At 34.3% G+C, this 72,089-nt stretch overlaps 2 protein-coding genes and 1 non-coding gene across 5 annotated transcripts; 1 reads left to right on the top strand and 2 right to left on the bottom strand.

Moving 5' to 3' along the window:
- Positions 1 to 23,907: 23,907 nt before the first annotated feature.
- Positions 23,908 to 32,879, bottom strand: LOC115724997 (phosphatidylinositol 4-phosphate 5-kinase 8). 3 transcript variants are annotated; one of them, XM_030654389.2, is made up of 10 exons: positions 32,600 to 32,879; positions 31,615 to 31,785; positions 30,424 to 31,485; positions 29,961 to 30,128; positions 29,031 to 29,196; positions 27,762 to 27,872; positions 27,444 to 27,631; positions 26,602 to 26,753; positions 25,938 to 26,109; positions 23,908 to 24,357 (listed from the first exon to the last, which is right to left on the bottom strand). In XM_030654389.2, the coding sequence occupies exons 2-10, from the start codon at positions 31,629 to 31,631 to the stop codon at positions 24,075 to 24,077; spliced, it is 2,319 nt and encodes a 772-aa protein (XP_030510249.1). In that variant the 5' UTR covers positions 31,632 to 31,785; positions 32,600 to 32,879; the 3' UTR covers positions 23,908 to 24,074. The 3 variants fall into 3 exon arrangements, with proteins under 3 accessions (XP_030510249.1, XP_060973311.1, XP_030510250.1); XM_061117328.1 differs by having other exon boundaries at positions 25,938 to 26,106; positions 32,600 to 32,858; XM_030654390.2 differs by lacking the exon at positions 32,600 to 32,879 and adding an exon at positions 32,312 to 32,589.
- A 33,911-nt stretch (positions 32,880 to 66,790) lies between these two features.
- LOC133039319 (uncharacterized) lies at positions 66,791 to 67,802 on the bottom strand. The gene is made up of 2 exons (XM_061118185.1): positions 67,148 to 67,802; positions 66,791 to 66,807 (listed from the first exon to the last, which is right to left on the bottom strand). Exons 1-2 carry the CDS (start codon positions 67,710 to 67,712, stop codon positions 66,791 to 66,793), a joined length of 582 nt encoding a protein of 193 aa, XP_060974168.1. The 5' UTR covers positions 67,713 to 67,802.
- Positions 67,803 to 68,627: 825 nt separating this feature from the next.
- Positions 68,628 to 68,734, top strand: LOC115696117 (small nucleolar RNA R71). The gene has a single exon (XR_004007712.2). It is a non-coding gene; the product is annotated as a small nucleolar RNA R71 (small nucleolar RNA).
- Positions 68,735 to 72,089: the final 3,355 nt, after the last annotated feature.

The raw sequence follows: 72,089 nt of genomic DNA, 5'->3' as shown, positions 1-72,089 counted from the left end.
TGACTACTGGTGTTCTGCCTGGCATCCATCTAGTCTGAACAGCCTGCGAAACCAAAAGTGGGCACATCAGGTCATGATCAACGTGAGCTTACTAATGCCGCTTAATTTCGAAATTAAAAACATGTGCCTATTCTACTATCAGGATACTAACATGCTTCCTATCAAGCTTTTCTTATTTCATAATAATTAAATAAACCACTAAAGCAATAAAAGCTTACTGAAGTGTAGAACGAGCTAACTGCTGATGATGATTGTACATGTCGTGACCATCTTCGGAAGACAACCTGGCGGCTCTGATACCAAATTGTAACACCCTAACTAGCATAGGCGTATTACGTGATTTTTAAACATGTTGTGCAGCTCGTTGCTAATCAATGAGGTTTATGGAAATCGTGATTAATTAAAAATTTTGCTTTTTAATTAAACTTATATAATATTTTATACAAAAATACTCGGGATCCCGTTTACAAAATACTTTACAAAAGTTTACTGTCTAATACAAAATACATGTCGCCTAGCGACTAAATACAAAAGCACTGTTGTCCCGAGGATCGTACGCTCCAGGCCTATCCGCCCCGACATGTACAATCTTCATTCGCTCGTCCTCACGGTTCCTCAGCTTTGGCCTTGCCCTTACCTACACATAAACATAGCACTGTGAGTCGACAGACTCAGTAAGAAAAGCATAAATCATAAAACATACATAAATCGCGGCTTATGATCAGACGCCCATACCCCTGACCATAACCCTAACTGTCGTGTCCCACACGATACTGAGTCCCGAACGTTCGTACGACGGTACTATTGACAAGTAACAGCCTATACTCGGTACACTGGTCATACTCCAGCTGCTAGTCATACTCTAGCCTGTACCGATGTGTTACAGTATCAGCCTATACTCGGTTCACTGGTCATACTCCAGCTGCTAGTCATACTCTAGCCTAACCGATGTGATACGGTCAAATAGCACAGTACCACCAACCCTAGAATCAGCCTATACTCGGTTCACTGGTCATACTCCAGCTGCTAGTCATACTCTAGCCTAACTGATGAGATATGGTCGGATGGTACGAAGCCAACATACATATCTAATGTAATGTAACAGGCTTCCTAACATGCACGCTAAACATGTAATACATATGCATACTGTTATACTAATCTTACCTCAATTCCGAATTCAGGTATGCCGGTCAACCTGAGTGGAACGAACTGCACGGCGATTTACAGGCTCCTAAACCATAACAATCACAACACTAATAAGTGATACGCTAAATCACTTCCCGGGGACTCAAGCTAGAAGCTAAAAGTTTCCCTATCGATAAAAAGTATGGCAATACCCCAAATAACATAAAAACGAGAAAAACTAGGGTTCCTGAAAATCCCCCAACCGGTAGACCGGTACTGCAACCGGAATTCGAGTTCTGGGAATTCCTGAACCCTCATCCGGAATTCCGGTTGCACATCCGGAATTCCGGTTCCTCGCAGGAAACTTTCAAAAATTCACAACTCCCTCAAATCAAAACCAATCCAAACCAAACCTTCCAGACCTGTTCTAAATACCCCAAAGAACAATTCTAAAGCATCAACACAACCCATAAAACACAGAATCAAAAATCACCATTAAAGTTCCAAGCTTTGAGTTCAAAACTCAAACTTGGTTAAACACCACTAACATGCATCAAAGCTTGATTAAAACTACATAGTCATGCATATAGAAACTGCAGAAATCATTCTCAAACTCGCACAACAAACACAGCAACCAATTTCACATTTTTCACTTTGAAAATCAAAGCTTTTGAACCGAAAATTCTCAAACTTAAACAAGGAAGACAAGCATGCATTATAACCTATCTAATCTCACTTAATTCAGCATTTTAATCACAAAAACAACAATAACAACTAACAGCAGCAACAACACCAAAAACTAGCATGCAAAATATCATTTTCTTCCAAAATTCCAAGAAACTTAAAAGAAAGCTATAGAAATCATACCAAGCACTTGAACAACACTTAGATTGGATGAATAATGCTTGAAAAATTAAGAAGAATTCCCAGCCCTAGCAATCCACACTAGCCGAGAGGGAGTGAGAGGAAAAGAGCTTGAGTTTTTTCTAATTTTTTCTAAGTTTTCCAATTTTGAAATAAAGGATAAAATGTAATATTCCAACTCTTTATTCAGCCAAAACAAACATAATATAACATCCATTTTCCACTTACTAAGTCCACTAAAGGACAAAATATAAATGGGGTAAAATGACCATTTTGCCCCTCCACACTTAAAATAACATAAAGGGCACTAAAGTGTATTTTGGGAAATTCTAAATTCCCGACCACTCCCGACATTCCCAATGTCTAATAAACTGTCCCACAATACTAACATACTAAGTTGTGATTTTACTGAGCCAAACATCGCGTTCCATGTTACCGAGCACCGGAAATGTAAAATTATGAAATTCACTATATGACATAAAATGCATTTCAGAATTCAATAATAACAGCATAAATAATTATTTAAATGTCTATAAATAATTCTCCATAATTAAACATAATTAACTGCTAATTTCTAAATTAAACTAAGCGGTCTTTACAAGGAGATTGTGTAAGAACTACTTCCTAGGGAGGATTTATGGTTCTAGGCTGTCCAAGAATAATGTTTTCTGCTTTTTATTCCTTTTTCAAGATAGATGACGGGTCTCTGCACCCAATTGGATAATTAAGTGATTATTTGAGACTAAGCCTTCAACTTGTTCTTTACATAGTCACATTTAAATCATCAGAATTAACAAATAATTAAAGATTTACTTATGATTATATGTCTCTTAGTAGAAATTAGGGCTTATTTCCAAAAATACGCCTTAAGAAAATATTTTTTTAATTACGAAAATATATTTAAATTCTAGATGCATTATATATGTTGTATATGAAATTTTATGATTTTCATGTTTTGTGCCCGGTATTAGTGCAATACGATGATTTGGCCAATAGAGTTACCTATGTATGATTGAATATCTTGGGGTTAATAGGGCAATATATCTAGACATTGATAATGTCGGGATTATCGAGGGTTATAATTTTGGACCATCTTACCCCTAAAGCCTAGAAATGACTTAAGCTTGAAGAAGGGCAATTTTTGAAATTTGCCCAATAGGTGAATTTTGTCCTTTATGGACTTAGATGGAAATTAATTAGTTAATGTTTTTACTGAATAATTTTTTAGTTAAGGTATATATTAATTAGGTATAAGGTAGAATAGTCAATAGCAAACAAAACTTATCCAATCTCTTCACTCTCTCTTCTTTTTCGGTTAAACCAAGGAACCAAGGAAAACCAAGATTTTCCTCACCAATTTCAAACCAAGCAGTAGGGATTTCAGCAAAGGAATTCAAGAATTTCGTTAGCCAAGGTTGAGGTAAATTTCTTCTCACTTTTTTTCTCTTCAATTTTTAAGTGAAAAAGTTAGGTTTGATTATGTAATTTTAGGCTGAAGGTTCTGTTGAGTTAGGTTATTAATAGAATTGAGTTCTAGGGATTAATTTATGTTTGTTTGAGCTTGTTTTGGGAAGATTGTTTGTTGTTGGCAAGGTTTCAGCTAAATTTGAGTTTTAAGCTCAAACTTAGCTCAACAATGGCAGATTTTGATTCAGAGCTTTGTGGATGCTTTTATTTGTTGAAATATGATTATTGATGTTCTCAAAATTTTGGGAAGGTTTGGATTCGATTTGAGGTAGTTTTGGGATTTTGGGGAAAACCTGCTGTAAAAATAGCAGGTTGTTCTTGTAAAATAGCCTACCGTTTTTCCAGGCAGAAAACCCAAAAAATGGCCTGTCATTTGCTCAGAAATAGCCTACCGGTTTTTGGGGTACTTTTCCTTTTAGTGTTTATTTTATGTGTAGGGTTTAGTCACACTAGTTATCGATAAGGAAATCGTTAGTTTCAAGTTTAAGTCCCCAAAAGTGATTTAGCGGATCACTTACCAGTTTTACGTAAATTGTGACTTAGGGCCTTAAATCGTTGAGCAGTAGTTTCCACTCAGAGTTACCGAGACGCTTGCATTCAGACTCAAGGTAAGATTAGTATAATAATATGCATATGTGATTACATGTTTAGCGTGCATATTTATGAATGTCTGTTAGATTACATTGAAATAGCGGTATCAATATACATAGAGTTATATTAAATATCAATTAATGTATGTTTGGCATAAATACTGATTGACGCTATCATATCGGTACGAATAGAGTACCAAGTATAGGCTGATATTATGGTCTATAGTACTGTCGTACAAACGTTCTAGACTCAGTACGTATGGGACATGGGATAGGATTATGATTGGGTGTATGGGCACCTAGTTATAATCCGGTTTGTGTTATGATATGATTATGCTTTTCTTACTCAGTTTGTCGACTAACAGTTATTACATGTATGTACAGGTAAGAGTTAGAATCGAACTGGGATGAGTCTAAAGCTAGGGTGAAGATTGTACATATCAAGACGGTTAGACCTGGAGCGTTTAGGGTCTTCAAGATAGTTTAGGCTCACCGTTTTAGTAATCATATAAAAGACAACTTTTGTAACACAAGTGCTTTGTAAACTTATGAAAATTTTAACGGGATCCAACACTTAGATAAATTATATTTATTTTTAAAGTTTGAGTTATTTAAGAAAATTTTAATTATCCATGTGTTTCAATAAACTCTCTGATTAGCAAAGGTGTGCACAACAATTATGAACACCTCTAATTTAGTAGGGTGTTACAATTTGGTTTCAGAGCCGCTAGGTTGTTCTCCGAAGATTGTCAAGATATGTACAATCATCATCAAGGATAAGCTTGACTCTCGGTTCAGTAAGGTTCTACATGTTTTAGTAATTTTAGCTGATATGCGTGATTAGAAAAGGCATGATAGGGAGCATGTTAGCAAATTAATAGTTGAATAGGTATAAGTACTAAGTTCCCATGTTTACGATAAGTAGACTACAATTTCAATTGCTTCCTAATCTAGCGAACTCATGAATTTGTAGGCTTGTCCTTTAAATGGATGCCTAGCGAAATAGGAGGAGTTGGGATGATTTAGTTGGCACTTATGGTGAATGGAGAGATTAGGATCCCCCTAGTTCCCAAGGTCGAAGTTCAGGCCGAGAAAGGACTTATGGAAGTGGTTATGAAAATCCACTGCAGGCTCCGCTAAAATTGGAGCAAATATTCGCAGAGATGGAAGTTAAGATTCAACAGTTAGAGGAGGAGATTAAGAGATTGAAACAACATGGATCTCTGCTATGTCATCACCTCAAGTATCGTCACTTTAATTCTAGAGTTGTCGATAGAACAGTTTAGGGTTGGTACCCAAAAAGGACCCTTGTATGGAAATTATCGAATGCAAAAACCTTTGGTTACTTTGGGACATAAAGATATGATGAATACCCCTCAAACCGCGAGCAGTACAGAGCTTGCTTAGGAATCTCGAGGAACTTTTATTGTTGATAGGGATACTACTTCTCTTGCTTCCAATCTTGTCAGAGGTGGTACTAGTTCCTTGAATAGTCAAAAGAGGAAAACTCCATCAGTGGGCTTGAGTCAGCATAAGAGGTTTCATAGAAAACCTGGTTAGGGTGACCTTGGAGGTCATATACTTATCTAGAATGCCCTCGATGCAAGAAGAATCATCCATAAGAGTGTAATCGTAAGACATATTTCTAATGTAGTTTGGTAGGGCACTATAAGAGAAACTGCCCACAACTGCAGAAGACGGAACCAGAATAAGAGGCAAAACCCACTCCAAGTTTGGGTGTTTGTCATTACCCGAATCAATACTGAAGATAGTCCTTCAGGGGTGTTAGGTCAGTTTCTAGTCAACTACTCTAATTACTCTATGTTAATTAATTTTGGAGCTACACATTAATATGTGGTAGTTTGGATAATTGATAAATTGGGTGGCCTTGAGATAGATATGAAATAGGGTTTAGAACCCTGTTACCTGGCAGAGAATTAGTTATCTCCAAAGGTCTATACCAATTAGAGTTAAGAATAGAAGTTGAACACTGATCTCGTAGCTTTCGGTATAGTAGAGTTTAAGATATTACTTAAAATGGATTTTTTGTATGAGTACATCGCTAGTATTGTTTGTAAGTGGAAGATGGTAACTATTAACTGAAGAAGAAGGATCATTTGTGTTACGATATTGGACTGAAGTACTCAAACTCCTAGTATCATGATGATAAAATTTAGAGACCTTTTGTGGCATGGATGTATAGAATTTCTAACGATGGTATTAGATACCACCTAGCTGAGGTATTTTGACCTATGGATATTAGAGTGGTACAAGTGTTCTTGATCGTAATTCTAGAAGAGCTTTTAGGATTACCACTATAATAAAGATAGACTTTATTATTACTTTAGCTATTGGAGTATAGGTGGGTTCTAGGGCACCCTTCAAAGTAACTCCAACAAAATTTAAGGAATTAAAGTTATGATTTTAGGAGATGCTTGATTTAGAGTTTACTCGACCCTGTGTATCGCCCTAGAAAGTTCCAGTGTTGTTCGTTAAGAAAAAGTATGGCTCATTTCATATGTGCATTTGTTATCAAGAATTAAATAGGTTAATAAAAAAGAATAAGTACCCTCTACTTAGGATCGACGGTTGGTTTGATTGACTTTAAAGAAAGATAGACTGATCCACACTCGGGCTATCATTAGATTAGAACTATCATATTATATATGGTCATTATGAATCTCTGGTTATGTCTTTGGAGACTAACCAATGCTTTGGTAGCTCTTAAGGATTTGGTGTTCAGAGTACTCATAGATTTTCTCGATGGATGTGCTATAGTAAATATCGATGATAACATTGTGTATTTTCAAGCAGAAGCAAAGTATGAGTAACATCTATAGATGGTTTTCTAGCGACCATTGAAGTATAGACTGTGTATATCAAAATAAGAACTATGAATTTTAGTTATCGAGTGCCTTTCTAAGGCACATTATTGGTAAACATGGGATCACATATTATCTAAAAAAGAATTATCCGATAAAGATTGGCTAAGGCCAAGAATAGTCACCAAGGGTTAATCAAGAAGAAATGATTGTTTGTATAGCCAAACAAATATGAAATTAGATTTGAAAGCTGAAGCAATAATTGATTACGATCTCAGTGTTAGCTTAGGCATCATATCAAGGAAACTCAGGGTGCATTGTGAGACACCCAGTTAGGATCTAGAGTGCATTATAATGGAAAATGTTGGGGTTATCGCTTATTCTTCTTGTCAATTGAAGGAGCATAAGTAACGTTAACCAATTTACCACCTAAAACTTGTGGTGGTGATTTCACTTTTAGGTTTTGACAAAACTATCTCTATGAAGGGGAAAAAAATAATTACCCAGGGAAGACCAATCTAGCAGATGGAACCCGAGGTAGAAAATGTCTCAGGCGGGTTTTCAGTATAATCATGATTTCTCCTCAGTTAACGATTATCATGGTCAGGTTAAGTTTAGAGTTTGCTTGGGTAAACTCAGTAAGTTAGCACTTTAACTAGATTTATTAGACAAAAATAGAAGTGCTCAATTTGTGGATACAACTTAGTGAAAACTCAAAAAGAAGTTTTAAGCTTGCCAAATCAGATAATTCTTAGTGTCAGATCACAGGATGTTTCGTTAATAAACTCAAGTTTGTGTCTCGGATAGTGTGAGCTCATAAGAGAGACTTTAGGAGAACTTACATCACTCCTTAAATCGTTACAAAGCTAGTACTATTAGGATGTACTAAGACTTGAAATTCTACTTACTGATGAGAGGTGGAATACAAAATGATGTGGTAGATTATGTATTTGGAAGCTTAGTTTGTCAGTGAATTAGGTTTAACCATCATTTACTAGATTTTCTCAAGTGAAATTCTATAATTTGAGTACTTAGAACTGCAAGCATGTTTTCTTTTGTATGATTACATATGAATTAAGGTACTATTTCAGTATAAGGGTTAGTAAGGGAAATAGTTGTTGGGCTTTGTGCCCTAAATAAAACTCTATTTCAATGTAATCTTTTCTATTCAATTATCAATAAAGAAACAGATTTATTTTCATTACTTATTTAGTATGTTATTTAGTTCATGTGATCATTTATTTGTTTATTTGATTTATAAATTCATCCCAATCCTTATCACATTGATATTCTTGTTTATTGTATCGTCAGCACAATGGAAAGTAATCAAGATTGTGTGATTAAATGTATTCCTATGATTTATCAGTACATAGGGTTTAACTGATAGGATAATCTACAATGCAGTTTACTTGTACCTTGGATAAGTGTTATGTCCTTTCCAGGGTATTGGTTAAAGTAAGCTTGGGTTGGATGCATGGAGTATGCATTGGAAGGGATCGATATTGAACTTGAACTAGATATGATAAACTTACCGTAATATCTATTCAATTCAATATCACCTAGTTGATCCCAAATCAAGTGATCTCAATCTTGAGATGGTTAGGTTCTAGTTCAGTTGCATTATTTATGTTCTTAAATCTATTTGTTAAAGTCTACCAAATGGTTCTTCTCGTGACATATAGGTTAAGGACATGATAGTTCAATTGAGTGGGAGCGCTAATCATAGATACGGAATCTATAGCTTCTATCTGGATATAGAAGTCAAATAATGATTTCCTTCGAGCTTGGCTTAACAGAGATAAATGGTTGAGTACTCATTTCAGTGATTATATTAGTTCACTGGAATATCATTTATAGGTAGCTAAGTGTTTTAAGGATAAAATACATTGAAGGGTGTAATGGTAAATTAATCCCTACTCAATGTAAATCATCTAAAGCGGATCATTGATTATTGGGATAATAACAAATGGATAATCTCATAGCGTATCTATATCATGGAACATATAGAGCATTCTTAATAATTGAGAGTGCAATTCCAAATCTATAGTGGTGCAAGGAGGAATTAATAAGTTAGAGAATTTACTTGGTAAATTCTAGATCTGCTTATTGAAAACTCAGTTATATAGGCCCATGGTCCCCATGCTAGTTGAGACAAACTGCTTGTAAGACTCGGTTAATTGATTTTAATTAATCAATTATAATTCTTAAGTTAGACTATGTCTAGTTTATGAATTTTTACTAAGATATGGCTTGATTGTGAGGAAATAGAATTTTAGGGTTTATTTAATAATTAAGAGACTTTATGGAGTCTAATTAATAGATAATATAAATAAAAAATTTATTTGATAATTAATTTTAATTATTAAATAAATAGTTTTGGCATTTATAAGATTGAAAGTGTAAAAAGTGGTATTTGTGAAAAATAGATAAATGATTGAGAAAAGTGGTAAAAATCTAACTAGTGATGGACCTGTTGGAAATTATTTTACCAGGATCTTAGATCTACTCACAAGTATGTTTATTAACATCCTAAATAAGAACTTTCTAAAACGATAAATTAAACACATATAAAGTTAAGAAACCTTACATTGGTTGCAGCGGAATAATATGACTCCTTCCGTTCAGATATCTAGCCCTTGATTCCTTTCTGTAGCAGAGCATTATCAATATCTGAACCTGGATCTCTTTCTCTGAATCTTTTTTGCTGAAACTCCTTTGCTGATGATCTTTCTTCATGATCTTCCTCACTATGATTGAGGTATCACTTGCTGTGTGTGGGCACTACTCATACACTAAGAATTTCGAAATTCAAGAGGGAAGAGAAAGAAGAAGTGGCAGCTAAAGATAGGGAGAGAGAAAGGCTCAGGTTTTTCTCTGAAGGAAAAATAGAAAATTTAAGTGTAATTTTCCTGAAGCCTTCACTATCTATTTATAACATTCCACTAGGGCTAGGCTTGAATTATTTGGCATTAAAATAATGAAAATATCAGATTAAATTGCCTACAAAAGTGGCTGGGCCATGCTTAGTGGATTTGGGCCTCACTTTTTTGCAATTTTGCAGTTTTATCTTTTCTGCATCTGATTTTCTCAGAAACGCCAATTTTCTAATTCAACCATTTAAATGCCAATTCTAACTATTTAATAACTATAAATAATTATTAAATAATATTGTCATTTATCATATTTATTAATTGAACCATACAAAGTATCATAATTAACAAATATGCCCCTATAAACTCTTTCTTTACAATTTCGCCCTTACTTAGTGAAAAATTCACAAATAGACATAGTCTAATTTGAGAATTATAATTGATTAATCAAAACCAATTACATGAGTCTTACAAGCAATATTATCTCAACTAGTGGGGGGACCATGGGTCTATATAACCGAGCTTCCAATAAGTAGATCAAGAATTTAACACTAAAATTCACTAACTTATTAATTCTTCATTGAATCCACGAATAGAACTTAGAATTGCACTCTCAGTATATAGAATGCTCTATATGTTCCACCATATAGACACATCATTAGTTATCCATTGTTATAATCCTAATTTGATCAATGATCCTCTATATGAATGATCTACAAAGTAAAGGGATTAAATTACCGCAACACCCTACTATGTATTTTATCCTTAAAACACTTGACCCCGTATAAATGATATTTCAGCTTATGTGAAATGAGATCTCCACCATTTATTTTCGTTTGGTCAAGCTCGAAGGAGATCATCCTTTGCTTACTATTCGCCAGATTGAAGCTATAGATTCCATGTTTATGCTAGCGCTCCCACTCAATTGCACTACCGTGTTCCCAAAATGTACGTATCACCCTGACCTAAAAGTAGGCTTAACTAACAAATCAAAGAACACGAATAGCCTTTCAAGATTGAGCCTAATCATAATAGGATTAAGATCATTTGATCTAGTATCAACTAGGCGATATTGACTTGAATAGATATTACGGTAAGTTTAATAAATCTAAGTCAAAGTTCAATATCGGTCCCTTCCGATGCATACTCCATGCATCCAACCTGAGCTTTACTTTAACCAATGCTCTGGAAAGAACATAGCACTTCTCCAAATGCAAGTAAACTCTGTTGTAGATTATCATATCAGTAAAACCCTATGTCTGATAAATCTAGGAAACTTTATTCACATAGTCATGTTTACTTTCCAATGTGTTGACGGCACAATAAACAGGATCAAGTATGTGAAAAGGGTTTCAGATGAATTTATACATTATGTACATATAATCATGAAATAAATCATGTGAACCATGCAACATTAAATGTTATTTCTGATCTATATTAATAAGTAAATCTGATTATATTGAAATGAGTTTTATTTAGGGCATAAAACCCAACAAACTCCCACTTGCACTAATATAAAACAAAAAGTGTGTTTCAAATATTCTCAACACCTTGATATACAAATCAAGTGTAGTAGTAGTAAACTCCTCGTAATAGGATCTGAAAGGTTGAATTAAACACAACCTTTTCTCCACCATTACTCTTCCTTTAATCACAAAATCATTGATAATGTGAAATTCCTCTCTATATGTCTTACTCTCTTGGGATACTGGATTCTATACCTTTGGCAACTACTTTTGGTTAATCAGGAAATTAACACTAGTAGTTTAGGCAATTTGGAATGGTGCCAAAAATGTATAGAACTTTCCTTAGACTGAATAAGTACCTTTCCTGCAACTTTAACATTCGATCCCTTCTTGGTAGACCTAGAGACTTCAGATAGGTTTTTACACTTCTCCAAAATCACTATTCCACCCCCAGAGTAACCACCATCTTATCAGAAAGATTTACTAGCACAAAGGCAAATTTCGAAATCTGATATGGTGTAGTCTAAGAGTTTTTAAACACACCCTTATAGACTAACATATAGTTCCTCTTCTTAATCTTAGGATTTACTTGATTGTCTTCCAATGTTCTTCTCCTGGATTAATCTGATACCTACTCATTACTCCCACTCAACAACAGGTGTCTGGTCTAAGGCATACAAAAGCATATCTAAGACCGCTCACTGTTGATATAAGAAATTCTTTCGTGGCTTTATCTTTTCTGGAATAGTTAAGACTTTTCCTTAGATAAATAAAATCTATACCTAAGAAGTTGTGAAGCTTCTATAGATTGCCATTAGAAAGAAAATGCTTGACATCTTACTAAAGTAAGTTGCTTGCATTAGAGTAAGTAATTACTGTGTATACCACAAGCCATAGGTTTAGATAAACTCAAACCTATAATACTAGGAACAGGAAGTTTGTTAAGTCCATAGAATAGACTTATTAACTAAGATTTCCTTTTATGTCCTTGTAATAGAAAACTTTAGGTTATTCCATGTGAATGGATTAAACCATAGTTCTATTGGCTTTCTTCTTAGTTTCTTATCTTGACAATCCATTACTTGTTTAAACTCACAATGGATTTTAATCACTAGTGTCTCCCAAGTCATAAGAAGGTGAGTTCCTAGAAACTCTCCCACTACGACAAGGCACCATGAATTATGTCTAAGAAAACTAAATGGTATTGATCTCTTCGGTTGTGACAAGACAACAGAGGCAGTGGGATCATCATATGTTATATAAGATGATAGAACACTTTTGGAATCAAGAATTAAATATCTCCTTTATTTGCTACTTGTTTTTCAGACTTAGTCATTTTCTTAGAAAAGTAGTATTTGTTTGAACAAACACTTTCTTATCTATTGACAATGGGATGGTCCACCCCTAATCACTTAGAATAGCTAACAAACCATGGTTAACAGTTCTAGCTTTTCTTAAGATTTTGATTAGGTCATCCATGAATCTAGTAATGATTTACATTAAGTATACAACCATTACATCATTCTAAAATTGTATTACCATAGAAGGATTTAGGCAACGACTAGTAACTAATCATCAACATGCAACTCGAAATTTCTGGGGAGGTAAGTTTGGATATAATTCAAAAATCAATTTAATGATCTTTGAACTGCATATCTACTAACTATTTCTCCACCCCTATCAGTTCGCAAGATCTTTAACCACTTACCTTAATGGTTTTAACCATTGCTAGAAATTAATGAAATTTTCAAACATTTCAAATTTCTTTGCTAAAAGGTATAATGTAGAGTTATCGTTTTAAGAATATAACGAAAAACTCATATCCACCCCTGAATGTACATCCATCTGCAAATGAGATGAACTACTTTCAGTGGATATAGGCATATTAACTCTTTGCAGAGATTGATCTTGTCAAATCCACTATGAACAAGATACAAATGCCATGGATTAAAAGAATGGTAGTGTCTATTGATGACATAGGTTTAGTTACATCATAGAGTTCTTAGAATACTGCAAGTGGATCCTGGTCACAGAATACCTAACTCATATTCCATACAGTTTTAATCCATTAATAGAAGATGGATATTAAACACTTGAGAAAGTGTAACTGTATTGTATTCTAGAATTAGAAATATAAGAAAATTTCTGTTTGGATTCTAAAATTAAAGTCAAAGACTTAAATTCATCCAAATATTATGAGTAATTCTATCTTGGACCACCACTACTAAGACAAACTCTAAGTCAGATTTGCCCATACAAGTAGGAGATTTCTAAGATTGAGGATTTATATCAATTGGGAATAGAATTTCGGGATTATAATCATATGCGTCATTTAATTTCTTAAGAGAAAATATAATGACATGAAATGATTTATAGACCATTCATCCAATGATATGTTATTGAGCTAATTCGAAATGAATAAGCTAAGAGGAATTAGGATAATTTCGTTTAAAATAAGAATCCAACGATGCTTTGATTAGCGAAAGTCAAAGTAATCTTATTTATACAATCTTCTTGTTTCATATCGTAAAAATACTAGTCTAAGGTGTCATCAATTGATGAACAGCTAGATGTCGCATATACAATATTTATCTTTCGAGATCTTACACTATTATGTATGTCTAATGGTGAAAATCCATTAGGGATTTATCTCATTAGAAAAACAAACATGTTAGACCAACAATGAAGATTCGAAATTAAACTACAACTTAATAACAGAAAATAACATGGTTCAATATAAATTCATACACAATTCAGAAATTATAAGCATATAGCAAGTAGGAATGACAAGTGAAAATACTAAAACATACAATCCTAAATAATTTCCAAGGTTTTTCAACAAGCGATACGGTCCCGTTTAGGCGAGAGTCAAAGCATCATCCATTGAATAGAGTTGTCAGTTCATCTAAAATGATAACCATTCTAGCAACCTTTTATTCGATCAAGATTGGAATTCAGCGTTGTCCCGTTTAGGCGAGAGTCAAGGCAATTCTATCTTATGAGCTTCCACCATTGTTTCATAATTTGCAAGTCAAGTATGGTCGCCACCATTAGGGTGATCCATACCATACAAAACACTTACAAACTACTTATCATGCGAGGTTAAACGGTGCGAAATTGCTAATGAACGTTCCTCCATTAGGGAGGATTACTCACTAAAACAAACGCGGTGTAAAACCCACAATGGAGATCGAATGTCTTAATAATAAAGCTCATTATTTAAAAAAGAGTTGTATTTTCTTTGATTCTCTTTATTTATTCTATTTATTTCAAATATATATTTATTTAATTAAAATTTCCAATTTAGAATGAAAAATTCCAAATATAAATTTTAATTTAATATTTATAAATTTTACTTAGATGGATATGAAAATAACATGAATTATTTCCATCTTAGTAATAATTTCCAATAAATATTTAGAAAAATATTCAATTTAAGTTGTTACAAAATTAATTTAAATTAATTTACAACTCAAATTTAATTTTCTATAAATATATATTGCATTTCGAAAAATTAAAGTATATAAGAATACAATTTTCGAAAAATGCATATTAAAACAAAAAAATAAATCCTGGAAAAATTATTCTAATTTAATGTTGGCCCAAAATTCATTAATAAAATTAATTTACAACAAAAAATATAATTTTCCTATTTAATTAAATATATAAGAAAAATTTCAAATATTTAAGTATGATGATGAAAATCAACTTAAATATTAATTTTCTATTTAATTAAATACACTAGAAAAATACTTCAAGCAAAAATATCATCTATCTAGATTTTCCTTTGACTAATTAATTCAATTTCTAATAATATACTTTAATTCAATTTATTTTAAATTAATCAATAAATGAAAAAATCATTGATTTAAGTTGATCCAAGAATTAATTAAAATAAATAATTAATTTACAACTTAATCTATTTTTCAAGATAAAATTCGAAATTCTAGCATTTAAGAAATGAAATTTTGAAAATTGATTAATAAAATAAAGAAAAAATATATTTTGAAAATTATTTAAATTTAGTTGAAAAAATAAATTTCAACTAAAAATAATTTTCTATTTAATTAAATGTCATGAAAAAGAAATATTTAAGTATCATGATGAAAATCAACTTAGATATTTAATTTTCAAATTAATTAAATGTATTAAATTCAAGAAATAAATAATTAAGTGTATAGAAGGCTTAATTATTAATTTCTAGTTTAATACTAGGAAAAATATACTTAAAATAAATTGTAACAAAATTAATTATATAAATAATTAATTTCACAATGTATAATATTTTCCTATTTAATATTAGAAATAATAAGTAGTCTAGAAATAACTATCTAGAAAATATCTTATTTGACTAAGTATCTTTTCCACAAAATTTGAAAAAATATCTAATTTAAGTTGTATTAGAAAAAATCTAGAACTTAAATATTTTTCAAATTTAAATTTAATTAAATATCAAAAATTAAGTTGTAACCACTTAATTTGAAAATATTCCATTTTAAGTTAATATTCGAAAAGATATTAACTTAAAAAATATCTAAAGAATCTTAATAACCAATGCCTAAAATTCCTCAACTTAATTTTGAAATTTGAAATTCAAAAGATATTGCATTTAAGTTGGTTAGTTGTAGATAACTAAATATCAACTTAAATAGGAATATTTAATGAAAAATTTAAATTAAGCTCCAGAAAGAATCTAGATGGTTATAATTCTATATTTAATTAAATACAAGAAAATACATATAGTTTAGCTTAGAATAAAGAATTCTTTAAACTATAATTTTCTTAAATTAATTTCAAAATAAATGAAATTAATTATGTTGCTAATCAATTTTATTAGGTTAAACTAGTGTAATTAACCTAGTACAGTTGTTCAAATCAGGCAAATGGGCCTTCACAATTGGGGTGGTTCATGTGAGGGGGTGCTGGGTTCAGTATGTCGTACCCACTTCTATGGCTCCCAACTCTCACACAAGGCCCAAAAGAGAGGAATTTAACCTTAATAAGAACAACTGTTATTAATTGAATAAGCTCAATAACTAAATGGGCCTAAATAAATTCTATCAAGAACTATGATCATTTATTTTAGCAACAACAACCTATATGTATCTATAATCAAATTAAACACATAGGCTCACACAGGCACACTTTGGATGGGTCCTATCATGTTGCTAGGTCATACACAGATGAAAGAAGATTGTAAGTATACCTGTTACAAATTATTAACTTGACCAAGGGAGCCATCAGATCATTAGATCTGGCAAAAAGTAACCATGGCTATTTGCAATCAAGTAATAATAGGTTTTGAAAACTTACAAACAAGTTAAAACACATACTCCTGCAACAAGGTTAGTTGGATAGTTGGATGTAGGATTTATTTAATTTTAAATTAAATATTTAATTTCGAAAATAATTAATTAAATAATAAAAAAAATTTCGAAAATTTAAAAAAAAATTGAAAAAATTCGAAATTTAAAAAAAATTTAAATTTAAAATTAAACCTACAAATTTGAAAAATTAGGTTTCAACCAACCTAAATATCATTTCAAAAATTTGCTAACTACTTTTAAATTTTAAATGTTATTTTATAAATAAAAATTAAATAAAAAATTAGAAAAGATAAATAAATATCTTTTTCAAATTTTAAATGTAATTTAAATAAATAAAATAACAAAATTTAAAAAAATTAGCAAAATATCTTATATCATTTAAAAATTACATGATTATAAATATCTTATTTTAAATTTAAAATAAGATAAGATATAATCAAATTTTAAAATAAGATAGATTTTTAAGCAAGAAGATAGATACTAATTCTATTCAAATTCAAATTACACTAATATCTTGAATGAAATTTTAAAAAAATATTAAATTAATTCAAAATGATAATTAGAATTGAATTAGGAATAGTAATAGTATAAATACAAAACTATACCAAAAATCGGAAGTTAATTCCATGAAAAAGCATGAAAAATCGAAGAAAAACGAAAAAATTGTGAACTGTACGGACAGATTTGCGACCCGATTTTTTCAAATCTTCAAAAATTCATAACTAATTCAAATAAAATCCAAATTGAGTTCTGTAAAAGGCTAACTTGCTTAATTTTTTCCATACTATCCAATAAAAATAATTCTAGAAACAAAATCGCAATTATTTTTCACGAAAAATTTACAAACATCAATCAATCATCAAATAACACTCAATACAACATTATACCATCCAAAGAACATACAAACAATCGTTTTAAAGTCCAAATTTCTTGCAAGTAAATCAATTACCATGGCTCTGAGGCCAGTTGTTGGAAATTATTTTACCAGGATCTTAGATCTACTCACAAGTATGTTTATTAACATCCTAAATAAGAACTTTCTAAAACGATAAATTAAACACATATAAAGTTAAGAAACCTTACATTGGTTGCAGCGGAATAATATGACTCCTTCCGTTCAGATATCTAGCCCTTGATTCCTTTCTGTAGCAGAGCATTATCAATATCTGAACCTGGATCTCTTTCTCTGAATCTTTTTTGCTGAAACTCCTTTGCTGATGATCTTTCTTCATGATCTTCCTCACTATGATTGAGGTATCACTTGCTGTGTGTGGGCACTACTCATACACTAAGAATTTCGAAATTCAAGAGGGAAGAGAAAGAAGAAGTGGCAGCTAAAGATAGGGAGAGAGAAAGGCTCAGGTTTTTCTCTGAAGGAAAAATAGAAAATTTAAGTGTAATTTTCCTGAAGCCTTCACTATCTATTTATAACATTCCACTAGGGCTAGGCTTGAATTATTTGGCATTAAAATAATGAAAATATCAGATTAAATTGCCTACAAAAGTGGCTGGGCCATGCTTAGTGGATTTGGGCCTCACTTTTTTGCAATTTTGCAGTTTTATCTTTTCTGCATCTGATTTTCTCAGAAACGCCAATTTTCTAATTCAACCATTTAAATGCCAATTCTAACTATTTAATAACTATAAATAATTATTAAATAATATTGTCATTTATCATATTTATTAATTGAACCATACAAAGTATCATAATTAACAAATATGCCCCTATAAACTCTTTCTTTACAATTTCGCCCTTACTTAGTGAAAAATTCACAAATAGACATAGTCTAATTTGAGAATTATAATTGATTAATCAAAACCAATTACATGAGTCTTACAAGCAATATTATCTCAACTAGTGGGGGGACCATGGGTCTATATAACCGAGCTTCCAATAAGTAGATCAAGAATTTAACACTAAAATTCACTAACTTATTAATTCTTCATTGAATCCACGAATAGAACTTAGAATTGCACTCTCAGTATATAGAATGCTCTATATGTTCCACCATATAGACACATCATTAGTTATCCATTGTTATAATCCTAATTTGATCAATGATCCTCTATATGAATGATCTACAAAGTAAAGGGATTAAATTACCGCAACACCCTACTATGTATTTTATCCTTAAAACACTTGACCCCGTATAAATGATATTTCAGCTTATGTGAAATGAGATCTCCACCATTTATTTTCGTTTGGTCAAGCTCGAAGGAGATCATCCTTTGCTTACTATTCGCCAGATTGAAGCTATAGATTCCATGTTTATGCTAGCGCTCCCACTCAATTGCACTACCGTGTTCCCAAAATGTACGTATCACCCTGACCTAAAAGTAGGCTTAACTAACAAATCAAAGAACACGAATAGCCTTTCAAGATTGAGCCTAATCATAATAGGATTAAGATCATTTGATCTAGTATCAACTAGGCGATATTGACTTGAATAGATATTACGGTAAGTTTAATAAATCTAAGTCAAAGTTCAATATCGGTCCCTTCCGATGCATACTCCATGCATCCAACCTGAGCTTTACTTTAACCAATGCTCTGGAAAGAACATAGCACTTCTCCAAATGCAAGTAAACTCTGTTGTAGATTATCATATCAGTAAAACCCTATGTCTGATAAATCTAGGAAACTTTATTCACATAGTCATGTTTACTTTCCAATGTGTTGACGGCACAATAAACAGGATCAAGTATGTGAAAAGGGTTTCAGATGAATTTATACATTATGTACATATAATCATGAAATAAATCATGTGAACCATGCAACATTAAATGTTATTTCTGATCTATATTAATAAGTAAATCTGATTATATTGAAATGAGTTTTATTTAGGGCATAAAACCCAACAGGACCAACATAGGGCTGGCCACTAACTCTTATTTTTGCTCTATTTTTATTATTTTTTAATTCTAAATAATTCAATCCTAACCCTAAGAGAATTAGTATTAAAAAAAAAAAGAGTAAGGTCTCACTATCCAACTAATGCTTCTATAGCTTTAAACCTAGTTTTCATTCTGACACACAACTAGTGTTTTAAGACTTCTTCTTCTTCTTTTCTCTCTACTAATTTTGAAATTCTTAGTCTTCTTCACCATCAAAATTCGAGCCTTAGTGATTGGGTGCATGCCCACCCATAGCAAGTTAGTCCTCAATCATAGTGTGTAAGACTGTGAAGAATCCAAACAACTAAAGGAGTGTCGAACTCAGATCTTGGTGATACTCTGCTACAGAAAGGATACAAGGGTTAGAGATCTGAGCAGAAGGAGTCATTTAATTCCGCTGCAACCAATGTAAGGCTTCTCATATCTTTTATGTGTTTCATTTTATATTATTTTAGAAGTTCATATTTAGGATGTTAAAAACATACTTGTTAGTAAATCTAGGTCCTGGTAAAATAAATTCCAATAATAGTATGACCTTATGTGACTCTAAAGTTTATTATTTCAAATTGGAAACTGAAATTTACTTCTAAGTTTTGTCAGAATTTAAGAAGGGCCATAAGTACGAAATTGAAGTTTAGTACAATTTTCTACGTACTCTTAGACAGATGGTCAGTCTGAAGGGATAATTCGGATAATGAAAGATATGTTGCAAGTTTACATGATGAATTTTAAGAATTCATGAAATAAGTATATGCCTTTTAAGTAAGTTCTCATACAACAAGCAGTTATCAAGGTATGATAAGAACGGTTCCTTATGAGATACGAACAGTATGAAGTATCATATTTGAAACCCAAGACAAAAAATATATATATCCAAAGTCAGTTCAGCGAACATGATAGATTTTAAAGAAAATTATGGCCAAGGTGTTACTTCTCAAAATAGACAGTAAGAGATGCGTTAATATGAAGCTCAGAAGTAAAGAAATTCCCAAGTAAGGGAAAACATGTCATTCTACGTACGTTACCAGTGATAGGAATGAATTACTTTAGGGACAAGGGTAAGATATAACCTAGGTTCCTAAGATTTTTAGAACTTCTTGAAAAAATTAGATTATTAATTTTTTATCTAACCTTATGATTAGCATTGCCAGCATACATGATATCTCCATGTTGTATAAAGATAAAGTTCCTTAAAATAGAATTATAGTATTGGTCAAGATGTTTGAAGAAACGTTAAGGTGGAGGAAACCACTTGAGTATTAGAATCCAACTAACGTCCAAAGTTATTCAAATTTGATTTCGAGCATGAATTCTTTTAACGGGGGATAATTGTAATGATCGCATTGTTAAATCATGATAATTAGCAGATAATTAAAGATTTACTTATTATTTTATGATTATATGTCTCTTAGTAGAAATTAAGGCTTATTGCCATAAATAGGCCTTAGGAAAATATTTTCTCAATTATGGAGATATATTTGAATTCTAGATGCATTATATATAATGTATATGAAATTTTATGATTTTCATGTTTTATGCCTGGTAACAGTGGAATGCGATGATTTGGCCAATAGAGTTACTTGGTATGATTGAATATCTTGGAACTAACACGATAGTATATCTAGACATTAAAAATGTCAGGATTATCCAAAGTTATGGTTTTGGACCGTTAAAGCCTAGAAATGACTTAAGCTTGAAGAAGGGTAATTTTGGAAATTTTTCCAAGAGGTGGATTTTGTCCTTATGGACTTAAATAGAAATCAATTAGTTAATTTTTTGGGTGAGAATTATTTTTAGTTAAGGTATATGTTTAATTAGGAATAAGGTAGAATAGTCAATAGCAAACAAAACTCATCCAACCTCTTCACTCTCTCTCTTCTTGTTCGGCTAAACCAAGGAACCAAGGAAAACCAAGATTTTCCTCACCAATTTTAGACCAAGCAGTAGGGATTTCAGCATAGGAATTCAAGGGTTTTCTTAGCCAAGGTTGAGGTAAGTTTCTTGTCTTTTTTTTCTCTTCATTTCAAGAGAAAAAAGTTAGGTTTGATTATGTAATTTTAAGCTAAAGGTTTTGTTGAGTTTGGTTATTGTTATAATTGAAGTCTAGCGATTAATTTATGTTTGCTTGAGCTGGTTTTGGGTAGATTGTTTGTTGTTGGCAAGGTTTGAGCTAGGTTTGAGTTTCGAGCTCAAACTTAGCTCAACAATGGTAGTTTTTTAGTCAGAGCTTTGTGGATGCTTTTATTTGTTGAAATATGATACTGGACTTAAGTTACGTGTTCTGGAAAGTTTGGAAAGGTTTGGATTTGATTTGAGGTAGTTTTGGGATTTTGGGGAAAACCTGCTATAAAAATGGCAGGTCGTTTTTGGTAAAACGGCCTACCGTTTTTCCAGGCAAAAAACCCAAAAAAAATGGCTTGTCGTTTGCTCTGAAACAACCTACCATTTCTTGGGTACTTTTCTCGAGATCTCATTTTTAGTGGTTTTTTTCGGCGTAGGGTTTAGTATAGGGAAATCTTTAGTTTCAAGTTTAAGTTCCCAAAAGTGATTTAGCGGATCACTTAGAAGTTTTACTAAAATTATGACTTAGGGCCAAATCATCGAGCAGCAGTTTCCTCTCAGAGTTACCGGCATGCTTGCATTCGGAATCAAGCTAAGATTAGTATAATGATATGCATATGTGATTACATGTTTAGCATGCATATTTATGAATGCCTATTAGATTACATTAAAATAGCGGTATCAATATATATAGAGTTATATTTGATATCGATGAATGTATGTTTGGCATAAGTACTGATTGACACTATCACATCGGTACAACTAGAGTACCAAGTATAAGCTGATATTATGGTCGATAGTACTGTCGTACGAACGTTCTAGACTCAGTACGCGTGGGACATGGAATAGGGTTATGATTAGGTGTATGGGCGCCTAGTTATAATCTGGTTTATGTTATGATATGATTATGCTTTTCTTATTGAGTTTGTCGACTCACAGTTATTACATGTATGTACATGTAAGAGTTAGAATCGAACTGGGATGAGTCTAAAGCTAGGGTAAATATTGAACATATCAAGACGGTTAGACCTGGAGCGTTCAGGGTCTTCGAGACAGTTTAGGCTCACCGTTTTAGTAATAATATAAAAGATAATTTTTGTAATGCAAGTATTTTGTAAACTTATGTAAATTTTAACGGGATCCCGAACTTATATAAATTATGTTTATTTTTAAAGTTTCAATTATTTAAGAAAATTTTAATTATTCACGTTTTTCATTAAACCATTTGATAAACAAAGGCGTGCACAGAAATTATAAAATCACGGTAACACACCTAATTTAGTAGGGTGGTACAACCCTACTTTCTTATTTAGCTATATATGATCTTTGTCCAAGATTCTAGGAAGATAATTCCTGATCTTGTGCGATTTGGTAGAAAACGGGTAACTACACTTGACTTCCGAATACACGTTGTAGGCTTGTTTCGACTGTGCATTTATATGTCTTCTTAATGTTGACCATGTTGGATGAGGACTCACCTGGACGAGTTGACTGCTATTTACTCGAAAGAACTAATGACTTATGGATTCGTTCTAGTGACATTATTTGGGTCCACTGTTGGGCTTTGAATATTTGCACTATGTTTGCTATCTAGATTTCACGTGTTCCCTGTCGTAAACATGGGTAACAGTAGGAGAGGAAAGAGATGGATTATTCTCATTCAATTTGGTAAAATGAAGCAAAAGAAAGAACGAACGAGATTATATGTAAGAGTGTTTATCCAATTCAATCTGCACTATTTTGCTCATAGTGCATCCAATCTGCACTAAATGCGAATTTTATTTTTTGAATCCAATCCAATCTGCATAATAACTCAAATACAATCCAATCCGCAAAAGTACAGATTGGATTGGTTACTTTTTAATATTGAATTAGTTAATATTTATTGATTTTTATTCTCATAACTAACAACAAAATAAAAATAAACTTTTGTTGTTTTATATCTCCAACGACAAATTAAATTAAATAACAAACTAAAAGGAAAAGAAAAAAAAAATGTATACATAAAGAAATATTTAATTTTGATTTAGATTATATTTTCCTTAAAATAAGAATAAAATATACACTTGATCTATTATATTCATTAGATTTTTAAATCACTATTTTTTTACATTAAAATATTGATTGTATATATAACTTTTTAAAAATTTACATAAATATGTATATTAAATTAAATCGGTTATTTTTACATGTTAATCAACATCTAATTTGCACAAGTTCATTTGATTTTCAAGATTTTATTGCTTAGCATTTGATTTTCTCAAGATTTTGTTGCTCTTACCAACTCTTCAATTTGAAGATCTGAGTAGTAGTTGCCAATGTGAGAAAAAGCTTTTACCCATGTTTTAGACAAGATTATGCATCAACTGAAAAACGAGTTGATCATGAACTTGTACATAGCATTGAATATACAAAAAAAAAAAATAAAACATAAAATTAAACTGAATGTACTTATTACATGATTGTACAGCTATACAATAAATGGTAATGAAAGAATTGCTTGAAGTAATAATTGCCTGCCGATATGAAGCTTTCGGTATAGTTCAAATAAAGAATAGGAATGAAAACTGCAGTAAACAAGAAAGCTTCAAGGAACAACTGGAAAAACTTTCTCCAAGAATTCAGAGAACCGCTTAGCATACATGTGTGGCTCACAAACAGAAATTGACAAAGGATCGAATTTCATCGACTTGTATGCGTGCTCAAGTTTCTTTTTTACATTGTACTCCTGCAATATGTCAATTATGCCCATGTAAAGAACAACATCATAAACCTCGAAGAGTTCAACTTCAGCAGAGTCTTGTTGTGCATTGGCAGGAAGCTTGTGTTGTGCTTGTGCGGGCATGTTTACTCCCAGTTGCACTCGTAGCCTGAGTACAATGCAAATTAGTCAGTAAACTTGTTACAATCTGCTCTCGAATTTCGTCTAGTAGATACTATTGTGGCACAGAGGTCATATTTCATGTGCTCTGACCCACTCTCACTCCCCCCATACACCCTAAACGTCAATCTAATTAATCAAAGCACAAAAAAATGGAGTAAAGAATCATGACTCTTTGATAATTTTGGACTTTACCGCTCATCCCAGCTAATTCTATGATATAAATCTCCTTGAAAGTGCATCCTAGTGTTAAAGCTATGCAGAATTTTGTACAGCTCAAAACAATTTCTCTTTAATTAAACATCAAATAAAGTGAAACCACGGATTTACGTGAGATCACTTCAAAGCTACAGAAAAGAAAAAATATACAAACAAATAAAAGAATTTTTATAACCCATAGTGTCTTCAGAGGTAGTTAAGAGTATACATCTACTTTAACATAAGGTGTAATGTGTAGTAAGAATGTACTAACACTTTTTTTTTTTCTACTAGAATAAGAAGCCCCAACCAGGCAATAAGGAAAACAAGTCGAGATAAAAGACCAAAGTCATTTTTCTAATTATTCAGATGCAAAGACATCGATGAACCTGGGTTATCTCCTCCGAATATTCTTTCTTTTTCAGCAATAGTATTCTACATTTTGCTTACCGACTCGCTGATCACGGTGACTAAAGTGGCAGTATCTTGAATATGTATCCTATGGCTATCACTTAGGATGTAGGTAGATGTGTTTATTGTTGCTTTGAAGTTTGGAAAAGGAATATAGGGTCAATGGTAGTAAAGGTGTCCTGTTAATGATTGATTTCGAAAAAAGCATATGATAAAGATGGAGCAAAGAGGATACAAAGCTAAAATGGCAATTGTGAATGACATGGTGCTAATCCTTGGTAACATATTTGATCAGGATTTAATGGTAAACTAAGGGGAAATTTAAGGTAATAGATGACCCTCTATCACATTTCCTTTTTTATCTTTGTGGCAAACGGATTGGGAAGATTTGTGGATAAAGCAAAGTTGAAAGTTCTCTTTCAAATGCTAGTGAATGGTAGGGATAAGGTCGAACGTTGAAGTCTTGCAACTACAGTTTATAGATGGTATATTGTTCTTTGCTGAAGCAAAAATTACAAACTTTCCCAACTTAATTAGATTGTGGGAAACTTTATGCTCAATATTGAAAGTGATGACTAATATGGAGAAAAGTGTAAAGAGACATTTCTATAGATTTCTCCAAATTGTTGTGTTTTCTGCAAAACCAAATTGGAGGTCTAGCAATCAACTATTTTGATATTGTTCCTTCACCTGGGATGCCAATGCAAAATTCGTACAACATATAGGAGAGGAATCGGCATCACCAGAACATTGCCAAATTATTGTACGGCAAGTGGATGTTATGGGAAAAAGAAAATCTTAATCTCCTTAATTAATAAGAGCGGGGCACTATGCATCACATGAGAGCTAAATGTGAGAACAGATGAGATATGAACCAACTCTTACACAGCTCCAAAATACTAAGAAATAGCAAGAAATAAATATTAGGTAATAGATGAAAATTGAGATGAGTTGGTATACCTTGCAGTTCCAGGAAGTAAAACATCAACTTCCATGTCACCTATAGAGTATGCTTTTAGTGTCTTCCCTCTGATGTGAGGACCTGGTGCAGTACTAACAGAGCTGGGTTCATGGGTTACTAATCGTAGCCCATTCGGAGGAATCTGGAACTCACCTTGTAAATGTTCACCTACTACTCAAATTTGATTAATCAAGAAAAAAATTAGAATACAGCAATAATTTCCTGTTCGTCACCAAACAAAACAATAGTTAAAATGTTCTATGTTAGACAACATGCACTCATGCTCCTCAACATTAAATCGTGTGGCTGACTCCCACGTTATTTGTGCAATCGAATTCCAAATAACTAATACCTACACATGAACTACCAAAAGGTAGCATTACAGGCTTTGAAGTATGAGTTGACAATAAGGAAGTTAAACAAAGGTGTTAGCTTGGTGTTTCTTAGAAGCAAGACCAGTACCTTCATGTCTGGTTCTATGTAGACCATACATCTTGGTTTAACAGTGCCATGTATTTTACTTGTAAAATATATTTTCTTATAAAAAAAATGCCATTCATTTGAGCTATGGTGAAACAAAAACGCTTCTACACCAAAATCACCAAATTCTTTAACAATTAAAAGATATAATTAGGAAAGAAAATTGTCTGCATTGGAGCCTACCATTATGGGAGGGTAAATTCTCCTGAGTGTTTGCTGGATCAGGAGGTTGCAAGGACTTGAACCTTTCAGGAGCTCTAAAATGTAATCCCACCAGAAGGCTATAATCAATAATCTGTTGAGATTCTAAGAACTTACAGTCCAATAATATTTGCCTGCGAAAAAAATTAAAGGATTCTACCATGTTAGAATGTAAATCGACATTATTTACCTAACAGATGCCATTACAATGCACAACCAAATATAATAGTTAATTAATGAATCAAATTTTATATTATTTTATTAATTTATAAGAAAAAAATAATTTTATTGTATATTGTAAACTCAACCATAGGAGTCCCCAGTTTACATTAATCACACCAAAACAATCTCAGCCAGAAATAAGAGCTAAAAACTAAGAAATGCGGTAATTCCCAGCAACAATAATATTACATCAACTTTTTCTATCACCACCACTGCAGTTAACAGAATATTAAACAGATGAATTATACAGGATTTGCTTAGCAAAAAAAAGTACAACTAGGTTTTTTTTGCCGAATGTACAAGTAGTTTGTCCTTGTCCAACAAAGAAAATTGGAGATTTTGTTTAGTAGGAAAAATAAAATAATAAACCTTATACACATATAAACTTCTATAGCTAAATTTATTTGGTCAAATTTATGGAAATCATGCATGTTGGTCTAGACACATTAACATCAGTTCATTTTGTGTTTCATGTCATTAACTTCTATTATTCTCAATAATTGTAGAAAAACAATTTTTTAGCAATATTTGAACTTTTAGCATTTAACAAACCGAAAATGGGACTATAACAGTGGTTACATTGGAAAAAAATCAGTACTTACTTGAAAAGGGATTCTCGTAATAATTTGTCCATATGAAACTCATATGCCAGATCTAGATCTTTCAACGTGGTATTCTGGTCAACTTTATCTTGATCTGTTGTTCTCCCTTGAGTTGACCCCTTCAAATCATAGCGACGATGAATCCGTAATTCAGTAAAGAACATATTCCCCATCACCACAAAACGTACCTGAAAAGAAACTGATTAGCAAAGGCAAAAATTTCCAGATAAATCAAATGTTAGATGCATGAGCATCTAAAAATGAGCTAGATGTTTGTGAGAAAGTAAAGCAGATCATTGGACAGAAACCAGTCCATACCTTCCTTCCAGCTCTTAGTTTTATCCGATGGAGTCCAAAAAATTTTGTTATGAGAGTATTTTCATGCTCTCCTACATGACTATAGTATTTAGGCAACATTCTGAGCAACACCTACAGAAAGATGAAATTAGAAGGATAAATAATAACAGTAATAAAGACAGTTAATTATATCATTGTTCTGTAGCTTGTTCAAATCAGCAAGGTAAATAAACAGCTAAGTTTATTTTCAAATGAAAAATAATAATTATAAAAAATAACCAATGAAAAAAAAAAAAAAGAGGACGTGGGCAGGAAAAGAAAAGGTTTATGTCTCATATAACACAGCAATATTTTATACACCTAACCATGCACGTAAATTGAATCCAGATGAAGTTAATATACTTTAGTCCTAGCAATATGTAAAGCTGATAAGCCTAGTATTAATAATAAGAAATTAAGTACTTATTGACACAACTCAGTCAAATCACTTATTATAGGAGAGGTGAGGGCTGGCGAGGTCATATACATGTAAGGGCAACCACACAGTCAAGTCTGCAAGGAAAAGGTTCCACCACTTTTTTTTGCATTACCTCTATAACAAACACCCCAGTTGGTATGACGTATATTGACCATCTTATCAATAAACAAAATGAAAATGGAATGTTTAGCCACATGAGTAAAACTTTCATAGTGGATCCTATATAGGGTGCCAAAGCATTGTTTTAATTCCAATAAGTGAAAAATAAAAGGCAATCCTACGGACCAAATGCTTAGAAAATGACATACGATTATGATTTTAATATGGTTTCAAATTACTACCCACTGCCTTGATCATTCATAGCTTTTTTTCATTTCCCAATATATATGAGAGAGAGAGAGAGAGAGAGAGAGAGAGAGAGAGAGAGAGAATGACCGCTAAAAACAGTACCAATTAGTTAGAACCCCAAGGAAGGTATGTCTCAAACTAATATTGTCCCTGGATTGTTTTCAACTCTAAGGTTCAGCCAATATCCAGCTTACTTGTGAAATACAATAAGGTATTTCAATATGAAACCTCACTTTCACATTACTATCCTATTTTTGTGGGCTTCCATAAGTTTGTTATCATATGCCAACATTAACCCTGAGAGAGATACTTGCAAGCTTTCAAACAATTGATATACAGCAGCACCTTATTCGTACTCTTAGACTCGAAAATAAATAAATTGTCAAGGTTGACACAGATAGACAAATAAAACCGATTAAAAGCTAGGAATACAAATAATTGACTGTGGAAGTTTGTGTTCAAACCTTAAGTTCAGATTTTTTTAATGTCTTAATCACAAATCTATCATCATGAGATAGAAAGAAGAGACTCCCACTTTTTCCTTGAGAAGAGAGCTCTCTTAAACCATCATCACCGCAAATGGACATCATGTAATCTGCCGCATCCAACTTGAACATCTCCCTCAAATTCCTAAAATAGGCTAACAAAATTAGAATGAATATACAAAGTTATAAACAGGTTATGTAACTATGAAAATGTAAGAGTATAATGTTGGATGCTCTACGCATTTTGGACTTTAAAATTAGGAATTTCAGATAACAACTGAGAGCTGAATACTTTTCGTTTTTCAAGATTCGACACTTCTATATCCAACAGAAAATACAAACAAAAGAAAAGGCAGGAATTCCTGATAAAAGTGTATCTAAAAATTATAACACATAATACAATTTTTTTCATTTTCTCTTGCAACTTCAATGCATAAACATTTGAGGACATTATGTTTTCAATCCATATGCATTTAGATTGATACCTAGAACTTGAACTCAAAACAAACTAATATTTTCTTGAACTTTTCTTCTTCTTTCTGTCTACAGAACCCAAGAATCCGAAATTTTCAAAGCTAATTGGCCTCCTAAAGCAAAGCAATGTCACATATAAAACATGAAAAGTGAAAAAAGGGTTAGTTCTTTTATCACACTGATACAACTCCGACTCCAACTCACATCACCTCAATCAAATGGCAAACACAATGGGAATGTGGAAGATATTCAAGACAATAGGATGTAAAATGAGCATGTTGTTTGTGTTAGGAAATAAATAAAAGCTATTAGATAAGTCTTTGACCATAAAATGAAGTTCTATTCAATTGAAATATAGACAGGTAGATCTCAAGTAGCTTTTAACCAAACAATATACATATATGCTTGCATCGTTTTAATAAGATTGGAAAATACCTAAACACCATTGGACAATAATCTTTCCAGTAGAAATCAATTGAATCGTGGGGAGGTGTAAATTGAGAACCTTTTCTGGGGAAATACATCCTTATCCTAGCCCGCTCCCCAAAATCAGATGATCGAACTTCACGCACAGGCACTGGGGTAATCTTTCCAACAGTATATCTGTGAGCTTCAAAAAGAATTTCAGTAAAGTAATAATCCCAGAGAACTATGTAAATAGTTTTTTTATTTTAACTAAAGGAGATGCAGAAAATATCATGAAGAAGCAACAATACAACAAAGTAGTTCAAATTATTGTTTTAAATTATTTAAATCCTGGGATTGAGGGTGAATGAAAGATAGGGCATTACTTCTACCAACAAAAACAAATATGAAGTTCTTTACACAATGAATCTCAATCAGCAATTGAATAGAATAAGTAATCATGTGCACACTAGTAATATAACAGGCAACGTACCTGATACCAAGTTGCAAATTAAGTCTTAAATACTGGCTCCAATGGCCGTCAAAAATATTGTAACATGAGCTCTTCTTTACTTCATCTGCATGAAATGCTTTATGTTCTTTTTGTTTCCTCGGTATCTCTGCATGGCTCCTAATTTTTTCTTTAATCAAAACCCCTTGCATGTACTCCCTTTCATAAACAGAAGCGTCGTTATCCTGAGACAGATTTTGACTTCCTCCATAGGCATGGGACAATGCGCACGAGGAGTCGTTACATAAAAATTCTCTAGAAGAATCTGAACGACTCCAAGTTTCTCTAAATGACACACCCCTGTGTGATATTCGACTTGAACTTTTCAAAATTCCACCAGCAGAAATTTTCTCAGAGAGACTTCTCTTAACAATTGATCTCTGAGGTTTTTCTTCTGGTAACAAGTTCTTTTCATCATTCTCTGAATTTCGGGAGCTACACCATTTCTTTAAGTAAGGATGTTTACTTCCAGCAGGATAGAACAATCCTTTACCATCCTTTAGACCATTACTCCACGTTCCAAAATAGTATCCTCCATCTGCAAACCTATAAATACCATATCCATGTCTGAGCCCATTTAACCAAAGGCCATCGTAAAGGTCACCATTTGCCCATTTCATAACCCCTCTACCACTCATCTTCCCACCTTTCCAACACCCAATATACATATTTCCACAGTTCCAAGAATATCTACCGTTACCTTCGTGTACTCCTTCCTTCCATGTACCTTCATATATGTCTGAATTACAATACTGTTTCTTTCCAAAACCATGAACAATATTCATCCTCCACAATCCTCGATAAATAGAGCCATCAGATCCAGTGAAGGTACCAAAACCATGAAGGTAATCACCGGCAAAATCACCTTCATATTGGGCTCCTGACACCCAAATTATTTGCCCTTTGCCTGTCATTTTTCCATCTTCCCAATCACCTTCGTAAGCAGTCCCATCTGACCATGTATATTTTCCCTTACCATGTGGCAGTGCTCCCTGAAAACTTCCAATGTAAACATCTCCATTCGAGAAGGCTTTCTCAGGTAACCTGGAATCAGTTCAAAAAGATTGGAGCAAACACAAAGTTAGATACTATTGACTTTATATCCTTGATCTTGGCATTCATTAGTATAATAGAGAGGGAAGAAGAGAGAACAGAGTAATGGTTACAGCTTACCTTTCAATATTCTCCATAACCAGCTAGCCGTTCTAAATTATTTTAACCAATTTTCATCTCCTATAATATTTGATATCAAGACAAGACATCATGCAGTTAGAAAAGTATTCTTCATTCATCTTCATCTTCACCAGTCACAACATATATAACTCATCATCGCACTCTCAGACCCTGAAGTCAACCATAAGAACAGTGAATTCATGGAATTATGCATAACATTTTGCTGTATAAATATATAAATCTACCAGTTCCTGAATACAGATTCAGATTATAATTGTGCTGTCAAACAAAAACGCCTAATATCATCAAATACTTTGCTTATAATGGTCAACAATCATGTTTCAGCTCCAGAAGTTACCGGTACATGTGTATGTTACCAATTGAACAGATACTTAAATCAACTTAGCACTTGAAACCAACAGATTTTATAGTATTAAGTACATTAGCTTAAACTTAATTTTATATGTGCAATTAATTTAACCAAATCAAAAATATTTATAGAAGATCACTAACACCATAACTGGATATTTAGTATCAGTTTTGCCTTTCTCTTACATCGCGCATAATGTTCTTGCTTTCTATACATATAGAGGAAAAGAATGAGCACAAACTTAATACACGAAATTAAAAATAGCTCATAATAATTTGGCTCCACAAAAATGACCCATATCATAGTTTTGAAGCTTTCTCCACAAACCTCTAAGAAAATAAAAGCCATACCATACACCAGCTGATTAGTGTAACTGGGAGTTCTGAGCTACAGTGAGCTAGTTGGAAAATTATTGAGAGACCAAAAATAAATGCAAAAAGTAATCAAACGAGAGCATAAGATGACACATCCATTCCCTTAAAACTTGATTCAGTTCTTTCGTCCATTAAAACAAAGCAGTGATAATTCACGTAAAGCGGAACTGGTTTTCATTACAAGTTCACAATTGATAACAAGGAAGACCTTGAAAAGGAAAATAAGAAGAAGAGAACTCACATGAGGTTGGAATGGAAAGGAATCTGTAAGGGAACCAGAGAAAGAGCTTGAGGAAAGATAACTATGGAGAATTGAGAAGAAATGGAAGAAGAAGAAGAAGAAGAAGAAAAACCCTTTTATTTAAATAATAATTAATTAAAAATTTATGAGTTGTTTAAAACAGGAAGCCGGTCTTTTCCCCTACCAAATAAAATAAAAAAATATATTTTATTGAAGCCCATCATCTCTTTTTGAGATCCTCTCCTTCAATTGACACTTCACCTTTCTTTCTCCCTCTCTGTTCTTATTTTGTCTTTGTGTTTTTTTTCTTTTTCTTTTTCTCTTTTATTTATTTATTTTTTATCAAAAAAAAACAAAATTGACAACATGTGAATTATTATTTTTATTTTTTTTTTGAAGGTTTGTGGAGTGTGAGTGTGTGACAAATATCACCCTCAAATGACAAATTGTTACCTCTAATTAAGACTAAAAGTAGATTTGGGAAAAAAATATAGGGAAATGCTAGAAGGCACTAGTGGTGCCTAGCACTCTCCTACGTGTCAATATCGATATTAGTTCAACTAAGTATCGGGTCCCATATAATTTAATATAATAGCTTTTAAGAAGTATCGCTAGTCAATCGCAACGCGACATATTAATATATTTTTATTAATTAATACAAATATAATTATTATATAAATTTATTATGTAATTATTATCTAATATATAATTATTTATAGAGATTGATTAAAACCATATTATTATAATTATATAAGAAAATTAGAATATTTAACTAATTTTTTCTTGTTAATGGTAATGTTTCTAGGTAAATCATAACATATATATATGCATATTATTTTATCAATACAAATATCATTATTTACATTAATTAGTTAACTATATAATAAAGAGTGATTAAAAACTAAAAATATTAATTATGTTACGAAATATTATCAATAGATTTTAGCAAATATTTCCTCAAGTAAATATTTTCTATTTGTCAAAAATATTGTATTTATGTGAATACAACTAAAAAATCATTAATTTCAGAAATTTATAATAATATTCTGCTTGTTCAACGCTATTTCCCGAAATGAATGCAATAATTTTAAATAATCAATGGTAATATTTATTACTCAAATATTTCCAAAAAAAATTAGAAACAATCAGAAGATGAAATACCATATACAATCAAAGTGCATGCATAGAATTTATATATCATGTGTGGAATTGAATAATAGTGGTCACGTACCTGTAGAACAGACACACTTATAATAAAGGTAAAATTAAATTTGATTATTGAATAGAATGTGAATTGTACACATATTTTAAAATAACACAAATTTATTATACATTCAGAATATTTAAATATCATTCCCTGAAGAGAATAAATAGACATGAAATTATATTTAAAAAATATAAATTTTATGTATATTAGTAATGTCAGAAGCAAATTAATATATACATATTTTATTACTTCTTGAAATTAATGGTTTTAAATTATTATTGTTACAAGATGTGTATATATATATATTTACTATTTAATTCAATTCGTATATTCTCGGAAGTGAATATATAGTTTACTAATATTCGTTAGTGTTTTAATATAATCAAAGTGATAAAGAATCACAAAATGATTATTTGAAAAGCTTTTTGAAGAAGTCTTGAAATTCCGTATTTTAATATTTTCAGTTTAATTATTTAATTATGTGATTAATTAAATGCGGAATAATGAAACTGGTACTGAAAACAGTTTTTCCGTAGTTACAGAATACAACTTTGTAACTCCAGAGAAACCCAGAAAAACAAACAGTGCATAAAAGTAAAAACACACAAGATTTTTGTACGTGGTTTCAACAATCCTTTCAGATTGTTACTAGTCCATGGGGCCACGCCCAGAGATAAGATTCATTAGATCGGTATCAAAAATACAAAGTAATTGACTTATGCATAAATAGACTCCCTCTTATTGTATGCCGCAAGCTTGATGTATTCCACCTACTAACTGAATCTTGATAAAACTCCAAGAGCTCGAACTCCCTTCGATCACCTTGAAGAGTGCTTGAATCCTCCCGATTCAAGGCTTAAAGGCTATCTCCCGAAAGCCTATACAACCATCTCCCGAAGGTTGTGTGCTTGTATCATCCCGATGCAAGACTTCAAAAGCAATCTCTCGAAAGCTTGTAAAACCCTTCTCCCGAAGATGTGCTTGTATCCTCCCGATGCAAGACTTCAAAAGCAATCTCTCGAAAGCTTGTAAAACCCTTCTCCCGAAGATGTGCTTGTATCCTCCCGATGCAAGACTTCAAAAGTAATCTCCCGAAAGCTTGTAAATACCTTCTCCCGAAGGTGCACTGATGTTCTTCTTCGTTGTAGACTTGAATACAGACTCAAGATAATACAAACAACAAATAAACAGAGTAAGAGTAGAACAACTCTTCTCTACATAACAAAGACACTCTTTCCTAAAGATTTGAATACAATTCTAAGTGTGTGAAAGAGATATTAGAATATTTTAATTATAGAAATGAATTTTCTATTTATGGAAATAACTTTCTATTTATGGAAATAATTTTCTATTTAAGGAAATAAATAAATAATTGATTTTCTGATAAATGAATATTTTATATTCATTGAATCTGGACAAAATCAATTATGTAATATTCTATATATGGTCAGATTTCTATATTCATTACCTGATTTGATTTCTTGAATTAATTGTCAAAATATTCTGACAATTAATGTGGCGCAGATACTGATGGAGTATCTCACCTATAAATATAGGGTCTCAGTCCCCGAGCTTCTCACTTATTCTGATTTCATTCAGCAAAATTCCATCTAAAGAGAGTTGAGAGAGCGAGGAAGCCCGAACTCCAATACCGAAGCTATCGCAGGGATTGAAGCTCAAAGATCAATGACTGGAGGTATATCAATCCTTTCATTACATATATTATCGATATGATTACAGTTTATTTTCCGCATTTCATATCGTTTGTATATGCTATATTACATATACTACATTATACTCTAACAGTTGGTATCAGAGCAGTTTTATCTCTGCCTTGATTGTATTTGAGTTTCATATATATGTATACACGTATATACACTCGGTATTCATATATATGTTATATATTTATTTTTTGTATATACATTCATATTATTCATACTATTCATATTATATATATACATTTTCATACGTATATACCTATATATACATTCAATTCATATATATATTATATAGTTTATACGTACAGTATATATATATTTTTCAATTTTCGGTATATTTACATATATTTATATATATTGTATATTATATATATATTTTATCGCATAATAATATTCATTTTAATTTATGTGATATATACATACAAATATATATATATAACATAAAGTTATCGGTGTAAAGTTTAATTTTTCCGTTTTTCATTTTTTCGGTGTTTATTTCGAATACTATATATATTACTATATTCGTATAGTATTATAGATCGATCTAAGCATTGAAAATCCTTTGAAAAACTTAAAGCTGGAAAAAAAATTAGTTAAAATTTTTTCGGACCCGATTAACTTCGTGTTATTAAAGTTTATATTTTTTCGTGTTTTCGTGCATAAAATCTATGTGGATCTCTTTATTATTTGATTTAGAACATTTTAGATTTGAAAACACGCAATTTGGTCGTCGGAATTGTCATTTCCGATCGGGTTTGGGTCGGGTTCGACGGACCCGCGTGCAGAAAAACAGGTAAAAATTGACCCAGTTTGGCTAAAGAAGACGACGCAAATGACATGTCGTTTGTCAAAAAACAACGACGTGTCGTTTGTCAAAAAACGACGTGTCGTTTGTCAAAAACGACGTGTCGTTTGAAACCTACGTTGCAGTTGTCGTTCGTTGTAAACGACATGTCGTTTTTCCGTCTTGTGAAGCAGCCCTTCAGGAGAGAAACGACGTGTCGTTTTTCCCCTTGTGAAAAAAGAACGTGTCGTTTTTCTATGCATTTTCAGTCCCCTTCAGATTGGCAAAAACGACGTGTCGTTTTGCATTTTGTAAAAATGACAAGTCGTTTATACAGTGTGATTTTTCAAAAAAAAAAAAAGGAAAAATTCCGAATTTTTTATAAATTTTTTTTTATTTAGAATATTAATTATTTTCCTATTTTTTGTGTTAATTTAGTCAATAAATTGCATTTAGTTAATTTTCCATTTTTGTTTAATACATATATCTAGTATAAATTGAAAATGAAAATTTGTTTAATTTGGTAATTTATTACATGATTTATTTAGGCATGTAAAAATTGTGCTAATTTGTGCATTGAATTATATATTACCAAATTTATACAATTTATTGTCTAAATTAATTTTGAAAAATCTGCCATTAATTTCATATTAAGGAATTAGCATTTAATTAATTATCATACATTAATTGAAGATAATATATTAAGTTAAATACTCTTAATTTACCCCACAGGGAGTTATGAGGATTTGATTTAATAGTGTTATCACAAATTTTAATTAAAGATAGATTTCATTCCTCCATTAATCTAATTTAAATACTTCATTAAATCTATCATAAAGTTCATATAATTTTATTAGATTTAAAATTTAGCCCACAGACAATTTTAGATTTAATAAAATTTCATCTTCATCATGTTTCTACATTGGTAAAACATGAATTCATTAAAGCCTCAATTTTCTTCTAACATCTAAATTTGTAATCCTATTCTTGCAGCTATTTCATCCACCTCTAAATATGCTAAAATCACTAGTGAAATCCCTGAGCTTAGGAGTGACAACTTCAAAATCTGGAAGGAACGAGTTCTTCTCCACCTAGCTTGCACTGACATGGACTATGCAATAAGGAAAGATGAACCAGCTGCTATCACTGATACTAGCACTGCTGCTGAGATTGCACTGCGTGAAAAGTGGGAGCAATCTAATCGTCTATGCATCATGTTCATTATGTCCAGAATTCCTATGGGAATGCGTAGATCGGTGGAGCCACCAGAGAAGGTGAAAGATTTTATCAAAGTGATGGATGAGCAATTTGACACTTCAGATAAATCTTTGTTCATCAACCTCATACAAGAGTTCTCGTCCACAAAACTCATCGGTGTTAAAGGAGTTCGAGAACATATTTCTAAAATGAGGGACATCACTGCTCATTTGAAGAAACTCGACGTTATCATTCCTGATACCTTCCTGGTTCATTACATTCTTCACAATCTTCCTCCACAGTATGGGCCTTTCAAAATTTCCTACAACACACATAAAGAAAAATGGACTATCAATGAATTGAGGACCATGTGTGTTCAAGAGGAAGCCAGGCTCCTACAGGAGCAAGGAGAAAGTGTTCACCTGACCACTCAACCTAAGAAACGCAAACCATTCAAGAAGAACAAAGGGAAAAAGCCCGTGGCTCCCAAGGCTGCCATAAAGAAAGATTCCATCAAATGTTTCTTTTGTAAACAAAAGGGACATGCGAAAAAGGAGTGCAGCCAGTTCAAGAAATGGATGAATGACAAAGGTAATCCAATTTCCTTAGTATGTTATGAATCTAATATGGCTAATGTTAATCTTAACACATGGTGGATTGATTCCGGTTCAACAATTCACATAACAAATTCCTTGCAGGATATTCAAAATCTAAGGAAGCCAGTGGCAAGTGAGCAAAGCATCTTATCTGGAAACAAGATGGGCTCACATGTGGAAGCTATTGGAACATGCAATTTAGTTTTAAGTAATGGTTTTTTTAAAAGTTAGAAAAGACCTTTTATGTACCAAGTTTCTCTAGAAACTTGATTTCAGTTTCAAGACTTATACCCTTTGGTTTTTCTTTTACATTTTCAGACAAATATTTCAATTTATATTATAAATCTGAATGTGTTGGAAATGGTATTTTGTTTGATGGTCTTTACTGCCTTAATTTACAAAATGGTATTTAAAGTTTCATGATGTCATCTCTTCCTTTGGATTTGAAGAGAATGTCATGGATCAATGCATATACCTGAAGGAAAGTGGGAGTAAGATCTGTTTTCTTGTTTTATATGTGGACGATATTCTTCTTGCATCCAATGATAAAGGGTTGCTACGTGAAGTGAAACAATTTCTTTCAAAGATGAAAGACATGAGTGAAGCATCCTATGTCATAGGCATTAAGATTCATAGAGATAGATACCGAGGTATCTTAGGTTTATCTCAAGAAGCCTACATCAACAGAGTTTTAGAAAGATTTCATATGAAAGATTGTTCACCGAGCGTTGCTCCAATTGTGAAGGGTGATAAATTAAATTTGAGCCAGTGTCCAAAGAATGATTTTGAAAATGAACAAATGAAGAACATTCCTTATGCTTCTGCTGTCGGAAGCCTAATGTATGCTCAGGTGTGCACAAGACCCGACATTGCTTATTCTATCGGAATGTTAGGAAGATTTCAGAGTAACCCGGGGATAGACCACTGGAAAGCTGCAAAGAAAGTAATGAGGTATCTTCAGGGTACTAAGGATTACAAACTGATGTTCAAACAAACTGACAATCTAGAAGTAGTTGGCTACTCAGACTCAGATTTCGCTGGTTGTACTGATTCACGTAAATCTACATCTGGTTACGTGTTTATGTTTGCTGGTGGAGCTGTGTCCTGGAGGAGTAACAAACAAACTTTGACTGCTACTTCTACTATGGAGGTTGAGTTCGTTTCTTGTTTTGAGGCTACATCACATGGTGTATGGCTAAAGAGTTTCATTTCAGGCCTTAGAGTGGTTGATTCCATTGCAAGGTCGCTAAAGATGTTCTGTGACAATTCAGCTGCTGTTTTCATGGCTAAGAACAACAAAAGTGGAAGTCGAAGCAAGCACATCGACATTAAGTACTTAGCTATTAGAGAACGTGTTAAAGAAAATAAAGTGGTCATTCAACACATTAGCACTGAATTGATGATTGTCGATCCTATGAGAAAAGGCTTGCCACCTCATAAATTCAAGGATCGTGTAGAGAACATGGGACTTGGTTCCCTTATGTAATTTGTACAAATAAAGTTATTATTAATGAAATTCTTATTTTGATTTTTCTCATATTTATGCGCATCTTAATTTTACATTTGAGAAAAATTTCAGAGGACCTGAATAAACATAAGGTTTAGGGTTTATTCACTTAAGTACATTGCCACATAAAGTACATTGTTATATAGTAAATGTATTGTAATACATGGAAGATAATACTCGATTCATAATGAGGACATGTCGCTGTGATTCGTATGTTTATTATATAATGAGGAACGTTGGGTTTGAATGTTTTAGTTTAAATGCTGACCAAGTGGGAGAATATTAGAATATTTTAATTATAGAAATGAATTTTCTATTTATGGAAATAATTTTCTATTTATGGAAATGATTTTCTATTTAAGGAAATAAATAAATAATTGATTTTCTGATAAATGAATATTTTATATTCATTGAATCTGGACAAAATCAATTATGTAATATTCTATATATGGTCAGATTTCTATATTCATTACCTGATTTGATTTCCTGAATTAATTGTCAAAATATTCTGACAATTAATGTGACGTAGATACTGATGGAGTATCTCACCTATAAATATAGGGTCTCGGTCCCCGAGCTTCTCACTTATTCTGATTTCATTCAGCAAAATTCCATCTAAAGAGAGTTGAGAGAGCGAGGAAACCTGAACTCCAATACCGAAGCTATCGCAGGGATTGAAGCTCAAAGATCAATGGCTGGAGGTATATCGATCCTTTCATTACATATATTAATTTTATCGATATGATTACAGTTTATTTTCCGCATTTCATATCGTTTGTATATGCTATATTACATATACTACATTATATTCTAACAAGAGATCCAAAACCTAGCTGCTATAAGATGTATTTATAATGAATATACATCTTATTGACAGCTTACATTCGGTCTGAACGAGACCTCAACCCACTAGAAACTTCCCTAAAATAAATTTTCAATCAGTCCAGGAATTTCCGTTTCTGTACCTACAGAATCGTGGGCAGTAACTACAACTTTCCTTTTATAAAAAAGAAAAGTTTAGCTCCGGTTTTCTCTTCAAGAAACCTGATCTAAGAGAATGGAAAACTCAACACAAGATCAGATTAACAGCTGGTTAGAAAAGAATAAATGTGTAATCAAAACTTACCATATTTACCTCAATTTCCAAAAATAGGAAAGCTAGACAACTTTCCTTCCAAGTTTAGATACACACAAATAAGGAAACCATATTAATACATACTAGCCAAAAATACAATTAATAATAAAATATTTTTGTCAATTAAATATGCCAAAAATGGAATTAACAAGTCTTACATACAATTACTATTTAAAGTAGTTAAATATATTTGATTGTACCTAGATGTATAGTTTTTATCTAGTTATAAAAGTGCCAAGAAATGACGTATTATATTTTAAACATATAATATATCAAGTCATGATAATTAGACTGTTGAGTAGTCTATTAATAAATTAGACCACTTGTTAGAAAGAGACAAGAAAATATAAATAATATATTATGATTATATCTATTTGATCATTACAAGAGTACATGATGAAGTTGTCATATACTTTTTAAATTATACACATCAATAAATTGATAATAGTAATGATTACTTATTTGTTGTAGTGATTTGACATTACCTTATAAAAGTTTCATTGAAATACAAATTATAGTGAACCTGAAGTTCAAATTGTATGATATAAAAATAAAGTTTTTATATATTTGTTTCTTATCAACAGTATCCATTTCCAATGGGATATGTAAAAATTGTGCTATATTTGACACAAAAAGTAGTTCTGTAGTAGATTTACATCAAATTTTAGCATTGTGCTCCAATGCACAATTACAAAATTTTGATGTAAAATTTAATATCTAATTAATGTTTTTATTAAAAAAAATAAAACTAATTACTTTATTATCAATTATATTATTATTTTAATATGTAAGATAATAAAATAATAATATAAATGTTTCATAATTTAATGCTATAGTTATTTATACTAATAAAATAATACAAATGACATAAATATAAATAAAAAAGTATTGCATTTATTATGATATAAATTTTACATCATAGTAAATATTGGGCCAAATTTAGCACAAAATTTACTATGTGCCAAATTTATATCACTTTTTGGCATACTATTGGAGTACACTTTTTGGTTAAATGAGCTATATTTTAGCTTTATACCACTTATTTATATCTCCATTAGAGATGCTCTTAGTAACTAAAAAGTTACTTTTAAAACATAAGAAAATTTAAAAAAAAAACGTCAAATGTGACTAACGTAGTACGTCATTAATAATAGTAACATTATTATTATAAATTAAATAAAAAAAAAATATATATTATTGTAAAATATTATTTTATCTCACACTTTACTAAAAAAAAAATAGTGAAGTGATTAGTTAAAATGGCATAAGTATAATAAAATATCAAAATATTTTTTTAATTAATTTTTATTTTTTTTTAAAAAAAATGAGTGTTTTAATTTATTGTGTAAATTTTTTTAAAACGAAAAAGAAAAATGAGTATTTTTTTACATCAATCAAACATAACATTAAATAATGAGTGGGACCATATTAAAAGTCAATTTCAATCTCCTACAATATACCCCATTTTAGTGGCCATGAACTCTTTTTATATCCACAAAATACAATGAGACTCATTGTATTTTTAAATTCCTACTACATATAGGATCTTAAAATTTTATTTTATTTTAGACCTCATATTTGTTAGGACAAGCTTGCTTTGGACTAAATAACGTTCAATTCCTAATGCATTCCAACCAATAATAAAAAAAATGACAAAATTAATAAGCTTAAACATTTCTTTGTATTGAATTACTTTATATGTAACTACAAAGTTATCTTCAAATTCTAATGCTAAGTGTCACGGGCTCACCTTTTCAGGCAGCGGAACACCCGTGCGGTACCTTGACTTCTCAAAGCCAAGGTCAGCCTTCCAACCATCTGAGTAACAATGAGCTTATTTTTTTTCGCGCGACCGTGTGTCTCGTGCACACTTCCGTCTCTCGAACAACTCCTACCGAGTCATGCTCATAAGCATCCATGAGTGCGTCCATGCATCGAGGCTCTCTAGCCAAGATACTCACACTGTCCATAGGTTCTCACTATGATAAGACAAATCTCAACACCAACGCTCACCTAGTCACTCGTGACCAAGGTAGCATGTGTGGCAAGATGCCAACACCAAGCTGACGTGCCAACGCTTCTAATCATACCCTATTCGATACTGTCCAAACAGTCTTCCTCGTCGTCCAAGGACTCCTATACGTCCATGGACCCATCCTCAAGGCACCATGCCTACACGCATGCTGGCAGGCCCTCGAGATAAGCCACCAAACTAGTAGCATACGCCAGAGCTCTGTCTCTTTCCAGCATGGTGCATCCGTCCCATGCACGTATGCAAACTAGCCCACGAATGACTACTCGTGTCATCTCGTGTTGAGACTCATGGCCAAGGCACACCACAACGTCTCTTGGAGGTTTAGGCCACGTCCCGTGCAAGCGGCATACCGACAAGCCAATGGAAACGTACCCGCTAACCTTTGGCAGCATTCGTAGACGCACTACCAGGTCGGCCCGATAGTGTCCATGAGTATTCCAACACATGAGTATTCCTCATATGCCCGCCCTACTAGTCCCACTGACCAGTAGTAGCTCACTTGGCACCAAGGTGCCAGGGGGTGTCTATATTCTACGCTTTTAGCCTTCTACCAGGAACATACATGATTTTTGCTCTGTAGACATATGCTCAAACCATATACCAAATCACAAATTTTCCCAAATCTGATTGCACCATTGTATTCGTAGACCTAAATAAATAATGAATACCAAGTCCCATCGTAATCTGGGTAATATTAAAGATATTTACAAAAATGCCACTACCGTACAAACTAAGCATCAACATGCCACCAGCATGCACATCAACATGCGCCACCAGTTGACCACCACTTGGCCAACTTGTGGGCATCACCTAGCTTGTAATGTGCCACATTGGCACGCATGTTACATTCTCCCTCACTTCAACATGTTGATGCCCTCATCAACGGACTGCAGGCCAATCTTTTTGATCTCGACTCCAAAGCTTACTCCAAGCTTCATACGAATACTAAGTCTACACTTGTCCCTCTATCTTCGTAGAACCACCCTCTTGGTGACGAATTCCCTCGCCCACTCTTGGACTTGATCTAAGAACCTGTGCCACTATCGCTATTCAGAACCACCCACGGAGTAGTGCCTCCACACTAGAATACTTCCCCCAACATGAACTTCTCTGAGTCCATCACAATGTCCCTCCAGTCAACCAAGTAGCACTTGCAACACTGATCCTGAAGCTAACACATCCTATGATAGTAGTTCACTCGCCAATGTCTAATGCATTAATCTCCTTTTGACAAGGACTAAGTATGGTGCACCCCTTGGGGTGAGATTCGCAAACCAACTGTACCCAATGACACCTACAGAACACGCTTCTACTGAAGCTAAGTCCCTCTGGGCAAGTCCTTCCAGAAAATTCACATGCCAACTCCATGGCGCACCATCCTCTTGATGGAAATCGAGCAAGACACTCATATCGCATGGTAAATTTTGATGTGTCCCACTTGGATGAGACTCGCAAGCCAACTGCACCTAATACAACCCCAAGTGCACTCTTGCACATAATCACTTTGTGAAGTTCTCCATATTGGCCCTCCGACCGTATCGCACACCACGACTTCATGCAAAAGGCCCCACTGACCCACTGCATACTTGCTCCTCTAAGATTTTTTCACGTGGGCATGATCTACCAATCACCTAAAACCACGAGTTTGCCTTCTGGCTCTTGCTCGTGTCGGCTCAATAACACTGTGTCACAAGTCCATCTCTCAAAATCAACCCTGCATCCTCTGATAATTCACTAAATTTTAACAAACTTGATAACACAAAGTCTTACTCTTAAGATTTGAAGTCATCCCAATTCGCTATCTCCTATCGGTATATGTTCTCTGAACCATTCGGCTTATAATATCCCATACAACACCAGTGTTCCCATAAACACAAAGCACGCCCATAACATGCCACAAACTAGCTCAATCTTGATCTCAGTCTACGCCCATGCATATTGTCTATCTGCAGCTTGTAGTAATCATGCAAGTCTTCGCACTGAACAACCCATTTGTTGTAGTGTTTCCCTTTGGATTCACACACCAAAACTAAACAAGTACCCTAATTCTTTAAACATATGAATTAGTGGGCTCCCCCACTTTAACTTGGGAAGAACTTCTCTCTCTTAGAAGAATAGCTCTCCTGGTATAGCTCGCAAGCTAACCGCATACTCGCATATGGTCCCTCTATTCTAAATGCCACTTTGATGAAGATGTTGAACTAATCCTTCGGTCATTCTGACTCTTCGCCCCTCGACATTTCTATGTTGCCTTAGTACCTTAGTCCTGCCGACTTTCACCTTAGGCCAACATTGCCATGGTGTTATCTTAGTACCTGAGTCCTGCAGACTTTCACCCTAGATAACTGGCACTGCTTGTGTCCTGAGTCTTCTTGACTTTACATCCTGAATAAAATCCATCTCCATGATACTCATCTCGATGTTTGTAATGAATCCCTAGTCTAATGAGTGAATCGTGTGGGTCTCTCACCCATTTCATTTGTTGGCGTCCTCGACAACATGCCCACATGCGAATGCCTGACTACTCAACTCAAGCACACCATGCCATCTAAAAGTGCATCTCGTAGGATGTGGCTCTCGAGTTAACTATCTCAAATAGCATGCATTGTCCACTCAACCATCTAACTAATTCGCACTAGCATCACATCGTATCGGCCCCCACAATGTACTAAGTTCCATTATTGCAGCCCTCTGATCTTCATGCAAACTCTAGCTCCCCTCTTGACCTTCGTAGGCTCACACGACTACTAAGTCTCGATGGCACAGCCCTCTGGCCTCCACCTAATCTCTAGCACCATCTTAACGCTTGCGCTCGGTCTTCTTAGCCCTACTGGCTTCTTTGATGCATTCATTCCACAACTCTACATCTCTATCGATGCCTTTATGTGACTTACGCCCACGGGCACCAGCCAACACATCCCACTCAACTGTCTCGGCGCTTCCACATGGATCAAATCAAAGTCACATGCGAACACCTCCAAGTACAATCATCCTCTGACGATTGCGGCATTTGCCCTCTTGGTCTCCATGTGCGTCCCTCTTTACACACACGTGTAGCCACTGAAGCATCACATGTCTATCCCAATTTGAACCATCATGGTCATCAACTCTCAACCACTGTCATGACTAACAAGAATCTGACGGCCCCTACAATACTTCCACACCCCAACCAACAAGCTTCCTTTTCAAAAAAAGCGCCTCTTGCGGATACGATGAAACTCCAGCAAACTTGGCCTAGTGTACCAAGCATACAATATGGACTACCCAATCAACCTTTTACTATGCCAACGAGTTCGAAATATTTTACTGTGCCTCTCTATAATTTCATGTGGTAGTTGTCTTTCTAGCATCCTTCCACACGCCTACATCCCCTTTAGGATAGGTCAACCAGGTTCACCTCCCACTAAGATGAACTTGGCTTTGATGCCAACTATCACGGGCTCACCTTTTCAGGCAGCGAAACACCCGTGTGATACCTTGACTTCTCAAAGCCAAGGTTAGCCTTCCAACCATTAGAGTAACAATGGGCTCATTTTTTGCACAACCGTGTGCCTCGTGCACACTTTCGTCTCTCGAACAACTCCCGCAGAGTCATGCTCATAAGCACCCATGCATCGAGGTTCTCTAGCCAAGATACTCGCACTGTCCATATGTTCATGGACCCATCCTCAAGGCACCATGCCTGCACGCATGCTGGCAGGCCCTCGAGACAAGCCACCAAACTAGTAGCATACGTTAGACCTCTGTCTCTTTCCAGCATGATGCATCCGTCCCATTCGCGTATGTAAACTAGCCCACGAATGACTACTCGTGTCATCTCGTGTTAGTACTCATGCCCAAGGCGCACCACAACGTCTTTTTGAGATTTAGGCCATGTCCTGTGCAAGCAGCATATCAACAAGCCAATATAAAAGTACCTGCTAACCTTTGGCAACATTCTTAGACGCACTACTGGGTCGCCTCGATAGTGTCCATGAGTATTCAAACTCGTGGAGACATATGAGTCCCCTCGTGATCCTCATATGCCTGTCCTACTAGTCCTACTGACCAGTAGTAGCTCACTTAGTACCAAGGTGTCAGGGGGTGGTGGAGAGCTGACACCAAGTACTCCCCTCTTAAAGAGCATTCTAAGCTTTTAGCCTTCTACCAGGAACATACATGATTTTTGCTCTGTAGACACCGTTGGAATTTATTTTACCAGGATCTTAGATCTACTCACAAGTATGTTGATTAACACCCTAAATATGAACTTTCTAAAACGATGAAATAAACACGTATAAAGTTTAATAAACCTTACATTGGGTGCAGCGAAATATAATGACTCCTTTCGTTCAGATATCTAGCCCTTGATTCCTTTCTGTAGCAGAGCATTATCAATATCTGAACCTGGATCTCTTTCTCTGAATCTTTGATGCTGAAACTCCTTCTTGCTGAAAGTCTTTCTTCACGATCTTCCTCACTATGATTGAGGTATCACTTGCTGTGTGTGGGCACTACTCATACACTAAGGATTTCGAAATTCAAGAGGAAGAGAGAGAGAGTGGGTTCGGCCAAAGATAGGGAGAGAGAGAGGCTCAGTTTTTTTTCTGAATCAGAAGTGTCAGAAAAAGTGTAATTTTCCTGAAGCCTTCACTATCTATTTATAGCATTCCACTAGGGTTAGGTTTGAATTATTTGGCATTAAAATAATGAAAATATCAGAGGGAAAAACCCTACAAAAGTGGCTGGCCCTACATAGTGGATTTGGGCCTCACTTTTTGCAATTTTGCAGTTTTACCTTTTCTGCATTTGATTTTCTCAAAACCGCCAATTTTCAAATTCAACCATTTAAATGCCAATTCTAACTATTTAATAACTATAAATAATTATTAAATAATATTATCATTTATCATATTTATTAATTGAACCATACAAAGTATCATAATTAACAAATATGCCCCTAAAACTCTTTCTTTACAATTTCGCCCTTACTTAGTGAAAAATTCACAAATAGACATAGTCTAAATTGAGAATTATAATTGATTAATCAAAACCAATCACATGAGTCTTACAAGCAATATTATCTCAACTAGTGCGGGGACCATGGGTCTATATAACCGAGCTTCCAATAAGTAGATCAAGAATTTAGCACTAAAATTCACTAACTTATTAATTCTTCGTTGAATCCACGCATAGAACTTGAAATTGCACTCTCAGTATATAGAATGCTCTATATGTTCCACCATATAGACACATCATTAGTTATCCATTGTTATAATCCTAATGTGATCAATGATCCTTTATATGAATGATCTACACTGTAAAGGGATTAAATTACCGTTACACCCTACAATGTATTTATTCCTTAAAATACTTGACCCCGTATAAATGATATTTCAGCTTATGTGAAATGAATACTCCACCATTTATGTTCGTTTGGTCAAGCTCGAAGGAGATCATCCTTTGCTTACTATTCGCCAGATAGAAGCTATAGATTCCATGTTTATGATAGCGCTCCCACTCAATTGCACTACCGTGTTCCCAAAATGTACGTATCACCCTGACCTAAAAGTAGGCTTAACTAACAAATCAAAGAACACGAATAGCCTCTCGAGATTGAGCCTAATCATATCAGGATTAAGATCATTTGATCTAGGATCAACTAGGCGATATTGACTTGAATAGATATTACGGTAAGTTTAATAAATCTAAGTCAAAGTTCAATATCGGTCCCTTCCGATGCATACTCCATGCATCCAACCTAAGCTTTACTTTAACCAATGCTTTGGAAAGAACATAGCACTTCTCCAAATGCAAGTAAACTCTGTTGTAGATTATCATATCAGTAAAACCCTATGTCTGATAAATCTAGGAAACTTTATTCACATAGTCATGTTTACTTTCCAATGTGTTGACGGCACAATAAACAGGATCAAGTATGTGAAAAGAGTTTCAGATGAATTTATACATTATGTACATATAATCATGAAATAAATCATGTGAACCATGCAACATTAAATGTTATTTCTGATCTATATTAATAAGTAAATCTGATTGTATTGAAATGAGTTTTATTTAGGGCATAAAACCCAACAGACACATGGTCAAACCATATACTAAATCACAAAGTTTCTCAAATCTGATTGCACCATTGTATTCGTAGACCCAAATAAATAGCGAATACCAAGTCTCGTCGCAATTTGGACAATACTAAAGATATTTACGAAAATGCTACTACCGTACAAACTAAGCATCAGCATGCCACCAGCATGCATATCAACATGCGCCACCACTTGACCACTGCTTGGCCAACTTGTGGGCATCACCTAGCTTGTAACGTGCCACCTTAGCACGCACATTACACTAAGTGTTGAAAGTAAATCCCCACATTCACTGTAAAACGAGAACATTTATCAAAGATTACAAGCAGTAAAAACCTTATGTGGCCTTCGGCCTCTAAGCAACCTAGACAGAGTATTTAAGTTATTTACAAAGTCTGTTAACACTTTGTAACTAACTCTCCTATCTCTGCTCTCCTCTACAGCACATATAAAAAGCCAGAAAATACAACAACAACAACACAGAATATCAGAATCAGATTAATACAACTTTAGATCAGTATATACAATAAGAAAATCAAATCAGTACACAAGTTGTCACAGAAATCAGATTGAGTTCTTTGGAGGAAGCTTACAGTGGGGTAAGCTTTGGAACCCTAGGATTAGGGTTCAGATATCCAAGAAGCCAAGGAGATCGTTCATGCAACAGAAAGAGAAGAAGAAAAATTATTACTGATTTTAAGAGAGAAAAACAGAGAGAAAAAGAGGAGAAAAAAACTGTAACTATTTTCGGATTACCAAAATATTACCTGTGTGTTTTGGAATCCCACCCATTGTAATCTCTAATCTTTGAAGATCCATAGTGGAACGAGGCGAGCTCGAAGAGGACGTACCCAGCACAATATTTTGGGGAACTTCTATAAAAATCTGGCGTTTTCTTCTCTATTTTTCTTTTTTGAATTTTCATTGCTGTGTTTATTTGATTGTTGTTTGTGTATATGACTTCTGGGTTTTAATTCGATTTGGGAAGGAACTAATTTTTGGGGTTTGTATCTGGTTATTGGGGGTTGACTTTGTGTTCTTCAGAGAAGAACAACGAAGGAGAAAAAGGGGGCTCTGCTAGGGTTTGTGCCGTGTGTGTATATGAATCATAAATGATATATAAGTATCTAGGTTATTTAGGGTTTCTTAGGTGTGTGTTAAACGACTTGTAGCTTATAGGAAGGGGGTTATCGTTTGGGTTTTCATTTCTGGAGTCAACAGTGGGTTTGGCTGCGGTAAAAGGTCGAAATTGACCTTGGTATATTGATTAACCTATTTCTGTGTGTAGGGTAAATGTGGAATAAAATTCCAACTCTAAGCATTGTCATAGTTTTACTTAAGACAACTTAATTAGAGGAATTGATATTTAAATAGTATGAACGAAAAAAAAAACCTTTATAGTAGATCATTATTTGTGAATATATGCCTCCACCACACGCGTCATGGTCAACGGCCTTGTTCATTAGGGCGAAAGAAAAAATAATTAGAGATGGCATATATGGTCTAATTGTTGGGTTTTATGCCGTAAATAAAACTCATTTCAATACAATCAGATTTACTTATTAATATAGATCAGAAATAACATTTAATGTTGCATGGTTCACATGATTTATTACATGATTATATGTACATAATGTATAAATTCATCTGAAACCCTTTTCACATACTTGATTCTGTTTATTGTGCCGTCAACACATTGGAAAGTAAACATGACTATGTGAATAAAGTTTCCTAGATTTATCAGACATAGGGTTTTACTGATATGATAATCTACAACAGAGTTTACTTGCATTTGGAGAAGTGCTATGTTCTTTCCAGAGCATTGGTTAAAGTAAAGCTCAGGTTGGATGCATGGAGTATGCATCGGAAGGGACCGATATTGAACTTTGACTTAGATTTATTAAACTTACCGTAATATCTATTCAAATTAATATCGCCTAGTTGATCCTAGATCAAATGATCTTAATCCTGATATGATTAGGCTCAATCTCGAGAGGCTATTCGTGTTCTTTGATTTGTTAGTTAAGCCTACTTTTAGGTCAGGGTGATACGTACAATTTGGGAACACGGTAGTGCAATTGAGTGGGAGCGCTATCATAAACATGGAATCTATAGCTTCTATCTGGCGAATAGTAAGCAAAGGATGATCTCCTTCGAGCTTGACCAAACGAACATAAATGGTGGAGTACTCATTTCACATAAGCTGAAATATCATTTATACGGGGTCAAGTGTTTTAAGGATAAAATACATTGTAGGGTGTAACGGTAATCTAATCCCTTTACAGTGTAGATCATTCATATAAAGGATCATTGATCACATTAGGATTATAACAATGGATAACTAATGATGTGTCTATATGGTGGAACATATAAAGCATTCTATATAACTGAGAGTGCAATTCTAAGTTCTATACGTGGATTCAACGAAGAATTAATAAGTTAGTGAATTTTAGTGCTAAATTCTTGATCTACTTATTGGAAGCTCCGTTATATAGACCCATGGTCCTCGCACTAGTTGAGATAATATTGCTTGTAAGACTCATATAATTGGTTTTGATTAATCAATTATAATTCTCAATTTAGACTATGTCTATTTGTGAAATTTTCACTAAGTAAGGGCGAAATTGTAAAGAAAGAGTTTTAGGGGCATATTTGTTAATTATGATACTTTGTATGGTACAATTAATAAATATGATAAATGACAATATTATTTAATAATTATTTATAGTTATTAACTAGTTAGAATTGGCATTTAAATGGTTGAATTAGAAAATTTGGCGTTTTTGAGAAAATCAGATGTAGAAAAGATAAAACTGCAAAATTGCAAAAGTGAGGCCCAAATCCACTAGTATAGGGCCGGCCACTTTTGTAGGAAATTTAAACTGATATTTTCATTAATTTAATGCCAAATAATTCAAACCTAACCCTAGTGGAATGCTATAAATAGATAGTGAAGGCTTCAGGAAAATTACACTTAAATTTTCTATTTTTCCTTCAGAGAAAAACCTGAGCCTTCTCTCTCCCTATCTGGCCGACCACTCCCTCTCTCTTTCTTCCCTCTTGAATTTTGAAATTCTTAGTGTGAGAGTAGTGCCCACACACAGCAAGTGATACCTCAATCATAGTGAGGAAGATCGTGAAGAAAGACTTTTAGCAAGAAGGAGTTTTAGCACTAAAGAATCAGAGAAAGAGATCCAGGTTCAAATATTGATAATGCTCTGCTACAGAAAGGAATCAAGGGCTAGATATCTGAACGGAAGGAGTCATTATATTCCGCTGCACCCAATGTAAGGTTTCCTAAACTTTATGTGTTTATTTCATCGTTTTAGAAAGTTCATATTTAGGGTGTTAATCAACATACTTGTGAGTAGATCTAAGATCCTGGTAAAATAAATTCCAACAACTGGCCTCAGAGCCATGGTAATTGATTTACTTGCAAGAAATTTGGACTTTAAAACGATTGTTTGTTTATTTTTGGATGGTATCATGTTGTATTGAGTGTTATTTGATGATTGATTGGTGTTTGTGAATTTTCGTGAAAAATAATTGAATATCTGTTTCTGGAATTATTTTTATTGGATATTATGGAAAAAATTAAGCAAGTTACTTTTTTTACAGAACTCAATTTCGATTTAATTTGAATTAGTTATGATTTTTTGAAGATTCAAAAAAATCGGAGTTGTGCTGAAATTTTCCTGCGATCGTGCTGTCCGTACAGCTCACAATTTTTTCGTTTTTATTCGATTTTTCATGCTTTTTCATGGAATTAGCTTCCGATTTTTTGTGTAGTTCTATATTTATACTAATACTATTCCTAATTCAATTCTAATTATCATTATGAATTAATTTAATATTTTTTTTTAAATTTAATTCAAGATATTAGTGTAATTTGAATTTAAAAATAGTTAGTATCTATCTTATTTGCTTAATAATCTATCTTATTTTTAAATTTGATTATATCTTATCTTATTTTTAAATTTAAGGTCAGATTTTAAATATTTTAAATTTAATTTTTTTTTAAATAATTTGACCTTATTTAAACTTAAAATAAGATAACTATAATCATGTAATTTTAAAAAGATGTAAGATATTTTGCTAACTTTTAAATTTTGTTATTTTATTTATTTAAATTACATTTAAAATCTGAAAAAGATATTCATTTATCTTTTTTAATTTTTTATTTAATTTTTATTTATAAAATAACATTTAAATTTTAAAAGTAGTTAGCAAATTTTGAAATGATATTTAGGTTGGTTTAAACCTAATTTTTCAAAATTGTAGGTTTAATTTTAAATTTAATTTTTTTTTTTAAATTTCAAATTATTCAATTTTTTTTAAAAAAATTTCGAAAAATTATTTTTTATTTAATTAATTATTTCGAAATTAATAATTTAATTTAAAATTAAATAAATCCTACATCCAACTATCCAGCTAACCTTGTTGCAGGAGTATGTGTTTTAGCTTGTGTGTAAGTTTTCAAAACCTATTATTACTTGATTGCAAATAGCCACGGTTACCTTTTGCCAGATCTATTGATCTGATGGCTCCCTTGGTCAAGATAATAATTTGTAACAGGTATATTTACAAACTTCTTTCATCTGTGTATGACCTAGCAACATGATAGGACCCATCCAAAATGTGCCTGTGTGAGCCTATGTGTTTAATTTCATTATAGATGCATATAGGTTGTTGTTGCTAAATAAATTATCATAGTTCTTGATAGATTTTATTTAGGCCCATTTAGTTTTTGGGCCTATTCAATTAATAACAGTTGTTCATTTTAAGGTTAAATTCCTCTCTTTTGGGCCTTGTGTGAGAGTTGGGAGCCATAGAAGTGGGTACGACATACTGAACCCAGCACCCCCTCACATGAACCACCCCAATTGTGAAGGCCTATTTGCTTGATTTGAATAACTGTACTAGGTTAATTAAACTAGTTTAACCTAATAAAATTGATTAGCAACATAATTAATTTCATTTATTTTGAAATTAATTTAAGAAAATTATAGTTTAAAGAATTTTTTATTCTAAGCTAAACTATATGTATTTTCTTGTATTTAATTAAATATAGAATTATAACCATCTAGATTCTTTCTGAAGCTTAATTTAAATTTTTCATTAAATATTCCTATTTAAGTTGATATTTAGTTATCTACAACTTACCAACTTAAATCTGAATATCTTTTGGATTTAAAATTTCAAAATTAAGTTGAGGAATTTTAGGCATTGATTATTAAGATTCTTTAGATATTTTTTAAGTTAATATCTTTTCGAATATTAACTTAAAATGGAATATTTTAGATATTTTTTTTAAGTTAATATCTTTTCGAATATTAACTTAAAATGGAATATTTTTGAATTAAGTGGTTACAACTTAATTTTTGATATTTAATTAAATTTAAATTTGAAAATAACACTAAGAATTTCGAAATCTCAATGAGGAAATATTTAAGTTCTAGATTTTTTCTAATACAACTTAAATTAGATATTTTTTCAAATTTTGTGGAAAAGATACTTAGTCAAATAAGATATTTTCTAGATAGTTATTTCTAGACTACGTCTTATTTCTAATATTAAATAGGAAAATATTATACATTGTGAAATTAATTATTTAAATAATTAATTTTGGTACAATTTATTTTAAGTATATTTTTTCCTAGTATTAAACTAGAGATTAATAATTAAGCCTTCTCTACACTTAATTATTTATTTCTTGAATTTAATACATTTAATTAATTTGAAAATTAAATATCTAAGTTGATTTTCATCATCATACTTAAATATTTCTCTTTCATGACACTTAATTAAATAGAAAATTATTTTTAGTTGAAATTTATTTTTTCAACTAAATTTAAATAATTTTCAAAATATATTTTTTCTTTATTTTATTAATCAAATTTCGAAATTGCATTTCTTAAATGCTGGAATTTCGAATTTTATCTTGAAAAATAGATTAAGTTGTAAATTAATTATTTATTTTAATTAATTTTTGGACCAACTTAAATCAATAATTTTTTCATTTATTGATTAATTTAAAATAAATGAATTAAAATATATTATTAGAAATTGAATTAATTAGTCAAAGGAAAATCTAGATAGGTAATATTTTTGCTTGAAGTATTTTTCTAGTGTATTTAATTAAATAGAAAATTAATATTTAAGTTGATTTTCATCATCATACTTAAATATTTAAAATTTTTCTTATATATATTTAATTAAATAGGAAAATTATATTTTTTGTTGTAAATTAATTTTATTAATTAATTTTGGGCCAACATTAAATTAGAATATTTTTTCCAGGATTAATTTTTTATTTTAACATGCATTTTAAAAAATTGTATCCTTGGATACTTTAATTTTTCGAAATGCAATATATATTTATAGAAAATTAAATTTGAGTTGTAAATTAATTTAAATTAATTTTGTAACAACTTAAATTGAATATTTTTCTAAATATTTATTGGAAATTATTACTAAGATGGAAATAATTCATGTTATTTTCATATCCATCTAAAAAAAAATTTATAAATATTAAATTAAAATTTATATTTAGAATTTTTCATTCTAAATTGGAAATTTTAATTAATAAATATATATATTTAAAATAAATAGATTAAATAAAGAGAATCAAAGAAAATACAACTCTTTTAAATAATGAGCTTTATTATTAAGACATTCGATCTCCATTGTGGGTTTTACACCGCGTTTGTTTTAGTGAGTAATCCTCCCTAATGGAGGAACGTTCATTAGCAATTTCGCACCGTTTAATCTCGAATGATAAGTAGTTTGTAAGTGTTTTGTATGGTATGGATCACCCTAATGGTGGTGACCATACTTGACTTGCAAATTATGAAACAATAGTGGAAGCTCATAAGATAGAATTGCCTTGACTCTCGCCTAAACGGGACAACGTTGAATTCCAATCTTGATCGAATAAAAGGTTGCTAGAATGTTTAACATTTTAGATGAGCTGACAACTCTATTCAATGGATGATAGCTTTGACTCTCGCCTAAACGGGACACTAATATCAGTTTGTTGAAAACCTTGGAAATTATTTAGGATTGTAAGTTTTAGTATTTTCACTTGTCATTCCTACTTGCTATATGTTTAATAATTTCTGAATTGTGTATGAATTTATATTGAACCATGTTATTTTCTGTTATTAAGTTGTAGTTTAATTTCGAATCTTCATTGTTGGTCTAACTTGGCTTGTTTATCTAATTAGATAAATCCCTAGTGGATTTTCACCATTAGACATACATAATAGTGTTAGATCTCGAAAGATAAATATTGTATATGCGACATCTAGCTGTTCATCAATAGATGACACCTTAGACTAGTATTTTTACGATATTAAACAAGAAGATTGTATAAATAAGATTACTTTGACTTTCGCTAATCGAAGCATCGTTGGATTCTTATTTTAAACGAAATTATCCTAATTCCTCTTAGCTTATTCATTTCGAATTAGCTCAATAATATATCATTGGATGAATGGTCTATAAATTATTTCATGTCATTATATTTTCTCTTAAGAAATTAAATGACGCATATGATTATAATCCCGAAATTCTATTCCCAATTGATATAAATCCTCAATCTTAGAAATCTCCTACTTGTATGGGCAAATCAGACTTAGAGTTATATTAGTAGTGGTGGTCCAAGATAGAATTACTCATTATATTTGGTTGAATTTAAGTCTTTGACTTTAATTTTCGAATCCAAACAGAAATTTTCTTATACTTCTAATTCCAGGATGCAATACAGTTACACCTTCACAAGGGTTTAATATCCATCTTCTATTAATGGATTCAAACTGTATGGAATATGAGTTAGGTATTCTGTGACCAGGATCCACTTGCACTATTCTAAGAATTCTTTGATGTAACTAAACCTAAGTCATCAAAAGACACTACCACATTTTTTTTAATCTATGGCATTTGTATCTTATTCATAGTGGATTTGACAAGATCAATCTCTGTAAAGAGTTAATATGCCTATATCCATTGAAAGTAGTTCATCTCATTCGCAGATGGATGTACATTCAGGGGTGGATATGAGTTTTTCGTTGTATTCTTAAAACGATCACTCTAGATTATACCTTATGCAAAGAAATTTGAAATGTTTGAAAATTTTCATTAATTTCTAGCAATGGTTAACACTATTAAGGTAAGTGGTTAAAGATCTTGCGAACTGATAGGGGTGGAGAAATAGTTAGTAGATATGCAGTTCAAAGATCATTAATTTGATTTTTGAATTATATCCAAACTTACCTCCCCAGAAATTTCGAGTTGCATGTTGATGATTAGTTACTAGTCGTTGCCTAATTCCTTCTATGGTAATACAATTTCAGAATGATGTAATGGTTGTATACTTAATGTAAATCATTACTAGATTCATGGATGACCTAATCAAAAATCTTAAGAAAAGCTAGAACTCTTAACCATGGTTTGTTAGCTATTCTAAGTGATTAGGGGTGGACCATCCCATTGTCAATAGATAAGAAAGTGTTTGTTCAAACAAGTACTACTTTTCTAAGATAATGACTAAGTCTGAAAACAAGTAGCAAATAAAGGAGATATTTTTCTTGATTCTAAAAGTGTTCTATCATCTTATATAACATATGATGATCCCACTGCCTCTGTTGTCTTGTCACAACCGAAGAGATCAATACCATTTAGTTTTCTTCGACATAATTCACGGTACCTTGTCGTAGTGGGAGAGTTTCTAGGAACTCACCTTCTTATGACTTGGGAGACACTAGTGATTGAAATCCATTGTGAGTTTAAACAAGTAATGGATTGTCAAGATAGGAAATTAAGAAGAAAAGCCAATAGAACTATGGTTTAATCCATTCACATGGAATAACCTAAAGTTTTCTATTACAAGGACATAAAAGGAAATTTTCGTTTATAAGTCTATTCAATGGACTTAACAAACTTCCTCTTCCTAGTATTATAGGTTTGAGTTTATCTAAACCTATGGCTTGTGGTATACCTGGTAATTACTTACTCTAATGCAAGCAACTTACTTTAGTAAGATGCTGAAGCATTTTCTTTCTAATGGCAATCTATAGAAGCTTCACAACTTCTTAGGCATAGATTTTATTTATCTAAGGAAAAGTCTCAACTATTCCAGAAAAGATAAAGCCATGAAAGAATTTCTTACATCAACAGTGAGAGGTCTTAGATATGCTTTTGTATGTCTTAGACCGTACACTCGTCGTTGAGTGGGAGTAATGAGTAGGTATCAGATTAATCCAGGAGAAGAACATTGGAAGACAATCAAGTAAATCTTAAGATTAAGAAGAGGAACTATATGTTAGTCTATAAGAGTGTGTTTAAAACTCTTAGACTACACGACATCAGATTTCGAAATTTGCCTTTGTGCTAGAAAATCTTTCTGATAAGATGGTGATTACTCTAGGGGTGGAATAGTGATTTTGGAGAAGTGTAAAAACCTATCTGAAGTCTCTAGGTCTACCAGAAAGGGACTGAATGTTAAAGCTGCAGGAAAGGTGCTTATTCAGTCTAAGGAAAGTTCTATACATCTTTGGCACCATTCCAAATTGCCTTAAACTACTAGTGTTAATTTCCTGATTAACCAAAAGTAGTTGCCAAAGGTATAGAATCCAGTATCCGAAAAAGAGTAGACATATAGAGAGGAATTTCACATTATCAATGATTTTGTGATTAAAGGAAGAGTAATGGTGGAGAAAAGGTTGTGTTTAATTCAACCTTTCAGATCCTATTACGAGGAGTTTACTACTACTACACTTGATTTGTATATCAAGGTGTTGAGATTATTTGAAATGCACTTTTAGTTTTATATTAGTGCAAGTGGGAGTTTGTTGGGTTTTATGCCGTAAATAAAACTCATTTCAATACAATCAGATTTACTTATTAATATAGATCAGAAATAACATTTAATGTTGCATGGTTCACATGATTTATTTCATGATTATATGTACATAATGTATAAATTCATCTGAAACCCTTTTCACATACTTGATTCTGTTTATTGTGCCGTCAACACATTGGAAAGTAAACATGACTATGTGAATAAAGTTTCCTAGATTTATCAGACATAGTGTAACACCCTAACTACCTTAGGCGTATTACGTGATTTTTAAACGTACTGTGCAGCTCGTTGCTAATCAACGAGGTTTATGGAAAAACGTGATTGATTAAAATTTTGCTTTTTGATTAAACTTGTAAAACATATTATAAAAGACTCGGGATCCCGATTATAAAAATATTTACAAAAAGTTTCACTGTTTAACTATTACATCAAAATAAAAGTCGTCTAACGACAGTTACAAAAATCTCAGCCTTGCTGTCCCGAGGATCGTACGCTCCAGGCCTAACCGCCCCGACATGTACAATCTCATAAGCTCGCTCACGGTCCATCAGCTATAGCCTTGCCTTTACCTACACATAAACGTAAACTGTGAGTCGACAGACTCAGTAAGAAAAGCATAATAATATCATACATAATACTAACTGCCGTGTCCAACACGATACTGAGTCCCGCTACTGCCATGTCCAACATGGTACTGAGCCACTACTGCCATGTCCAACATGGTACTGAGTTTTGAACGTTCAGGGGACGGTACTATTGACAAGTATCCTCCTGATCGGTCGAACCGGTCATACTCCGCCGCCGGTCATACTCCACCGTACCGACGGGATAGGTCAATAGCCGAACCACCAACCAAATGTCACTGATCGGCCGAACCTGGTCATACTCCGCCGTCGGTCATATTCCACTCGTACCGACGTGACAGGGTTGGATGGTTCGAAGCCTAAATACATAACTAATGTAATCTAGCAGGCTTCCTACATGCACGCTAAACATGTAATATACATATGCATACTGTTATACTAATCTTACTCGGATTCCGATTTCGGGTGTGCCGGCCAACCCGACCGGAACCGAAGCCGAGTGGCGGACATCGGCTCCTAAACCATAAAAATCACAACGCTATAAGTGACACGCTAAATCACTTCCCGGGGACTAAAACTTGGAACTAAAAGTTTCCCTATCGATAAAAAGCATGGCAATACCCCTAAAAACATAAAAACGAGGAAAACTAGGGTTCGGAAAAATTCCCCAACCTACAGATCGGTTGCCCAACCGGAATTCGGCTCGGGAATTATCGAACCCTCATCCGGAATTCCGGATGCACAACCGGAATTCCGGTTCCTCGCAGGCAGCCAACTAAAATTCTCATAACTCGACCAATTCAACCCCAATTGGTACCAAACTTTCCAGACCTGTTCTAAACACCCCAAAGAACAAATCTAAAGCCTCAAAACCACCCAGAAAGCACATACACAAAAATCACCATTGGAGCTCAAGCTTTGAGTTCCAAACTCAAGCTTGAGCAAAACCACCTAACATGCATCCAAACCTAGTTAATTCTACTCAACTAAGCATGAATAAGCTTCTGAAAACATACAAGAACATCCAGCAACTTCACAGAACAAAAAGAACCATTTCTTTCAAAAATTCATAACTTTTTCACATAAAAACTAAAAGCTTTGAACAACCTAACTAACATGCTTTCAACATAGCTCAACTAATATCAATTAACATGCTTTAAACCACATATATCAACAACAAAATCACAAGAAGAACATATACCAAAATCATCATGCATTTCACTCAATATTCATCATTTTTTTCATAATTTCAAGGAGAAATCAAGAGAGCTAACCTAGCTTGGAAAAATGCTTAGATTAGGATGAGAATTCACTTGAAAGATTGAACAAAACCCAGCCCTTTGAATCCCATGCACCAGCCGAAAATGAGAGGAAAAGAGAGAGAGAGAGTTTTCTTTTGAAATTTCTAATTTTTTACTAAGTGTGAAATGAGAGAAAATAAAAGAATAAGCCACTTAAACCATTTTATTTCAGCCCTTAAAATAAACAATTAACATTTATTTTCCATTTCATAAATCACATAAGACAAAATACTAATGGGGCAAAAAGACCATTTTGCCCCTCCACCCTAAAACCACATAAATCATACTAAAGGGGTATTTTTGGGACATTCTAAATTCCCGGCCATTCCCGACATTCCCAATGTCTAAAACCCATCCCCAAATTACCAACATACTAAGTTGTGATTTCTACTGAGCCAAACGCCGAGTTCCAAAATACCGGACACCGGAAATGCGAAATATAAAAACTACTGATGACATAATCATGCATTTCTGAATTCCATAAATAACAGTAATAAATTATTTAAATAGCTATAAATAATTTCATAATTAAACATAAACAACTGCTAATTTCCAAATTAACTAAGCGGGCTTTACAACTATTCCCCCCTTAAAAGGATTTCGTCCCCGAAATCTAACCTGAATAACTCTGGATATTGAGCTCTCATATCTGACTCTAGCTCCCAGGTGGCTTCCTCCACCTTGCTGTTTCTCCAGAGAACCTTGACCAATGCTATGGTCTTATTCCGAAGGACTTTATCCTTTCTATCCAGGATCTGCACTGGTTGTTCCTCATATGACATGTCTGGCTGAAGCTGAAGACTCTCATAACTGAGTATATGAGAGGGGTCTGAAACGTATTTTCTCAACATTGAGACATGGAATACGTTGTGCACTGCTGATAAGGCTGGAGGCAATGCTAACCGATATGCCACTTGACCTATCTTCTCGAGAATCTCGAAAGGTCCTGTAAACCTAGGGCATAACTTGCCTCTTTTCCCGAAACGTTTAATCCCCTTCATCGGAGATACTCGCAAAAACACATGGTCCCCTACTCGGAACTCAACATCTCTACGTTTCGGACCGCGTAACTCTTCCGTCCGCTTCCGTGAGGCAAGCATTCTAGCTTTTATCTTTTCTATTGCCTCATTGGTCCGCTGAACTGACTCTGGACCTAGGTATTTCCTCTCCCCTGTCTCATCCCAGTGGATAGGGGATCTACATTTCCTACCGTACAACAGTTCATAGGGTGCCATCCCTATCGTACTCTGATAACTGTTGTTGTAAGAGAATTCTATCAACGGTAGATACTTACTCCATGAGCCTTCAAAGTCCATAACACAGGCTCTCAACATATCCTCCAATATCTGAATCGTCCTTTCGGACTGACCATCTGTCTGAGGATGGAATGCTGTACTGAATTTTAGCTTTGTACCCATTGCCCGTTGCAAACTTTGCCAAAATTTGGAGGTGAATTTCGGATCCCTGTCCGAAACTATAGACTTCGGTACCCCGTGAAGTCTCACTATCTCCCTGACATATAACTCTGCCAACTGATCCACTGTAAATGTTGTTCTGACCGGCAGAAAATGAGCAGATTTCGTAAATCGGTCCACCACTACCCAGATGGAATCATGCAAACCCGTGGTCCTAGGTAACCCGACCATAAAATCCATCGTAATATCCTCCCATTTCCATTCTGGTAGGGTTAGAGGCTGCAACAACCCTGCTGGTCTCTGATGTTCAGCCTTGATCTGCTGACAAGTGAGGCATCTCGATACGAATTCTACCAAATTCTTCTTCATACCGTTCCACCAGAAGTACGGTTTCAAATCTTGGTACATCTTAGTGGTGCCGGGATGCAGAGAATATGGGGTAGAATGAGCCTCCTCAAAGATCTCGAATTCCACACTGTTCGGAACACAAACCCTGGCTTTATACAAAAGCATCCCACTATCTGACATCGAAAAGTCTTTGGCTTGACCAGCCAATACCTCATCTCGGATCTTCACTAACTCCGGATCTGTCATCTGAGCGACTTTTATTCTTTCCAACAGATCAGATTGTAGCGTCAAGTTGTGAAGCTGACCTACCACAAACTCAATGCTGGATCTAACCATATCCTCTGCTAGCTGAGGTGAGATCTGAACCATGCTAGCTACTTGCCCGGGACCCTTTCTGCTCAGGGCATCGGCCACTACATTGGCTTTTCCGGGATGATAGAGGATCTCACAATCATAATCCTTCACTAATTCCAACCAACGCCTTTGTCTCATGTTCAAATCTTTCTGAGTAAAGAAATACTTGAGACTCTTATGGTCGGTATAGATCTCACACTTCTCTCCATACAGGTAATGCCGCCAAATCTTCAGTGCAAAAACCACTGCGGCCAATTCTAGATCATGAGTCGGGTATCGCTGTTCATAATCCTTTAACTGACGGGAGGCATAAGCGATAACCCGATCGGCTTGCATCAATACGCACCCCAAACCTTGTTTGGATGCGTCACAGTAGACTACGAACTTCTCCTTGTCCGAAGGCAAAGCTAGTACCGGAGCAGTAATCAACCTCTGTTTCAGCTCCTGAAAACTAGCTTCGCATTTATCTGACCAGATAAATCGCTGATTCTTCTTTGTAAGCTCGGTTAGGGGCATTGAAATTTTGGAGAACCCCTCCACGAACCTACGGTAGTACCCAGCTAATCCCAAGAAGCTTCTGATCTCTGTCACTGTCTTCGGTCTCGGCCAATCCCTGACGGATTCAATCTTCCCGGGATCCACCTTGATCCCATCTTCACTCACAATGTGCCCTAGGAAGGACACCTGAGACAACCAGAACTCACATTTCTTGAACTTGGCGTAGAGCTTATGTTCTCGAAGTCGTTGCAGTACCATCTGAAGATGTAACTCGTGCTCCTCTTCTGATTGAGAGTACACGAGGATGTCGTCGATAAACACAATCACACAGATATCGAGGAAATCCTTGAATACTCTATTCATCAGGTCCATGAATGCTGCAGGAGCATTGGTTAGTCCGAATGACATAACCAGAAACTCGTAATGTCCATACCTAGTGCGGAAAGCCGTCTTCGGAATGTCCTCCTCTCGGATTCTCAACTGATGATAACCCGAACGGAGATCAATCTTAGAAAAGACCGTCTTCCCCTGAAGCTGATCGAACAAGTCATCGATCCTAGGTAATGGATATTTATTCTTCACCGTCAGCTTGTTCAACTCTCTGTAGTCGATGCACATCCTCATAGATCCATCCTTCTTCTTGACGAACAAAACCGGGGCTCCCCAGGGTGACACACTGGGTCGAATGAACCCTATGTCAAGCAACCCTTGGAGCTGAATCTTTAATTCCTTAAGTTCAGCTGGAGCCATCCTATACGGGGCTTTGGAAACCGGATCCACCCCTGGTGCCAAGTCAATCATGAAATCAATCTCCCGCTGAGGTGGTAACCCTGGAAGTTCTTCGGGAAAAACGTCCAAAAATTCCCGAACCACTCTGATGTCCTCTGGCCGAATGGTGTCTGGCCGAGTGGTGTCCACCACCACGGCCAGAAACCCTAAGCACCCACCGTGCAACAATTCTCTCGCTGACATAGCCGAGATCACCGGGATCCGAGATCCCTGAACGGAACCCACAAATACAAACGGTTCTTCACTTTCCGGTTGGAAGACCACCATCTTCCTCTTACAGTCAATGCTCGCCGAATATTTAGATAGGAAATCCATTCCTAAAATAATATCAAATTCGACTAAGCTCATCTCTATCAGATCAGCGCTTAACTCTCTACCATCTATCCTGATCGGCATCGACCTAATCCACCTATTGGAGATAACCAATTCTCCGCCAGGTAACTGTTGCTATAATTTTAAACACTACGCAAGTATACGCAATCAAGTAGTAAATCTCACACAGGTGAGGTCGATCCCACAGGGAATTGGATTAAGTACCACTAAATTATACTTATGATTCTATTCGGTAAATCAAAAGCAATTATGATTTAAAAACCGTAAAATATGAAAGAAATTCAGAAAACTTAATAACACAATTTAAAGTTAAGCAAGATGAGACAATAGGGAGGAGAATCCTGTTGTTGTTTACCCAAATCGTTAATGATTAATTACTATCCTATTCTTGAAGTGAATGACAGATTATGAAACAACCTAGCTCCTTTCAGATCTTCTAGATTCTAAATCACATGTTATCTAATTAATTCCTTAATTAAACTAACATGAAATCAGCATTAAGTAATAATCTACTCGTCACATAAGTCATGCGAATACTTTCGTTTCACATAGAACATCGATTATCTTAATTTTAGCATTCTCAATTCTCACTTTTCAGATTTTGAATTGAGATCATAGAGCATGCACAAGGTGATCAATCTTAAACATGAAATTAAACACAAATTAAGATAATTTCACACACAAGAATTGAGGAATGGTAATTAAACATTAACTAGGCAAAACATTAAACAACAATCATCATCCTCCCTAAATGGGAAATTTAGTTCAGAAACAAATCCATAACCATTCCTATGACAATATTCAACATAAATAAATTAAAGAGGAATAAAGAAAAGAACTGTTGGTGGATGAATTCTGGATCTTCACTTGAATCTCTATGCTCTTCCCGCCGCTCTCCCGTGTTTTAGGGTTCCAAATCGCTCCCACGACTTTCAATCGCAGTTTTCTATTTATAATTGAAATTTAGGGTTCGATGGACGAAAATGCCCCTGGTCCGTACGGGATCTCGCCGCGGCCAAGCTTCCTCTCGCCGCGGCGAGAAATTGCCAAATTTAGGCTCTCTCTGTATCTCGTAACTCGCCGCGGCGAGCCTCTTCATCGCCGCGGCGACTGATGCTTCTGAATTCTCGAGATCTAGCCGCGGCCAAGTTGTGTTTAGCCGCGGCCAGATATGCACAAAAACTCAAAAATTGAGTTTTCTTCGGCTCAAAGACGTCTTTTAATGAATTTCTGCACCCGAGACCTCTTTTATTCCAAAGAACCTGAAAACATAGAAAACAAGCGTAATTCCGTCCCAACACAGCTAGAAATGCACATAAATTGGATCCAAAACATAGGCTAAAAATAGCCTAACAAACTCCCCCAAACTGACTCTTTACTCGTCCCCGAGTAAACTAAGACTAAACTAAAAAAACTGACAATGATAGCTGAACTTTCCAACAATTTAATTGTTACCACCACCTGCACAACTTCAATCCATCAATAACCAGAATTTCAACTTGCCAACTCTAAGAACTAAGTTGAATGTGCAATTTACAAGTAAGTAATTCATACAAACATAAAGCATCGCAATTTCCATCAATATCACAACTGTTCTAACTTTCCAACATCCCACTAACACATGATCAATAAGTTTGAATGACATACCTCTCTCCACTAATGTTGACAAATTTCTATTTGGAATCAATAGGTCTTTTTCGGTTAGCATCACATGGCTTAGGTACATGGGTAGGTGAGAAGTCATTTAGGCTATACTATACCATAAGCACAATTATACCAAACAAACCTAGACAATTCTTTTGCTTTCTTTCCATATATCCCAAAAACAGAAATAAGAGATTGCAATTTTTCTTATGTGTGTACCTCATAATTTTCTTAACTTTTTTTTTTTTCAAGAAGACACATTTTTTTTTTTTTTTCATAGGCACAACGCACAATATTATTCTCTTTTTTTTCAATCTCTCATTCCTACACTTTATATTTTTTCACTTACAACACTTATTCCCCCCAAACTTGCTTCAAGGCTCATGGCATAATAAAATATGTTCAGGGTGAAAAAAGTTCAAGATAACGCTCAGTTAAGTGGTGAAAAATTTTTTCAAACAGGCTAAGGCTCAACTTTGGGTATACTATGGTAAAAAATTCATAGGCAGGCTTGAAAGGCTCAATCGTTCCAAAGAAAACTTGCCTAAATCACTTTCCAAACAAAAATCATCAAGGATTTCGCTTCAAGAGAGTATGTCAAACAAATTATATTCCATGTTCAATCAATCATTCCACAAACCAAATAGAACAGAGGTGATACGTGAGAATAGCAAATGTTTTAAATCTACATGAATCACTTCCTAGCACACATCCAATTTAATTCAAACAGTTGCAAGTCAAGCACACAGTTATGTTTTAATCCATTGCACAAGTGAATAACAACAATTCAATCCATCTTTCAATTTAACTATCACGAAAGACTAAAAAAAAACTAAAACAAACTAAACTAAAACAAATAAACGCGAAAAAATAAATTAAGTTCCCCCCCCCAAACTAAAATGCACATTGTCCCCAATGTGTGAAAATAAACCAGGGTGAGAGAAACTTACCTGAGCCCCATCAGAAGGGATCAAGTCCACCCTTTGCATTCAAAAGAGCCCTCGCACTAAATGAAGACAATTTACCACCAATAGTGTTGATTTCAGAGTTTTGCACAAGAGTAAGCTCACCTTGTAACTACCACACATCAATCTTTTCCAACGACGCCGAATCGTTCGAAGTCGCTCTTTAGGCTTTGCTTTCTTCTTATCGGTTTAACAAAAGAACCCTTCACCACCTCAATCTTGCAACAGGTAGGAATGTCAGTTGGGGCAAAAACATTAAAATTGACCTCTTCATCTTGGACTCGCAACTTTAACTCCCCCTTTTGAACATCTATTAATGCTCGACCCGTGGCCAAGAATGGTCTTCCCAAAATAATGGGAATAGTTGAATCTTCCTCCATATCAAGAATTAAGAAATCAGCAGGGAAGATAAACTTACCAACCTTCACCAGTACATCTTCAATTATGCCACGAGGATGAGTTAGAGAACGATCCGCTAGTTGTAGAGTCACTGTTGTGGGCTTTGCTTTTCCCAATCCTAGCCTTTTGAAGACAGACAACGGCATTAGATTAATGCTTGCTCCCAGATCACATAGAGCTTTAGTTTCCACTGAACCCCCTATAGAGCATGGAATATTGAAACTACCCGGATCTTTAAGCTTGGGCGGTAGTTTCTTTTGCAAAATGGCGCTACACTCCTCAGTTAATGCCACTGTTTCATAGTCCTCCATTTTTCGCTTCTTAGACAATATCTCCTTCATGAACTTCACATAACGGGGCATTTGTTCCAAGGCTTCAGCAAAAGGAATGTTGATGTGTAGTCTTTTGAAGACCTCTAGAAATTTTGTAAACTGCTTGTCTAGATTGGTCTTTCGGAGTCTGTGAGGATAAGGTATCTTCACATGATGATCAATACCGATTGGTGGAGACCGTTGTGGTGGTGCGGGGCTATCGGTAGTTTTCTTTTCTATTGATGTTGGAGTTGGTGCCGATTGATCTTTAACTTCTTCATTGAATGGTTGTACCACATCAGGCCCATCATAATTCTTTCCACTCCTCAAGGAAATTGCTTTACATTGCTCTTTTCCTTTTGCCTCACTAGTGCTAGCTGAATTTCCTTGAGCTTGGGTTGCCACTTGAGTAGCCAATTGTTCCATTTGAGTTTCTAGAGTTTTAATAGAGGCTCTAGTTTCCATCATGAATTGGAGCAATAAATCAGCTTGGATGTTGGAGCCACTAGGACTTTGTTGTTGGTTTTGTTGGGGCTGATTTCTCCGCCGGTAGAACCCCCGTTGGTTGTGCCCATAATTATTATTTTGGGAGTAGTTCCCAATGGCTTTTGCTTGATCCATTGGCAAATTATCCACATCTGCCTGACACTCTGAAAAGTGATGGTTGCCTCCACATATCTCACAAATAACTTGGGCTTGTTTAGCTTGCCCTGCAATGATTTTAGTCAATGCCTCAACCTGAGCTGTTAACTTTGTGATGGCATCAACCTCTAGCACACCAGCTGCTTTCTTAGTTTGACTCCTTTCAGTTGGCCACTGCTGATTATTTAGAGCCATCTCCTCTAATAGATCGTAAGCCTCATTAGCACTCTTTCTCATAAAAGCTCCACCATTCTTGCATCTATTAAAGTTCTAGTATTACCAACCAGCCCGTTATAAAAGTTGTGAACCAGCATCCACTTCTCTATACCATGATGAGGGCATTTTCTGATTAGATCTTTAAACCTCTCCCAAGCCTCATGGAGAGATTCATTATCTTGCTGACAGAAGTTGTTTATTTCTCCTCGCAGCTTTGCAGACTTTGCTGGAGGGAAGAATTTAGACAGAAATTTTGTTGCTAAGTCTGTCCATGTTGCTATAGAATTTGGTGGCAAGGAGATCAACCAACTCTTGGCTCGCTCTCTCAGTGAGAATGGAAACAGTCTCAAACGGATGGCGTCATCACTAACCCCATTGACTTTGAAGGTCTGACATAACTCCATGAAGTTCGATAGATGCAGATTGGGGTCTTCAGAAGGGAGTCCACCAAACTGGACTGAAGACTGCACCATTTGTAGTATGGCAGGCTTAATCTCGAAATTATTTGCATCCACTGCCGGTGGCCTGATACATGACTGCACTCCCGTCAGAGTAGGGAGAATGTAATCTCTCAAGCTACGGCCATTAGCTTGATCTTCCACGGCACCTCCATTATTACCGTTATTACCCCCATTGTTTCCAGCATTATTGTTCACATTCGCGGCCATGATCTACGATGTTTCGGCGATTCTTTGAAACTCTTTCTTGCCTCTTGTTCTTTCGATTCCTCCTGCAAGTTTTCTCAATTTCAGGATCAACTGGTAATATGACTGTTTGTCCTTGACGGCGCATGCACTTAGGATTCCTGAAATAAATCAAGAAAATATTGCAAGAAAAAGGTTAAAAAAAATCAGCAAGAGAAAATATACCAAAGTAGAAGTTAGTATAATTTTATGTAATATTAATCTTAGACAATTCCCCGGCAACGGCGCCAAAAACTTGTTGCTATAATTTTAAACACTACGCAAGTATACGCAATCAAGTAGTAAATCTCACACAGGTGAGGTCGATCCCACAGGGAATTGGATTAAGTACCACTAAATTATACTTATGATTCTATTCGGTAAATCAAAAGCAATTATGATTTAAAAACAGTAAAATATGAAAGAAATTCAGAAAACTTAATAACACAATTTAAAGTTAAGCAAGATGAGACAATAGGGAGGAGAATCCTGTTGTTGTTTACCCAAATCGTTAATGATTAATTACTATCCTATTCTTGAAGTGAATGACAGATTATGAAACAACCTAGCTCCTTTCAGATCTTCTAGATTCTAAATCACATGTTATCTAATTAATTCCTTAATTAAACTAACATGAAATCAGCATTAAGTAATAATCTACTCGTCACATAAGTCATGCGAATACTTTCGTTTCACATAGAACATCGATTATCTTAATTTTAGCATTCTCAATTCTCACTTTTCAGATTTTGAATTGAGATCATAGAGCATGCACAAGGTGATCAATCTTAAACATGAAATTAAACACAAATTAAGATAATTTCACACACAAGAATTGAGGAATGGTAATTAAACATTAACTAGGCAAAACATTAAACAACAATCATCATCCTCCCTAAATGGGAAATTTAGTTCAGAAACAAATCCATAACCATTCCTATGACAATATTCAACATAAATAAATTAAAGAGGAATAAAGAAAAGAACTGTTGGTGGATGAATTCTGGATCTTCACTTGAATCTCTATGCTCTTCCTGCCGCTCTCAGCTGTGTTTTAGGGTTCCAAATCGCTCCCCCTGACTTTCAATCGCAGTTTTCTATTTATAATTGAAATTTAGGGTTCGATGGACGAAAATGCCCCTGGTCCGTACGGGATCTCGCCGCGGCCAAGCTTCCTCTCGCCGCGGCGAGAAATTGCCAAATTTAGGCTCTCTCTGTATCTCGTAACTCGCCGCGGCGAGCCTCTTCATCGCCGCGGCGACTGATGCTTCTGAATTCTCGAGATCTAGCCGCGGCCAAGTTGTGTTTAGCCGCGACCAGATATGCACAAAAACTCAAAAATTGAGTTTTCTTCGGCTCAGCACGTCTTTTAATGAATTTCTGCACCCGAGACCTCTTTTATTCCAAAGAACCTGAAAACATAGAAAACAAGCGTAATTCCGTCCCAACACAGCTAGAAATGCACATAAATTGGATCCAAAACATAGGCTAAAAATAGCCTAACAGTAACAGGGTTCCAAACCCTGATTCATATCTATCAAAGGGTCTACCCAACTTACTAAAGACCCTGGCCGCTACATAAGAATGTGTAGCCCCAGAATCAAACAGCACTGAATAAAGCGAGTTGTTAATAAAAAGCTGACCTGTGACAACTGATGGGCTGGCATCTACATCAGCCTGCGTGATAGCGAATACCCTGGCTGGAGTGGGTATCGCTGGAGCTCTCGGTGCCTCTGGTCGGAGCTGGGGACATTCCCTTTTGAAGTGTCCGGGCATGCCACAATGAAAGCATCCCTGACCTTTGCACTCGCCCCGATGGTGCCTCTTGCAGCTAGGGCACTCGGGATAGGAGAATCGGGTCTCAGTACCACCAGGACGACTCCCTCGGTTCTGGTTCCCCCGGAACCTCTTGTTCTGACTCGAGCCGCCGGAAGCAGTGGGTGCCCTCTTCCTCTGATCAATGGCCGAACCACTACTCCCCCTGCTATAGCCTGATGCAGGAGGGGTAGGAGCCCCGCCACTAACCTGAGTACTCGCTGATTCTGACATGCACCCCACTGCGCCCTCAGCTCGCAGTGCCTTCTCCACCATCTGAGCATAGGTGGTGCTGTCGTCTGTGGTGATCATCAGGTCATGCCTGATCTTGGGATTCAACCCGTCCAGATACTTCTCCTTCTTGCTGAAGTCGGTCGGCACAATTCCCGAGGCTAACCTCGCCAACCGATCGAACTGAGTAGTATACTCAGTGACGCTCATGTTCTCCCGCTGGGTCAGGTGAACGAACTCTTTCCTCTTGGCGCTTCTGACCGCCTCATTGTAATACTTTGCGTTGAAGAGTTCTTGGAACCTTTCCCAAGTCATGGTGGTGACGTCATGGATCTGAGACACCATGTCCCACCATACCAGGGCGTCCTCCTGGAACTGAAACGTGGCGCACACCACTCTGTCGTTACCGGTGACACCCATGAAATTCGGGATTCGGTAATCACCGTCGCCCATTGCTCGGCTTTCATTACATCCGGACCTCCCGGGAATACGGAGGTGCACGCTTCCGGAACCGCTCATACAATGGTTCCAATCTATGGGTCGCCACCACTATCTCGGCACAGGCGGCAGGGGCGGGTGCCACCGGAACTATGGGCACGAGGCTGCGGGAGCACCCCGCCGTCTCAACCTCGAATCTCGAGGTCTTGTTCTTCGATCCGGCTTGCATCTCCGCAAACCGTAACTCCCGATTCGGGGCTCCCCGATCGGGCCGGGGAGCACGGGCAGCTGTGGCGGGTTCTCATCACCCCGGCCACGAGCCCTGCCTCGGGGACCTCTACCTCGGCCCCGGCGGTGGGGGAACCGAGCTCCCCGTCCCCGATTCGACCCTACGGAGTTGCCG

This window comes from Cannabis sativa, chromosome 6 (genome assembly GCF_029168945.1).
Source record: "Cannabis sativa cultivar Pink pepper isolate KNU-18-1 chromosome 6, ASM2916894v1, whole genome shotgun sequence".
Taxonomy (NCBI): Eukaryota; Viridiplantae; Streptophyta; class Magnoliopsida; order Rosales; family Cannabaceae; genus Cannabis; species Cannabis sativa.
Note: the sequence above shows the minus strand (reverse complement) of the source record. Positions and strands in the feature narration are given on the sequence as shown.

Bases quoted from the DNA above. Each gene is read 5' to 3' on its own strand.
- LOC115724997 (XM_030654389.2), bottom strand. The intron at 30,129-30,423 runs GTACGTTGCCTG...TGAAGCTCACAG, and splicing joins AATTTGCAACTTGGTATCAG to ATATACTGTTGGAAAGATTA. The intron at 24,358-25,937 runs GTATACCAACTC...CATTGTACTCAG, and splicing joins TTACTTCCTGGAACTGCAAG to GCTACGAGTGCAACTGGGAG.
- LOC133039319 (XM_061118185.1), bottom strand. From the start codon at position 67,712: ATGCCCCGTTATGTGAAGTTCATGAAGGAGATATTGTCTAAGAAGCGA.